This window comes from Vicia villosa, linkage group LG4 (assembly GCF_029867415.1).
Source record: "Vicia villosa cultivar HV-30 ecotype Madison, WI linkage group LG4, Vvil1.0, whole genome shotgun sequence".
Lineage (NCBI taxonomy): Eukaryota > Viridiplantae > Streptophyta > Magnoliopsida > Fabales > Fabaceae > Vicia > Vicia villosa.
The window spans coordinates 189,746,378-189,818,466 of NC_081183.1; the positions used below are offsets into that span (position 1 = coordinate 189,746,378).

The 72,089-nt window shown below is 33.7% G+C and overlaps 2 protein-coding genes and 2 long non-coding RNA genes across 4 annotated transcripts; 3 read left to right on the top strand and 1 right to left on the bottom strand.

Moving 5' to 3' along the window:
* The first annotated feature begins 32,111 nt into the window (after positions 1–32,111).
* Positions 32,112–32,736, top strand: LOC131594116 (uncharacterized). The gene is made up of 2 exons (XR_009281278.1): positions 32,112–32,375; positions 32,481–32,736. It is a non-coding gene; the product is annotated as an uncharacterized LOC131594116 (long non-coding RNA).
* A 1,397-nt stretch (positions 32,737–34,133) lies between these two features.
* LOC131594117 (uncharacterized) lies at positions 34,134–36,203 on the top strand. Its single transcript, XR_009281279.1, has 3 exons — positions 34,134–34,687; positions 34,988–35,116; positions 35,673–36,203. It is a non-coding gene; the product is annotated as an uncharacterized LOC131594117 (long non-coding RNA).
* A 23,516-nt stretch (positions 36,204–59,719) lies between these two features.
* LOC131598569 (uncharacterized) lies at positions 59,720–61,731 on the bottom strand. The gene is made up of 2 exons (XM_058871155.1): positions 61,146–61,731; positions 59,720–61,092 (listed from the first exon to the last, which is right to left on the bottom strand). The coding sequence occupies exons 1-2, from the start codon at positions 61,729–61,731 to the stop codon at positions 59,720–59,722; spliced, it is 1,959 nt and encodes a 652-aa protein (XP_058727138.1).
* A 7,549-nt stretch (positions 61,732–69,280) lies between these two features.
* On the top strand, positions 69,281–71,082 carry LOC131594118 (U-box domain-containing protein 30-like). Its single transcript, XM_058866214.1, has one exon. The coding sequence runs from the start codon at positions 69,699–69,701 to the stop codon at positions 70,992–70,994; it is 1,296 nt and encodes a 431-aa protein (XP_058722197.1). The 5' UTR covers positions 69,281–69,698; the 3' UTR covers positions 70,995–71,082.
* Positions 71,083–72,089: the final 1,007 nt, after the last annotated feature.

Here is a 72,089-nt window from a genome sequence, read left to right on the forward strand (position 1 = left end):
TAAGAACATTTCTACATATAAGGTGTAATATATCAATATCTAAATCATAACTACTCATGAGAATTCATTGAAAAATAAATTTAAATATTTAACGCTTATGTTCATCGTTTTAATTATTGTTTTCCATTCAAATCGAACATTTGTTAACATGTTATTTAAAAAACATACTTTTCCGGCCATGATTATAAGCAAAGATCCTTTTTTTAGGTTCATTGAGTAATGAATGTATCTGATCTACATAAAAGACCATATACATTCATTATTCAATGAACCTAAGAAGATAATATTTGCTTATAATAATGGCCAAAGGGAGTACATAATCGAACACTACTAACATAATTCTTCCCACCCCTCCCAAAACAGACATAATTTATGGGTGTTTGTTGGTTGCCTATGTAACACCCCATATTTTACATTTATTAATTTAATTGGAGTTTAAATTAATTCTTGGATTATTGGTATTTTATTGGAATTATTGGGAAATTATAAAATGTTAGTCGTTGGGCCAAATGGTGGTGTTAGTAATGTGGGGGTGCTAAGTGAGTGAGCCCATTACTAATTTATTTTATGTTTTCATAAAATAAAGGAATTGTAAAAAAGGGAAATTAGAAGCAAAAGGGAAAGTCTGAGAAATAAAGAAGATACGTGAAAAGGAGAAGAAGAGGAAGAAGAGGACCTTCGAAGATTCAAATCAAAGGTAAGGGGGGACTCTTCGGGTTAGTGATTATTATATAATCAGGGGTAGTGAACTGATTGGGATTGTTGTTTGGTTCGATTGCATGTTTTGGTTTTTGGGGTTTTGAGGAATTTAGGTTGTTTATGTTGATTTGATGCAATTGATGAATTTGGTGAATGGTTTGGTGTTAGATGACTTCTAAAATGTGTTATATTTGTATTATAATATGTCATTTGATGATGTTTTTGGTATGAGACTGTTTTGGTGCGATTTGGATGAGATTGGGAGAAGAAACATGTTAAAATCGTAGAAAAATTCTGCATCTGCGATGAATGCGTCAACCTAAGCGTCAGATGCGTCGACCTAAGTGTTAGTTTGCGTCGACCTAGGTGACAGCATGCGTCGACCTATGGGGTCAGCGTGCACATACCCGAGGGAGACAGAAAATCCAATGCGTCGACCTGAAGGGGGGTTTGCGTCGACGCATGGCAGCCAATTTTTGACAAATTTTCTGAGGGGCATAACTTTCAAACCGTACATCCGTTTTGAGTGCCGTTTTGAGCGTTGCGAAGCTAATTTAAAGCTTTATGTGATGAATTGATGAAATGGGCAGTGGCCCTATTTTATTTTAAATGTTTATTTAATTTAATGAATGGACTAATGCATTGTGTACATATATGTGGGAATGTAACAATGTGTTGTTGAGGTGGTGTAGCCACTTGGATTTCATTTTGAGTTGGGTGTTGTTTTGACATGAATATATGTGATGTAATTTAATAATGATGATGATAGAAGTGAATACATATCGATATAATTATGTGTGATATAATTGTGGATGGTGTTGAAATCGAATATATCATTCGGTGTTGCTTTTGGTGAGTTATTGATGATGACATTGTTCATTTTGGTCCAGTGGTGATGTTGTGACAACATGATTATAATGTTGATAATGTGTGTATAACATGAACATGTGGTGATTGTTTTGATCGTATGATGATGATTGATTTGTTTTGAATGATGCATAATACATGTACATACTTGTTGGTGATAACTATGTGGAGTTATGTGAGACGATGTTATTCATCGGATCGGTGATGTTGTAAGTATGTCATATGTGTGCATTCATTCATATGCATTTTGGTGATGGATCCCGGTGAAATGTTATGGATCAAATGGTGGGCATAATTCCCATTGTGCGGAATTTGTGTCGGTTGGACTGTATCTTGATGAGGAAAAGATCAGTTGGATGGGTTTAGCCCATGTATGGTACCACATGCATAGTGTCAGTTCATTCATGTGCATGATAATATAGTATGATCAAACGATTGTGTATTATACTTGGTGATGTGTTTGTTTTTGGTGCTTGATAAGTTGTTATAAATCTGAATACATGTTGTGATTGGGTGAATGATAATGCTATGATGTTTTATTACTTATGACTGTATAATACTTATTAATTTCGAATGAGACTCACTCTTACATGTTGACATTTTCAGATTGAAGATAGCGGCTTTCGACTTGGTGAGGATTAGCTCATGAGTCAGTGTGTTAGTTTAGCGTCAAGTGTCATGCTCTGATAATTGTAACACTGGGGAACGCTAGTTTAGGGTTCACGTTTTAATAACTTTATTTTTATGATCTTGGTTGTATTATGGGATGTGGTATTAAAGATGTTATACTCATCCGAATGTTGGATTTCAGCTGTGTTGACATGAGATTATTTTATGAGTTATGATGAATTATGTTGAATTTCCTCAGTGAATGCATGGCAATGACGTATGATGTTTGTTTTTAAATTGAATTGTGGCACCCTTGTTTCATGTACTCTGAAATATTTATTTAATTGTCGCGGGGTTTAGGAGGGTGTTACAACCTACATAGTTGACTTCATCAATTGAAGGGAAGAATCAGTAGTGTGATCGCTGCTAGATAGCTCACAGAATGCAATTCGCCTATGCTTTGGCATTTCATGCATCTCATTTCATTGTTGCGGGAACTTGGTAAGTCTAGAATCGCATCATTGATGTTTAACTCTATGATTTCTTTCGTTAGTTTTCTATTGTACTGATCTTGATGATCATTAAGCACCGTTCTTGAGACTCCTGACTAGCACCTCGACTTTTCAAGGAAACAACCACAATAAGCTTTCCGATCAACCTTGTTGACAATTCCAACAACTTCAGTTGATCCTTATCGTGAAACCACTATGACCACAACCACAGTCTTCTCAGAGCTTCTGAGTAGCGCATAGTCCCCCAAGGAAACAATCAACTAAGTTGATTACAAGTGTGTATTACAAGATGTTTCTAATAAGCATATTACATAATGTTTAAGTACATCAACACAAAAGTGTTGACAATCAAGATACGAACAAAAGCTCCTTGCTTAAAATACAAAATTATAAAAAGATTTCTCTAACAGAGTTTTGGCAGCGCTTTGGTGTAGTTTTGTAGAACTGGTTCGTTGATTTCAAATTCTTCCAATAACTTCCTTTATAAAAAAGGATAGATCAGTTGGAGGTAGAATAGGAAATGTAAAGTACAGTTGTAAAGTCCCGAACGATTATGGTGGGAATGGTATATAACAAGTATAGGTTGGACTATCCTTACGTCACCCTATAAAAGTAGAGGTCACAGTTTACGTTAGTACTTTTATGCTCACCATCTCACGCAAGCCGTACTTGATCTTCTAAGTCTTTAGAGGCTTATGATTGTATGTTGATTGAAGCATGTTGTAGATGATCATAACTTGAATCTTCAAACCTAAGTTTTGAGTATTTAGAGCTTGTTCAACAAAACCTTTGTCTTCCAAAGCTTCTTTAATAAAGTCACGATCAAAAGCTCTTGTACTAAAGTTCCTTGGAACCGTTGCATAAGTAGAATTCCAGAATAATAACTGGAGTTAAATTAACTGAACCATTATTAATGGTTAGTAAACCGAACTTATATTTTATTAATGGTTCTAGAACCGAACCGATAAGAAATTAACCACATTGAATTTAATTCCGAACCGAACTGTTAAAACTACAGTTTCAAATTTTAACTATTAATAACTTCAAACACTCAACCCCTAAATAACTTTTGAACCGTGGAAACTTTGAAGAACAACTGAAAAATGGTGAAAAACCTTAAACCCCAAAATTGGTGAAGAACCTTAAAACCCCAATTTGGTGAATATTCAAAATCGTCAAACCTAGAATTGGTGAAAATCTTAAGCTTGCTCTCACAATCAAAGGTTCAAAATCGAGATACTTCAGAAAATGCATGAATTGGATGATGAGGAGAATTAATTCCAAGTTTATTTACTTGGATTTAGGTTTTATCATATGTTTATTTGATTCAATCTTGATGAGTGTTAACTCCACATTCAGTTTATTATATGCATATGTATGTTATTGGATTTGGACAATGCTAAATTATATTGTTTTTTTGAAGATTATTTGTCCTAGAGTAGAAGATTTAGTTTTAGTTCTGTTACTGTGATATACTACGTTTTTCTAATATATGTATGAATTCATTATAGAATGGTTTTCGTTTGGTGAAGAATGACTTTTTATTTTAGCAGTAATACTTTGTTGCATAGAACCAATCTTGAATTGACTTTGTACGTGTTAAATAATTAGGAAAGTCTTGACCAATCTCTTAATTTGTGTTGGTTTATGGATTATCATGTGGTTGAGTTCTGAAATTTGATTGGGTAATATTGTGTTGTAGATCTGTATGATTAGAATTTAAGGGTTTCGTAAGTGCTTATTTTTATAAGCACTTGTGCTATAAGCTATTTATCCAAACAACCCTAAATATTGTAAAAGTTAACTAATTTGTTGCATTCCATTTGATTGCCATCATCTAATAGTCAAGTCTAACAAACCATAATGATAAGATTTGCATCTTTATTCGTTTAATCATTCATGTTTGACTTATCATAATACATTAGTTATCATCATCAAAAGTTGATATCCGTGTTAAGAGTATATCACTCGTAAAACAGTGTCACATATGTATTTTGAAGGTTATTGAGGTATGAGTGGCGAATTCTCAAACAAACTACATGGTAGTTTTTTATGGAAAGGGTTCTACAGGCCTTCTAACTAGTGAAGCTCACAAGGGATGCTCTAGATTTTTAACATGGTTCCTAGAGTCACGGACCCTCTTAGGAAACATTGCCATCAATGAAAGATTAACCATTAGACGACAATACCCTCAAAAGGATGTACTCTAAGTGAGATCTTCATGCTAACCATGCGATATATACGTCACGAAGGCCAACATTACGTAACCCCTAATACTATGCAAGGTGAAGGCGAACAAAAAGCCCAACATTTAAAATACTCTAATCATAATACAAATAAATACATGATAACACGAAATTATATCGTATATTTGACTTGACCCACATGTATTTTAATCTCATTTTCGTTTATTTATGTCTTGTTATGCCGGTATTATTGTCCTATTTCATGTGCTTCAAGTAAAGTTGGTAACATAAGAGATTTAAGAGAAAGGATGAAATAAGTAAAGGTGAAACAAAAGAAAAAAAGAAAGAAAAAAAAGGAACAAAGTATGGTGCCCACCATACAGCAAAGGGTGGCTTCCACAACACAATAATGTGGCCCTTACCACATCAAAGGGTGGCGCCCACCACCACATGAATATGTTGCACCCACCACATCACATTATGGCCCCTTCCACATCAAGGTGTTGAAGGTGGAGAAAAACACAATTAAATGGGGGTTGAAATTGGGCTTTCAATGATTTTTTTTCTTAAAGCTCTCACACAGAAGCAAGTGAAGCTTCTGATTATCAAAACTTTTTCTTATCAGAAGCTTAAAATTTGTTAGAAGCATTCAACCTTTTTTGAAGCTCGAGTCTTCTTAGAGCTTTTCCCTAATGATAATAAAAAAGTAATAAGCAAAAGTAAATGACACACGATATATCCCAGTTCATTCGAGAAACCCTCAAGCTAGTCCAAAGGTAAATGTTACATAAAATATTTAAGAGAAAGGAAGAAATAAACAAAGGTGTGACAAAAGAAAAAAAAGAAAGAAAAAAAGAAACAAAGTATGGTGCCCACCACACAACAATGTGGCGCCCACCACACAGCAAAGGGTGGCTTCCACCACACAACAATGTGGCCCTTGCCACATCAAAGGGTGACGCCCACCACACATGAAGATGTTGCACCACCATATCACATTATGGCCCCTGCCACATCAAGGTGTTGGAGGTGGAGAAAAACACAAGTAAATGGGGGGTTTGAATTAGGCTTTCAATGATTTTTCTTTTCTTAAAGCTCTCACACCGAAGCAAGTGAAGCTTCTAATTATTAAAACATTTTCTTATCAGAATCTTAAAATTTCTCAGAAGCATTCAACATTCTTTGAGGCTCGAGTCTTCTTAGAGCTTTTCCCTAATCATAATAAAAAAGTAATTAGCAGAAGTAAATGACACATGTTATATCCTGGTTCACTTGAGAAACCCTCAAGCTAGTCTTGTCCATCCGTCAAGGTGATTTTTCCTTATCTAAGGTCTTAATCCACTATAACTAAACTGATTACAATTGCATGGACTAACTGCCGATGACTAACTCTGCACAAGCTACCCGCAAGTGACTAAAAAACATGAAAGGTTACGTTCACTGATTTCAACGGATATAACGTTCATTTATCCCTTTAGAGTTCTGACTTTCACTCGGTCTTCTAAGAGGATTTCCACAATGACTCACGCCCATTGTCTTCTTGAGATTTTGACCTTCACTCGATCTCTCAAGGTATCCTCAACATACAATTGATAAGATTTGTGTTTACATGATTGCTTCTTTTAAGCAGATTACACAATTGATTAAACACATATTGTCTAACATGATTCTAAGCAGCAACTTTTATGTTAAAAAAATTTATACGCAGAATCCTAAGAACTATAACACAATTTGAACAACAACTCTTATGTTTATTACATTCTTCTACAAGGATGTATATGATTGTATGTTGGGTAGCATCTTGTAGTGTTGTTCTTCCTCATCTTCTTTGTTGAGCAAGTCACAAGCAACAACTCCTTGCTTCTTCTAATATCTAACAAGATGTATATGATTGTAGTTGAGTAGCATCAAGTAGAATCTTTCTTTCTTCTCTTCTTTAATCTGATTGGCTTCTCCATATCAACTTAGGAATTTAGTATCAACAAATTAGCCTAGTAGCATTATGAAGTAACATGAGCTTTAGCCTCTCCTTTTGACATCTGCTTCTCAACATCAGCTCCTAAGCATTTGTCTTCTTTCTTCATGGGTTGGTTCTGGTGAACTTGCGTTGGTTGAATTAGATTTAAGCCGAATAGCAATTAACAACTGCTAGACAACAGCCATTATGGCAGTATGAATATTAGTTGTGGTGATTGCAATAACAGCGTTACTAGTTGTAGTTAACATTGTTGGATGATTTGATCTTCTTTTTATAGCTTATTAAAAGAGAGTTTGGAGGGAAAGAGGATCCTTTTGATTTCCAACGGCTAGTTCCTAACATATAGATTCACACATAGGTATAAATGGTGCAGTACATCTTTGTCTTGTAGATTGATACGTTGTTATTAATTGGTGGAAAGTAGCTTTTGTAGAATAGTACACCTTATCCGCCCTTTTATGGTAATGAAACAAAATGTTTGTTTGTACCTTATACCTCGTACTACATAATGTTATCTTCTATTCTTCTTGAACTTCAGAGGGTGACAACATGAGTTGGAAGAAAGAAAATATGCTTTTGGGTCTTCTGAACTTCAAGTACTCAGAGTCTTCAAAACCACATCTTCAGCGCTTGGTCCTCAGTACCCTTTGTCTTCAGAAACATGAATCTTTAAAGCTTCAAGTCTTCAAAATCTTCAGAACCGCGTCTTTAGAGACTTTCAGCACTTGGTCTTCAGATTGGTTTATTCAGACTTTGTATCAGAGTGATAATTTCAGAGACTTCTGAAGCGTTTTGCTACTGTTCATCAAAACTGTGAAGACAAGCTTCTTCAAGGGTTTTTGATGAAGACCAAACATCACCATAGCTTTTGGCAAAGGACTTGGATCAAGAATTCTCTCAATATACAAGTTTAATCTTCAATATATCTTGATCAATTGTAAGGTAAATAAGTTAAAAAAAAATTCACTTAGATATAATTGTGTAATCAATGGAAATATCACACATAACATGCATTGCATTTAAAAGGCTTTTGGTAAAACTCATTTCAACATAAAAAGCTTTTTTCAAAGTGTTTTTTGGTTTTGTAGTTGAAGTAATCGGTTACTGAAGCTTTGGTAACCGGTTACTGAGTTTCTCAAAAGATCTCTCTCTCTGGTTTTTGTATGGGTAATCGATTACCCTGGTTTCAGTAATCGGTTACCCTGTTAAAAATTTGAAAAATATGAACGTTGCAATTGGGTAACCGGTTACCCTACTTCTGGTAACCGATTACTGCTGAAGCATCACATCTTTTCATTATTTCTTCAGCCATACGAAATTTCTTTTTAGCCATGAGTTTGCATCTTTTTGAAAATGTTTTTGCAGCCTTTTGGAAGGGTGTTTTATCATATATAAAGGCTTCTTTATTCCTTTTGAAAAAAACACATATACTATCATTTTTTCATAATCATTTTGTTGTGCTCTTGCTCTCAAATTTCCATTGTGTTCAAACTTCTTTAAAGAAAATTTTCAGCATACACTTTCATATACTTAGAAAATTTTCTTCATCATTTCCATTGAGTACATAATAACCTATTGTGAGAAAACTTTACTTATTACCAAATATATTCAATCACTTGTAATTCTTTATGTTTGTATTGATTACATCTTATTGTTCCAAGTGTGGATATAAGATTGTAAGGTTGTAACCTTGTTGTCCATAGTTTTGGAAACAAGAGGTATCCTTAGGGAGGGTGTTCTCTTAAGGACTTATTGAAATCCAAGAAGGGTGTTCTTGGTGGTTGTCTCTTTAGAAGGACTAGGAAGAGTCTTGTAAGAGTCATAACATTATAGTAAAATCTCTTGCTTGTTGGCAAGGGGACTGGAGTACTCTCGACCTGTGAGGGGAACCAGTATACATCGTGTGTTCATTTACTTTCCGCTTTTATTGCTTTCAACACACTCAACAAGATCATAAAAGAATAAAAAAAAATCTACCATCACCTAATTCATCCCCCCTCTTAGGCGCACATATTAACTAACATTTGGCATCAGAGCAAGTTATAGGTAACTTGTTCCTAAAGATCCAGAATGGCTTCCGCAAATCAAAGACCGGTTTTCAAAGATGGTGGTTCTAACAACAAGCCTCCATTGTTTTGTGGTGAATATTTTGACTTTTGGAAAATCCAAATGAAGGCTCATCTAGAAGCACAAGGAGAAGAAGTTTGGGAGGCTGTCCTACAAGGTCCTCATGTTCCTACAACGGTCGTTAATGGTGTTGGATCGGAGAAACCTAAAGCGTCATGGGATGATAATGATAGAAAAATGGTTCTTGCTGACAAAAAGGCGATCAGTCTTCGTCATGGTGCTCTTAGTATGGATGAATTCTTCCGAGTATCAACATGTACAACATCAAAAGAAATTTGGGATACTCTTGTAGAAACTCATGAAGGTACCGCTGAAGTTAAAAGATCAAGATTGAATACTTTAAGCCAAGAGTACGAACTGTTTAGAATGAAGCCTGGAGAAACTATTCTCGATTTGCAAAAACGATTCGTACATTTGAAAAATCACTTGAAGGCACTTGGTAAGACTCTTACTACCGAAGAACTTAATCTTAAAGTGCTCAGATCTTTGACAAGGGAGTGGCAACCAAAAGTGACGGCGATATCCGAAAAGAAGAATTTATCAAAACTTACTTCCGCAACACTATTTGGAAAACTTCAAGAATATGAGACAGAACTTGGAAGATTGGAAAAGCATGAGAACTTAGAGAAGAAATCCAAAGGCATTGCATTAAAAGTAGATTCAAAAGAAAGCAAAATGAAAAATGCATCGGATGAAGATGAAAACTTCTTGCTTCTTGTAAAAAGGTTAGGCAAATTTTTTGGTAATAAAAATAATATTGATAATGCTAACTTTGTCAAAAGGAAGAAATTCTCAAAGCATAAGGATAAAGAAGCATCCACTTCATCACAAGAAGTAACATGCTATGAATGTGGGAAACAAGGACACATAAAGCCGGAGTGTCCAAAACTTTCTAAGAAGAATGGATTCAAAGGCAAGAAGGAATTCAAAAAGAAAAGTGCCTACATAGCATGGGAAGATAATGAAGTAAGTTCTTCATCGGACTCCGATAGTGACGAAAGTGCAAATCTAGCATTGATGGCATCACACCACTCCGATGATGAAGAAGGCGAGGTTAGTTACGATGATTCTCTTTTTAATAATGGTGCACAAGATGCAATAAATGAATTGTTAAATGAGTGTAAAATTCTCTATAAAACTATCTCATCTCAAAAGAAGATAATATCATCTTTAGAAGAAAAGGTTAAGATAATTGAAGAAGAACATAAAGATGACAAAGAAAAAATGATTAGTGTTCAAGAAGATAATGTTGCATGCAAGAATTGTGAATCACTTTCCTTCCAAATTGTCCAATTAAAACGTGTTTTAGAAAGATATGAAAAAGGGCAAATTGGATTGGAAAATGTTCTTAGCACACAAAGATACTCCAATGATAAGAGCGGACTTGGTTTCTCTAAATTTGATAAACCAACATCCAACAAGACTATCTTTGTCAAAGCTAGTAACCAACCAATTCAAGAGAAAGTGATCAAGCCTAAAGTAATGCAACATTATCCTAAAAGGAAGAACTTTATTAAGAAGAAATCTTATCCTCCTAGATATAGAAGTAACTTTGAACCTACTTGTTTTTATTGTGGTATTATTGGTCACACACCCAATGCTTGTTATGTAAGAAACTTTAGTGTACCTAGTGGACATTATGTATGGGTGAAGAAAGGAACTAACTATGATGGACCCAAAGCCACTTGGGTACCTAACAAAACTTAATTTGTTTTGCAGGCTTGCTTGAAGACCACTTCAAACCTATGGTATCTAGATAGTGGTTGTTCAAAGCATATGACGGGAGACCTAAACCAATTTTCAGATCTAAGGTTAAAGGCCAAGGGTTTTGTCACTTATGGAGACAACAATAAGGGAAGAATTCTTGGCAAAGGCAAAGTTGGTGCACCACCTTTCACATCCATTGAAGATGTTCTTTATAATGAAGGACTAAAGCATAATCTTCTAAGCATTAGCCAACTTTGTGACAAAGGCTTCAAGATCAAATTCACTAAGGAGGAATGCTTGATCATCGATGAAGTCACCAATGAGGTAAAACTCAAAGGTACAAGAATTAATAACATTTTTATGATTTCGTTAAATGATTTATCTTTGAAAGTAAAATGTCTTTTGGTAAACAATAATGAATCATGGTTATGGCATAAAAGAGCAGCCCATATTCATATGGATCATTTAAATAAGTTAACCAAACATGATCTTGTTATTGGCTTACCTAAGATAAAGTTTGTCAAAGATAAATTATGTGATGCATGTCAAAAGGGAAAGCAGACCAAATCATCTTTCAAACCAAAGAATGTGGTGACTACAACAAGACCACTTCAATTGTTGCATATGGATCTATTTGGTCCATCAAGGACAAGAAGCTTCGGAGGTAATGTATACGCTTTAGTTATTGTTGATGATTATTCTAGATATTCTTGGACTTTGTTTCTTGTGCAGAAAAGTGATGCTTTTAAAGCCTTTAAAAAGTATGCAAAACAAATCCAAAATGAGAAGTCATTAAAGATTGTATCCATAAGAAGTGATCATGGTGGAGAATTTCAAAATGCATCATTTGAAGAATTTTGTGAAGAACATGGTATCTCTCATAATTTTTCAGCACCAAGAACTCCACAACAAAATGGAGTAGTTGAAAGGAAAAATAGGTTTCTAATAGAACTTGCAAGAACAATGCTTAGTGATGCAAATCTTCCTAAATACTTTTGGGCGGATGCGGTTAGTACGGCATGTTATGCTGGAAATCGAGTAATCATTAGACCTATCTTAAAGAAGACTCCATATGAACTCTTCAAAGGAAGAAAGCCAAACATTGCTCACTTTCACATTTTTGGATGCAAGTGCTTTGTTCTCAACAATGACAAAGACAATCTTGGTAAGTTTGATGAGAAATCCGACGAAGGTATATTTCTTGGTTATTCTCTTTCTAGTAAAGCATATAGAATTTATAATAAAAGAACTTTAACTATTGAAGAATCTATGCATGTATCGTTTGATGAGACTAACACCTCCAAGGAGGAAATAGTTGTTTGTGATGATGATGATTCTTTAGATTTACCCTCGGAAGAACTTTCAAATGAAACAATTGTGAAGGCACCGAAAGTTCAACAAGAAAGTGTTCAACAAGAAAGTGTTCAACAAGAAAGCATACAACAAGAATCAAACACCAATGATCTACCAAAAGAATGGAGAATGCATAGAGATCACCCTATTGATAAAGTTATTGGTGATATTAGCCAAGGAGTTGCAACAAGATTAAATCTCAAAGATGCTTGCTTACACATGGCTTTTGTTTCACAAATAGAACCATCCAAGGTATCTCAAGCACTAGAAGATGATCAATGGATTCTTGCCATGCAAGAAGAGTTAAATCAATTCGAGCGAAACGATGTTTGGGAACTTGTTCCTAATCCGGGAAACAAACGTATCATTGGAACCAAATGGGTATTCAAGAATAAGATGGACGAAAATGGTATAATTACTCGAAACAAGGCAAGATTAGTGGCACAAGGGTACAATCAAGAAGAAGGTATTGACTTTGAAGAAACCTTTGCTCCAGTAGCTAGATTGGAGGCGATAAGATTACTTCTTGCGTATGCATGCTCCTTAGACTTTGAACTTTTCCAAATGGATGTAAAAAGTGCTTTTCTCAATGGTATCATCAATGAAGAAGTTTATGTAAAGCAACCCCCCGGGTTTGAAGACTACAAGCATCCTACTCATGTCTTCAAACTAAAGAAAGCATTATATGGGCTAAAACAAGCACCAAGGGCTTGGTATGATCGACTAAGTACCTTCCTAATCGAAAAAGGGTTTGTAAAGGGTAAAGTAGATACTACTCTTTTCATTAAAAAATTCAATCGTCATACTTTACTTGTACAAATTTATGTAGATGATATTGTGTTTGGTTCGACTAACCATGATATGTGCAAAGAGTTTTCTTCAATGATGCAAGGAGAATTTGAAATGTCCATGATGGGAAGATTAAATTTCTTTCTTGGTCTCCAAATAAAACAACTCAAGCATGGAATCTTCATCAATCAGTCAAAATATTGCAAAGAACTAATCAAGAAATTTGAGATGGAAAATAGTAAAGATAGTGCAACACCAATGGGATCTGGCACCTACCTTGATCCAGATGAACCAGACAATCCTGTCAACATCACAAAATATCGTGGAATGATCGGCTCACTTTTATACTTAACGGCAAGTCGACCAGATATAATGTTTAGCGTCTGCTTATGTGCTAGATATCAAGCCAACCCTAAGGAATCTCACCTTGCAGCAGTCAAACGAATCATTAAATATCTAAAAGGAACAACCAACGTCGGCTTATGGTATCCTAAAGGTAGTATGAATACTTTAGTTGGTTATTCTGATGCTGACTATGCAGGTTGTAAAACTGATCGCAAAAGCACCAGTGGAACGTGTCACATTTTGGGAAATGCTCTAGTGTCATGGTCATGCAAGAAACAAGCAAGCGTGGCTCTTAGTACTGCTGAGGCTGAATATATTGCAGCCGGAAGTGGATGCGCTCAAATCTTATGGCTCAAACAACAACTGCTTGACTATGGTTTAAACCTTGGGTGTGTTCCTCTAAGATGTGATAACACAAGCGCGATCAACATAACAAAAAATCCAGTGATGCACTCCCGCACAAAACACATAGATATCAGACATCATTTCATACGAGATCACGTGTTCAAAGGTGATGTTGAGATAACATTTGTAGATACGCAAAATCAACTTGCTGATATCTTCACAAAGCCGCTTCCAAAAGATGCTTTCTATAAAATCCGTCGAGAACTTGGCATTCTGGATGAAAGTGATCTAGCCTGAATCTTCACCAAAATATTAAGGTGCTTTCTTTCTATGCTTATCATGTTTTTCCTATGTTTATTTTATGTATTTTTGCATTTTTTGCATCAGTAATCGGTTACCCAGATGGGAGTAATCGGTTACCCTGGGCATTTTGCGCAAAAAATAGTTTTATTTTGAGTAATCGGTTACCCAGATGAGAGTAATCGGTTACCCTAGGAGTTTTGCGCAAAAATTGTTTTTTCACTTTGAGTAACCGGTTACCTAAACCCTAGTAACCGATTACCCTGCGTCCAGCTCTGTTTTGTTCACGTTTTTAGGTTATTTAAATGTGTTTTTACTTTATTTTTTCTCCTATATTGCATATGTGGCATACATGCATGCATCATATTTTTTATTTTATTTCCTCTCTCCTCAAATCTCCTTTTTATCTCTTCCACCTACCTCTCATAAATCTCATTCAACTCATTCAAACCTCTCATAACTTTCACATTCAATTCATTCAACCTTCACATTCAACTCTCATAACTACTCTTAACATCTCTCAAATTCCCATAAACTCTACCTATTATATATTACCTCAAACCCTCCATAACCTAACATCTCTATCATCTCCAAACCCTAACTTTCATCATGAGATCTTCAAGAAGCAACAAGCATATGGATGGAGATTCTTCAAGGCATCCGGCAGCACCTTCCTTGAAAGCTCGACGTCTCACCTTCAATGTCCGCAAGAGACCTCTAATGGCAACAAAGTATGGTATGTTGCATAAATTTCCTAACACTAGTTTCCAATTTCCGGAATTGCTTAGATATCAAAAAGTGGATAGATTTGTTAGTGACCATGGAGAAATATATGCGGATTTAGTGAAAGATTTTTATTGTTCTTTTGAAATTGGGAATGATCTATCTTTGTCTAGTGAGGTTCAAGGGAAACAAATTTCCATGACCTTAGAAGAATTTAGGGAGTTTTCAACTATTCCTACTACCGGCTTAGCTATCATTCACGGTATGTTACCTCCATGGGAGAACTATACTAGGTATGGCTACTTTTATGACATTTCAAGAGAATCGGTTAGGGAGAGTTTCGCGGCCAAGGCTAACACGGCGGACCGTTTGGTTTTACCGGCAAAGAATTTAACCGTAAGTGATCGAGTGCTTCACTTTTTCATTAGCTATATTTTTCTTCCAAAACACTCTAACCACTCTCAAGTGAGTGATACCGAGTTGATGATTATGTTTGCGGTCAAAAACCGCATTAAACTTGATTGGGCAACTATGATTTTAAGGAATATGGAACATCAACTCAAATTGACGGGTGGCCTACCCTGTGCTAGAATGATTTCTCGCCTTTTGCCTCAATTTGATATTGCTCTAAGAAGGGAACCTAAAATCATGATGACTAATGACAATGAGATCGACACTTCAACCATCACCAAAAATACCGGCATTTTTCAAAACCGGGAAGGTCGGTTTGTTTATCGAGATGTTGAACCACAACAACCAAATGTTCACTACCAACCTCCCGATATACCCGAAGGAGGATACACAAATGAAGCTATCTACAATCTTCAAATGTTAACCTACAACAAGGTGTGTGCTATGGACACCTATATGATCAACCGGTTTAACAACATGCAACTCCAAATAGATATGCTTCACAACCAAAATGAAGAGGAAGAAGAGGAGGAAGAGGAAGAGAACATGGATGAGCAAGAATAGTCATTTCATTTCATATTATCATTTAGCTTATGTTTTACCATCTTTGTTTGTTCTACTTTTATGTTATTTTCATCAAAGTTGTGTGTTTAAATTTCATGTTCTAAAAACAATGTTTGCATTATGCTAGTATGTTTTGAATTATTAAATTTGAGTTATGTTTTGTTTCAAAATATCTTCTATATTCTTTGTAACTTTTATGCATTCTAACTTTTATTAGTCTTTCTTTCCTTTTTGTTAATGACAAAGGGGGAGAAAGATCTCAAAATTATATGATTGCTTTTACTAACCATATGTAGCTCAAGAAGCTCAAGAATACTTAATTTTCAAAATCAAGAAATACTCTTACATAAAGGGGGAGTATTGGTGATAGGGGGAGCAAAAGTCAATCATAAGGCAAAAGCAATATTATTCATATTTTCATCTAAGATTGGTTTGTCATCATCAAAAAGGGGGAGAATGTGAAGACAAGCTTCTTCAAGGGTTTTTGATGAAGACAAAACATCACCATAGCTTTTGGCAAAGGACTTGGATCAAGAATTCTCTCAATATACAAGTTTAATCTTCAATATATCTTGATCAATTGTAAGGTAAATAAGTTAAAAAAAAATTCACTTAGATATAATTGTGTAATCAATGGAAATATCACACATAACATGCATTGCATTTAAAAGGCTTTTGGTAAAACTCATTTCAACATAAAAAGCTTTTTTCAAAGTGTTTTTTGGTTTTGTAGTTGAAGTAATCGGTTACTGAAGCTTTGGTAACCGGTTACTGAGTTTCTCAAAAGATCTCTCTCTCTGGTTTTTGTATGGGTAATCGATTACCCTGGTTTCAGTAATCGGTTACCCTGTTAAAAATTTGAAAAATATGAACGTTGCAATTGGGTAACCGGTTACCCTACTTCTGGTAACCGATTACTGCTGAAGCATCACATCTTTTCATTATTTCTTCAGCCATACGAAATTTCTTTTTAGCCATGAGTTTGCATCTTTTTGAAAATGTTTTTGCAGCCTTTTGGAAGGGTGTTTTATCATATATAAAGGCTTCTTTATTCCTTTTGAAAAAAACACATATACTATCATTTTTTCATAATCATTTTGTTGTGCTCTTGCTCTCAAATTTCCATTGTGTTCAAACTTCTTTAAAGAAAATTTTCAGCATACACTTTCATATACTTAGAAAATTTTCTTCATCATTTCCATTGAGTACATAATAACCTATTGTGAGAAAACTTTACTTATTACCAAATATATTCAATCACTTGTAATTCTTTATGTTTGTATTGATTACATCTTATTGTTCCAAGTGTGGATATAAGATTGTAAGGTTGTAACCTTGTTGTCCATAGTTTTGGAAACAAGAGGTATCCTTAGGGAGGGTGTTCTCTTAAGGACTTATTGAAATCCAAGAAGGGTGTTCTTGGTGGTTGTCTCTTTAGAAGGACTAGGAAGAGTCTTGTAAGAGTCATAACATTATAGTAAAATCTCTTGCTTGTTGGCAAGGGGACTGGAGTACTCTCGACCTGTGAGGGGAACCAGTATACATCGTGTGTTCATTTACTTTCCGCTTTTATTGCTTTCAACACACTCAACAAGATCATAAAAGAATAAAAAAAAAAATCTACCATCACCTAATTCACCCCCCCTCTTAGGCGCACATATTAACTAACAAAAACTTGTGTAGCGAAGATGCGGAGCTTAGTATCTTCTGATGTATTGGCCACACCTTTTATCAGATTTAGAACCTGTTTGTTAAAAGCTTAAAGAAATAAATTTTCTGATTAACAGATATTGCCTTCTGAACTTGACTTGAAAGCTCGCTCTTGTTCATTGATTTATGATCTTGGAGCAGAAGCTCTAACATAATTCTTTCTTCCGATTACTTGTGACTTCTCAAGCAACAAATTATTCGAGAAGTGCACCGTAACTTCACTTTTTGATGAACATTCAATACTCTTCATAACTACTGATGTTTCTTCAGAATCAGATGCAAATAGTATTTCTGAGGCGCCTTGATTGTTTCTGATGATTCGTCACGGACAGCAATCCAGAATCTCTTATAACACAATATCTGCACACTCAAGAACCTATTAGAAACTAAATTGCTACATAAAATATATGTATTGTTATCGTCAAAACATTTAATTCAATCCCACATTATTTTATTTATGAAGTTTCTCTGTTACAATTCTCCCATGTTTACTTTACAACACCGCTTTTTTTCTCGTAAGTTTTCGGTTGCTTTTAGTTTACCGTATTTATTTGTCTATTGCAATCGTTATTTAAATTGTTCTTGTTGTTGTCCCGATAAATTATATGCATGCCATAAATTGTTTTTCAAGATTTAGCATATTTATGATTATGATTAATAATCGTAATTACATGATTGGATTTAAAATCATGTCTGGCTAAATCTTTTGATACCAGTATGTGATAAGCATCGTCCGGACGGGATTCGATAATAATTGGCATAAATGTTTATAAACTATTTTTCTGGTTTTAGTTTCTAATTCTAAAACTAAAGCGGTTTTTGTAACGACAGTAAAAAGCCAAAAAAAGGTTACTGTAAATAGAGCGATAATTTGAGATTTTAACCAGATAGTAGAAACTAAGCTTTAATCTTAAACACAACGAGAACACTTTAGGATTAATTAGACTTATTAATTTCCAAAAATTACTTTTAATTCAAATGAGTGAGCGACAACAAAGCGGTATGGTTTAAGAGTATAGTCAGAGTCAATAGCATGACAGTGTGAGATAAAGTATTTTAAATTGTTATTTTCTGCTGAAAAGTATTTTGACACATTTTACGCCAATATTTTACTGAGTCCCCGAAGTATGATGCGAGTTACATATCGGTGTCTCGTTATTTAATATTCCTGCTAAAGTTTTATTTTCTCGTTTAAATTTTATTTCTTGTTTTTGCAACTAAAAATCCTTTTTGATATCCTTAGATTTACAAAGAAATAGTAGATAGTGGTAGGTTGTCTATTGGTCTCGGTGGGTTCGACATTCTTATATATTACTTCGATATTTTCGTACACTTGCGGACACATCAATGCAAATATAAACATTTATTCTATTAAGGCTATAATAAAACAAGGTAAACTTATAAAAAAATATTAGAAAAAAAGGTTAACATTTTTTGTGAAATTAACTACGCTAGGCTTGACTATCTAAAAGTCTGGTGAAGCCGCCAACTGTTGCAGCGTGAAAAATTCGAGGGTTGCTCGAAAAACAATAAATTCCCCCATCAAAATTTATTTTTATAGTGAAAGTGTTAATAAAACCCTTAAAGAACAAAAATAGGGTCATCGTAACCAAATTTAAGTTCGAGGTTCGATTATGCGTAGAAAAAGTATAGCACCCTACAACATCCGTTTTAAAAAAACTGTTACCTCTAGTTAATTTTTCAAAAAGGACATTGTTAACCTTTTTAGTCGATTTTCTCCTAATAATTAAAAACAAAATATGACCGATCTATAACAAAAAGGGGGGAATATTTTTATTATTGTGTTTGGAGAATTCAAAGCTACGTAGTTTTTGGTAGAAATTTTTGTGTGTTGGTTTATTATAAAGAAAAATGTTTGATCGCGTTAAAACGAGGAAAAAAACTAGAATATATACATATGGAATTTAAGCTAACGACCCAATGAGCAAAGACTTGACAAATAAGATCTTTCATATAATTTTTGTCATTAAGGATGTCTTAAATTAGTGAGAGTCACTCTTTCTTTATGGCAAGGTTATATGCAGAAATAAATTTTATAAGGTTATTTATAACCATTTTTGTATCGTTTACGCAAATATTGAATTTGCAAACTTTAGTTTGATCTCAATAAAGACTTCACTTGGACTAATTGAAAATATATATGATTTAGAGATCACATTGCATGAAATTTCCATGTCACTTATCCATATTGATCCATGTCATCCAGTATATTGATGTGGTGATCGTTGGGGTTCGATCATGTTATACGTCAATGACGACGCCGCAGTGGTCCCATTATTGATGTATGAGGTGGACCAGATTCTAAATTTGAAATGTAAAAATAAATAGCATTCGGATTGCGCCTAAAAAATAATGATATAATTGTTTAAAATATATTGCGCAAGTGGGAGATTATTAAAATAATTATATTTAAATATTTTTTAATTATTATATTTATAATTATTATGTGGGCTTATATATTTATATTAATTGTATTATTTATTTATCAAATTAACAGTCTTAATTGATTAAATGATCATATAAAGTTAAAAATGTTGATTAGATTTTCATTTAGTAATTAATTAATAAGTTGGATATGAGGTCAAATATGAGTGTCAAGATAACTCATTTCAGAATAATAAGAACCCTAATTGGTCATCATCCTATATATAAGCTATGATCCCCAATATATCATACTGCAAACATATTATCTCTTCTCCACATCTAAAGAGCGTTTAAGGTATTATGAGTATCGGTTGAGGAAGATCCACAAGCCAACAAATGTTAGTCACTTGTCTCTACACTTTTATTTGGATTCTTTCAAGTATTTCTATAATCCTTAATAATATCTCATAGATTAACATGTCGTAGATCATAAGATTGTGTGGATGCATATTTGTATGTTTGTTTCACTTCCGCTTTAAATTATGACAATAATTTTTAATCTTTGTATTGGGATGAGTTGCATAGATTAATTTCTAAAACTAATTATAACATGACACTCCCATATGTTAGATTAATTATTATAAAAGTAATTTTTAATCTTTGTATTGAATTTGATTACATATCCAAGTAATTTTTACTCTCCTCTTGATTCTTACATCAATAACCGACACTCTATGTTAGATAGTCAGGCTCTTTTCTCAAATTACTTTTATAATCTAAATAAATCTTCCTATCTAAAATTTTAATTTGATTACATATCCAAATTAAATGGTCTAATTTGATTTTATGTATTTCCCAACACGAGGGGCTATAAGTCATGCAATGGTGATGGTAAGCATCCCTTTAGCAAGCAAGATCCATGTGATGTACCTTTAGGCTATGTTTGGGAGTTTGGAGGGGAGGGGAGGGGAAGGCTTCCGAAAACGAATTTTTAAAAAAATATAGAGAAATATTTGACATTTTTTGAAAAAATGATTTTGTTTAGAATGATAAAAGAGTCATAATCATTACAAAATTTTTAATTTTCAAAATAGTATAACAACCTAAAAGATATTTGGAAAATTTATATAAGCCCTTCAAAACCCTCCAAAACCCTCCTTCAATACAATTTTTGAGTTCCCCCATTTTATGGGGTTTTTGGTGTTATGAATAAAACCAAACCCTCCAAAACCCTCCTACTCAAAATCCTTTTATTATTTTCACCCAATTCTTCTTATTTTTTAAAGCCCTCCCCTCCCCTCCAAACTCCCAAACATAGCCTTAAGTCCCATCTATTCGAAGCCTGTGCTATTAGAAATACACGAATTGTATGCGGAATTTTTTGGAAAATATTTAAATAAATTTTATTTCCTGCGGATCAGGATTTTGCAGAAAATTCCGCAGGTATGGATTTGGCTGTAGAATATGAAGGATAGAAAAACACTTAGAAAGGGGGGGTTTGAATAAGTGTAGCTTTAAAAACTTGACAGATAAAAATAAATTGCACAGTTATTTTTATCCTGGTTCGTTGTTAACTAAACTACTCCAGTCCACCCCCGCAGAGATGATTTACCTCAACTGAGGATTTAATCCACTAATCGCACGGATTACAATGGTTTTCCACTTAGTCCGCAACTAAGTCTTCTAGAGTATCCTGATCACAACCTGATCACTCCAGGAACAACTGCTTAGACACAAGCTAAGACTTTCTTAGAGTATCCTGACCACCACGTGATCACTCTAATTACAACTGCTTAGACACAAGCTAAGACTTCCTAGAGTATTCTGATCAACACGATCACTCTAGTTACTTACAACTTAATGTAATCTTTCTAAGAGTATTACAAATGCTTCTTAAAAGCTATAATCACAAACTGTGATATTTCTCTTAACGTTTAAGCTTAATCTCACTAATATATTACAACAGCAATGTAGTGAGCTTTGATGAAGATGAAGATTCTGAGCTTTGATTTGAACAGAGTTTCAGCAAGTTAATATGAGTTGTTTTGCTTTTGAATCGTTAACCTTGCTTCTCATCAGAACTTCATATATATAGGCGTTTGAGAAGATGACCGTTGAGTGCATTTAATGCTTTGCGTGTTCCGTACAGCATCGCATTTAATGTTATACGCTTTTGTCAACTACCTCGAGCCTTGTTCACGCTGTGTCTACTGACGTTGCCTTTAATAGCTTCTAACGTTCCTTTTGTCAGTCAGCGTAGCCTGCCACTTGTACTTTCTTCTGATCTGATGTTTGTGAATACAACGTTTGAATATCATCAGAGTCAAACAGCTTGGTGCATAGCATCTTCTGATCTTCTGACCTTGAAGTGCTTCTGAGCGTGATACCATCAGAACTTCAGTGCTTCTGATCTCATGTTCTTCTGATGCTTCCATAGATCCATGTTCTGATTCTGCTTCGACCATCTTCTGATGTCTTGCCAGACCATGTTCTGATGTTGCATGCTGAACCTTCTGAGTCAAAGCTTCTGAGCGCTGAATTATGCATACTCTTTATATATATTTCCTGAAAAGGAAATTGCATTGGATTAGAGTACCATATTATCTTAAGCAAAATTCATATTATTGTTATCATCAAAACTAAGATAATTGATCAGAACAAATCTTGTTCTAACAATCTCCCCCTTTTTGATGATGACAAAAACATATATAAATGATATGAATTTGCGATCAGAAAGAACAGACGGCAAAAGACAAATTACACAGCTATAGCATAAGCAAGTGAATATGTCTCCCCCTGAGATTAACAATCTCCCCCTGAGATAAATAATCTCCCCCTGAAATAAATACTCGAAGAACTTTAATAAAAGACTTCCCTGATTATTTCGGTAGAGACGATCACATAAGCTTCTGTCTTCAGAGAATTCATAGCTTCTGACTTCTGCTTCCATTGGACAGCTTCAGAACTTGAATTTCTTTAGATCCCTAGAACACTCACAGCTTCTGATTCCTGCTTCCATTCAGGACAGCTTCAGAACTTGAATTTCTTTGATCTTCAGAACATTCCCAGCTTCTGATTCCTGCTTCCATCTAGGACAGCTTCAGAACTTGAATTTCTTTGATCTTCAGAACATTCACAGCTTCTGATTTCTGCTTCCATTTAGGACAGCTTCAGAACTTGAGTTTTCTGGATCTTTAGAACATTCACAGCTTCTGATTTCTGCTTCCCTCGGATAGCTTCAGAGCTTTGAATTTCTTCCAACATCACTTCATGCTAGATTTGTATCAATACATTGTTGAATGTACCAGAGCATCATCAGAGCATCTCTACATCCTGAAATGTTACAGAACAAAAACTAAACGACAAAAGTCAGCATGAACGAGTCAGAACATAAAATGTATCAGAGCAAATAGAATTTTGTCAAAGCAAATAGACAAATTTTGGATCAAATTCTATTCTCAGTGCTTCTGATTCTGAAGCTTGACAGCACTCAGCTTGCTTCAGTTTCCATAAGCTTATTCTTTTTACAGAATAACGCTTCTTATGGTTTTGCTTCTTGTGTTTGCTTTGAAGATTTTCTTCACTTCTTTATACCTGCAACACACTTAAACCATATAGAACTTGCAGTTATGTTAGTAAATGTGTGGGAGCTTTACCCAGCAACTAATAGATTAATCAAATCATTTATCATTTATCTTCTCCCCCTTTTTGTCATAACATCAAAAAGAATATTCTAAAAGATTCAGATGTATAAAACGACAAATAAAACACTGGAATGTAAAACAAGGAAAGTTTTCATTTGATAATTAGAAAGGATTACATGAGAGGATGTTTAACAAGGAAAGAAAAACTACTAAGACCAAAACCTAAGACCCTAGCTAAGACAAAGGCTGTGCCAGCATGCCAGGAAGGAGCGAAACGCCTTATTGACTGCTTCTTGGGCTTCCAGGCGAGGGGTCAGGGAGACTTGGTTCTGATGCAGATCTTCCACAATCTTTATCAGAGACAACATTCTCAGCAGGTGAAGATGAGGAGATTTATTTGGAATGGGTTGAGGGAGAGGAAAGGTTAGATGAGGAGGAAGTTGAGTCTTGAAAGTAGAAAGATGAGGAATAAGATGGAGATGATGGAGGGCTTTCACCAGGGGGATGAAACACACGTCTAGAATAGTTTCCAGAAAACATTGCTTCGAATGGATTCACCTTGAGAGGATCATAGGTGATTTTTATCTTTTTGGGTTTGGAAGGTGATGTTTCAACAGCTTTTCTCTTGTTGTTTTGATCATTTTCATGATTTCCTGGGCTTGATGAAAAGTTCATGATGGATTTGCAGATAATGAACAGCTAGGGTTTGATATGAATGCAAAAAGATAGAGTGAATAGAGAAAATATGAGAGGGAAGGAGAAGTGTTTGAAGAGTATTTAAAAGAAAATAAAATGAAACGAATGATGAATAGCATTTAATGTTGCGTGACATGAGGAGAGATAATAAAGACAAATGAGGTGACTTGCACAGTTACCTATGGTCGGCGTCCCTTCAACTGCACGCGCGCTTATCCATGAACAGTAAAGACAGGTTTACCATCCCGAGATAAAACGTTACAGCTGTTTTGCTTTAAAAGAGGTTCTGAATCAACTTAGACAATGAAACGTTAGTAATAACCGAATCATAATTTCTAAAAGATTTCAATCAGAACTTCTGATTTAAAAAAAAAATCACATTTATTTCAGAAGATACTCATACGTAAGAACTTCTCATCTTCTCATTCTGGGCATAAATCCATACTGATGTTCTTCAGAATGAACTTAAACCTATCTTCAGCCAGGGGTTTTGTAAAAATATCAGCCCATTGATGGTCTGTATCAACAAAGTTTAAAGAAATAACGCCCTTCTGAACATAGTCCCTTATGAAATGATGTTTAATCTCAATATGTTTAGCTTTTGAATGAAGAATAGGATTCTTAGATAAACATATGGCAGAAGTATTATCACAGAATATAGGAATGTTACTCTCAAATATCTAATAATCTTCCAGCTGACTCTTCATCCAGAGCATCTGTGTACTGCAACCAGCAGCAGCGACATATTCTGCTTGTGTCGTTGATAGAGCAATAGTTGCTTGCTTCTTGCTATACCAGGAGATCAAATGACTTCCAAGAAATTGGCAACTTCCTGAAGTACTTTTTCTTTCAATTCTGTCTCCAGCATAGTCAGCATCGCAGAATCCTACTAAGTTGTATTCTTTAGATTTTCTGTAAACTAAGCCAACATTAGTAGTACCTTTCAGATACCTTAGAATTCTCTTAACAGCAGTTAAATGAGATTCTCTAGGATCTGATTGGAATCTAGCACACAAACAAACACTGAACAAAATGTCAGGTCTAGAAGCAGTCAGATATAGAAGAGATCCAATCATACCTCTGTATAACTTCTGATCTACCTTCTTACTTACCTCATCCTTACCTAGGATGCATGTTGGATGCATAGGAGTTTTGGCTTCTTTGCAGTCTAGAAGATTAAACTTCTTCAGAAGTTCCTTTACATACTTGGTTTGGTGAACATACGTTCTTCTGATGTTTGATTTATTTGTATTCCAAGGAAATACTTGAGTTCTCCCATCATGCTCATTTCAAACTCAGCCTGCATAGACTCAGCAAACTCCTTTCCAAGTGTAGCATTAGATGTTCCAAAAATAATATCATCTACATATATTTGACAAATTAAAATATCCCTTTTAAAGGTTTTAAAAAAGAGAGTAGTGTCCACTTTTCCTCTAGTGAAACCATTATCCAGAAGGAAAGAACTTAAACGTTCATACCAAGCTCTGGGAGCCTGTTTCAATCCATACAATGATTTCTTAAGTTTAAAAACATGATTAGGAGACATAGAGTCTTCAAAACCAGGAGGTTGATGGACATAAACTTCTTCATCTATATAACCATTTAAGAAGGCACTCTTAACATCCATCTGATAGAGAGTGATGTTATGTTGAGTGGCAAATGAAATTAATAGACGAATAGATTCTAACCTGGCCACTGGTGCAAAGGTTTCTGTGTAGTCAATCCCTTCTTGCTGACTATAACCCTGAGCCACCAGTCTGGCTTTGTTCCTTACCACTTCACCTTTCTCACTGAGCTTGTTTCTGAAGACCCACTTTGTACCAATTATATTGAATCCATCTGGTCTAGGAACAAGATCCCAAACATCATTCCTTGTAAACTGATTCAGTTCTTCTTGCATAGCAATTATCCAGTCTGGATCTTCTAGAGCATGATCAACAGAAGTTGGCTCGATCAAAGATACAAGACCTAATTGACAATCTGCATTGTTCTTAAGGAATGCTCTTGTTCTGATTGGATCATCCTTCTTTCCAAGAATGACATCTTCTGAATGACTAGAGATGAGTCTGGATGATCTTCTGACAGACGGTTCTTCAGAAATGCTTAGATCCTCCAGAGAAGCTGATACTTGATCTTCAGATTCTTTGCTTCTGAGAAGTTCTGCTTCTGATGCGTTGCTTCTTGGCTCAGCAACTTCTGATATATCAATATCACAATCTGCAAAATTATCAAACTGCTTTGGTTTTTCAGAACCAAGCTTATCATCAAACCTGATATTGATTGATTCATCTACAATCAATGTTTCAGTATTGTATACTCTGTAGCCTTTTGAGCGTTCAGAATATCCAAGAAGGAAACATTTTTGTGCTTTGGAATCACACTTACCAAGATGATCTTTAGTGTTCAGAATAAAGCATACACATCCAAAAGGATGGAAATATGAAATGTTGGGCTTTCTATTCTTCCACAATTCATAAGGAGTCTTATTTAGAATAGGTCTGATAGAGATTCTATTCTGAATATAGCATGCAGTGTTTATTGCTTCTGCCCAGAAATGCTTAGCCATATTGGTTTCATTGATCATGGTTCTGGCCATTTCTTGCAGAGTCCTATTCTTTCGTTCTACAACTCCATTTTGCTGTGGAGTTCTAGGACAAGAGAAATCATGGGCAATACCATTTTCTTTGAAGAATTCTTCAAAGGATCTATTCTCAAATTCACCACCATGATCACTTCTAACCTTTATGATTTTACACTCTTTTTCAGATTGAATCTGAATGCAGAAATCAAAGAACACTGAATGAGTCTCATCCTTGTGTTTCAAGAATTTTACCCAAGTCCAGCGGCTATAATCATCTACGATGACTAATCCATATTTCTTCCCTCTGACAGATGCTGTTTTGACAGGACCAAACAGATCAATGTGCAAGAGTTCTAATGGCCTTGAGGTAGAAACAACATTCTTGGACTTGAATGCAGGTTTGGAGAACTTGCCCTTCTGACATGCTTCACAAAGAGCATCTGATTTGAATTTCAGATTAGGGAGTCCTCTGACAAGATCCAGTTTGTTAATCTGAGAAATCTTTCTCAAACTAGCATGACCTAATCTTCTGTGCCAGACCCACTGCTCTTCAGAAACAGACATAAGACAAGTCACCTTCTGACTCATAAGATCTTGCAGATCTGTCTTATAAATGTTGTTCTTCCTCTTGCCAGTAAATAGGATTGAGCCATCCTTCTGATTTACAGCCTTGCAAGACTTTTGATTAAAGATTATATCATAACCATTGTCACTCAATTGACTGATAGATAAGAGGTTATGTGTTAATCCTTCTACAAGAAGTACATTTGAAATGGAAGGAGAGTTACCAGACTTTATAGTTCCAGAGCCAATTATCTTGCCCTTCTGATCTCCTCCAAACTTGACTTCTCCTCCAGACTTAAGCACCAGGTCTTGGAACATAGACCTTCTTCCTGTCATGTGTCGTGAGCATCCAGAGTCCAGGTACCATGACATGTTGTGCTTTGTCCTTTTTGCAGCCAAGGATATCTGCAATAGGAATGATCTTATCCTTAGGTACCCACATTTTCTTGGGTCCTTTTTTGTTAGATTTTCTCAAGTTCTGATTGAACTTGGGTTTAACATTGTAAGCAATAGGAGAAATAGCATGATAATTCTTAATGTGAGTTTCATGATATTTCCTAGGTTGTGTCACATGCTTCTTAGTGTGTGTGACAGTGTTAAACTTCTGTGCATGTGATGTGTGCCTAATATCATGTGAGTGGCCATACTTGAACTCATCATACAATGGCTTGTATGTGATTTTCATCTTATCAACAGGTTCAAGTTTGTATGGGGTTTCACCCTCATAACCAATGCCTACTCTATTATTTCCAGACACAGCATATATCATAGAAGCAAGTTGACTTCTGCCTATGCTTCTTGATAAAAAATTTCTGAAGCTCAAGTCATATTCTTTCAGAATATGATTCATGCTGGGAATGGCTTTTTCTGTTTCAGAAGGAGATCCACTGTTTTTGGATAAATTTAAAACTTTTTCCTTCAGTTCAGAATTTTCCAGTTCCAGCTTCTTAGTTTCAAATTCAAATTGCTTCTTCAGCTTTTTGTATTTGATACTAAGATGAGCTTGGAGTTCCAGAAGTTCTGTTAGACTGGAAACTAACTCTTTTCTAGATAGTTCAGAAAATACCTCTTCAGAATCTGATTCTGATGTAGATTCTGATCCGTCATCTTTTGTCGCCATCAGCGCACAGTTAGCCTGCTCATCTTCAGAGTCTGAATCATCTTCTGATTCATCCCAGGTTGCCATAAGACCTTTCTTCTTATGAAACTTCTTTTTGGGATTTTCCTTCTGAAGATTTGGACATTCACTCTTGAAGTGTCCAGGCTCATTGCATTCATAGCACATGACCTTCTTCTTGTCAAATCTTCTGTCATCAGAAGATTCTCCACGTTCAAATTTCTTTGAACTTCTGAAGCCTCTGAACTTCCTATGCTTGTTCTTCCAGAGTTGATTTAGCCTTCTGGAGATCAAGGACAGTTCATCATCTTCTTCAGATTCTGATTCTTCAGGATCTTCTTCTCTAGCCTGAATAGCGTTAGTGCATTTCTTGATATTTGATTTTAATGCAATAGACTTACCTTTCTTCTGAGGCTCATTTGCGTCCAGCTCTATTTCATGACTTCTCAAGGCACTGATGAGCTCTTCTAGAGAAACTTCATTCAGATTCTTTGCAATCTTGAATGCAGTCACCATAGGGCCCCATCTTCTGGGCAAACTTCTGATGATCTTCTTTACATGATCAGCCTTGGTGTAGCCTTTGTCAAGAACTCTCAATCCAGCAGTCAAAGTTTGAAATCTTGAAAACATCTTTTCAATGTCTTCATCATCCTCCATCTTGAAGGCTTCATACTTCTGGATTAATGCAAGAGCTTTGGTCTCCTTGACTTGAGCATTTCCTTCATGAGTCATTTTCAAGGACTCATATATGTCATATGCCGTTTCCCTGTTAGATATCTTCTCATACTCAGCATGAGAGATAGCATTCAGCAAAACAGTTCTGCATTTATGATGATTCCTGAAAAGCTTTTTCTGATCATCATTCATTTCTTGCCTTGTCAGCTTTATGCCTCTGGCATTTACTGGATGTTTATAACCATCCATCAGAAGATCCCATAGATCACCATCTAGACCAAGAAAGTAACTTTCCAGTTTATCTTTCCAGTATTCAAAGTTTTCACCATCAAATACTGGTGGTCTAGTATAACCATTGTTACCGTTGTATTGCTCAGCAGAGCCAGATGTAGATGGAGTTGGATTTGCTTGAGATTCACCAGCCATCTTTTAATGAAGCGTTTTTCTCTTCCTGAATCTTTTCTAAACACGGTTAAGTGCTTGCACCTTAGAACCGGCGCTCTGATACCAATTGAAGGATAGAAAAACACTTAGAAAGGGGGGGTTTGAATAAGTGTAGCTTTAAAAACTTGACAGATAAAAATAAATTGCACAGTTATTTTTATCCTGGTTCGTTGTTAACTAAACTACTCCAGTCCACCCCCGCAGAGATGATTTACCTCAACTGAGGATTTAATCCACTAATCGCACGGATTACAATGGTTTTCCACTTAGTCCGCAACTAAGTCTTTTAGAGTATCCTGATCACAACCTGATCACTCCAGGAACAACTGCTTAGACACAAGCTAAGACTTTCTTAGAGTATCCTGACCACCACGTGATCACTCTAATTACAACTGCTTAGACACAAGCTAAGACTTCCTAGAGTATTCTGATCAACACGATCACTCTAGTTACTTACAACTTAATGTAATCTTTCTAAGAGTATTACAAATGCTTCTTAAAAGCTATAATCACAAACTGTGATATTTCTCTTAACGTTTAAGCTTAATCTCACTAATATATTACAACAGCAATGTAGTGAGCTTTGATGAAGATGAAGATTCTGAGCTTTGATTTGAACAGAGTTTCAGCAAGTTAATATGAGTTGTTTTGCTTTTGAATCGTTAACCTTGCTTCTCATCAGAACTTCATATATATAGGCGTTTGAGAAGATGACCGTTGAGTGCATTTAATGCTTTGCGTGTTCCGTACAGCATCGCATTTAATGTTATACGCTTTTGTCAACTACCTCGAGCCTTGTTCACGCTGTGTCTACTGACGTTGCCTTTAATAGCTTCTAACGTTCCTTTTGTCAGTCAGCGTAGCCTGCCACTTGTACTTTCTTCTGATCTGATGTTTGTGAATACAACGTTTGAATATCATCAGAGTCAAACAGCTTGGTGCATAGCATCTTCTGATCTTCTGACCTTGAAGTGCTTCTGAGCGTGATACCATCAGAACTTCAGTGCTTCTGATCTCATGTTCTTCTGATGCTTCCATAGATCCATGTTCTGATTCTGCTTCGACCATCTTCTGATGTCTTGCCAGACCATGTTCTGATGTTGCATGCTGAACCTTCTGAGTCAAAGCTTCTGAGCGCTGAATTATGCATACTCTTTATATATATTTCCTGAAAAGGAAATTTCATTGGATTAGAGTACCATATTATCTTAAGCAAAATTCATATTATTGTTATCATCAAAACTAAGATAATTGATCAGAACAAATCTTGTTCTAACAGAATATATTTTGTATAAAAATCCAATATACATTACAGAATTCGCAGGTAATTTTGTAGGAAAATTTTCTGTAGAATTTGCTGCGGAATTTTATGTAAGTACTTGTTACCAACTTTGTAGTAGATTTTATGCTAACTTGTTGTTCCATGAATTTAAATGTCTTATTTAAATTGAAAATATTTTAAATTATAATTTTATTTTATATTATAGTTATTTTAATATATAATTTATAATATTTCAAAAGTTTATTAAAAAAAATTATTTAATTTGAGATAGAAAGTACCTGTGAATTCTTTTTTCAGATTTACCTGCAGATTTTTCCTGCGGATTTAGCTGCGGAATTACATGCAGAATTTCCTGTCAAAAATATTACCCAAAAAAGTTTTAACTGGGACAGAAAATCGCATGAAAATTCGCAGACAAAGTGTTTCATGCGAAAATTTAGCTAAAATAATCTATAGAAAATTTGTGTATTTCTAGTAGTGGTGCTTCTTCGATAAAAAAGTTACATACGACGTTGAGAAACAAATGTAAAACTGAGTTTGTTACTATTGTTGTTAGTTACTTAGACCTTTTAAGAGCATTGCTACCTTGACACCATATTTGACATTAAAAATTATTTATTTTAATTTTTAAAAATATTTATTTTTAAAATATATTTTTTATCACAAATTTATGGTTGCATCGTTAACCAACTTCACAATTGTATTATCCACAAAAATATATGTTATTAATCAATTATTTTACTTAAAATTCATTAATCACTTTTAGTACTTCATTAATCAATAAAATATATAGTATTAACCATGTTTTGACACTAAATTATAAATGTATTAATCAATTTTTGTACTCTATTCACCAACTTTATTTTATTATTTAATATGTTTTTATGTTTGAGAACTCATTAACCAAGTTATGAACCGTATTAACCAACTTTGTACAAACTATTAACCAAAGTCTGAATGATTTACATATTAACTTTTTTATGTCTGAATACATATTAACCAAACTTAAAATTGTATTAGCCAAATTTTAAAATTTCATTAATCAAAATAAGTTAAAAGTAAAATAGAAAAATATATCAAAATATTAAAATAATAATAAAAATACTGTTCACGTATTTTTGAACAGTGTTTTGGATATAGGTGTAAGTTTGTAGTGTCAAAATATCATTTCTCACCTTTTAACTATCTGATTAGAAATCCAATTCTATGTCAATTAATATAATGAGAGTTTTGCCTTGCTTAATATTTGAATCCAAGTGATGTGAGAACGAGTTTTGCCTTTCATGCCCCGAAGGACATCAATCAACAAAATAGATCTAACTAGCAACTAAGTTTATTAGGAATTTTTTTAAATTAAAAAATCCATAAAATAATATGTGACATACATTCACCCACCACTAAATTATATAGGGGATCGACGTCAAATTTTATACACTCGGATATATACAAAACCGTGGCAACAAAAGTCAACAAAATGTGAAAGATGAGAATTTAAGCTTTGAAGTTTGAACACATTTGTTTGTGACATTCACACACTTGTAACATAGTACTCTATGAATCTCAATTTTTGTCTATATAAAAGGGTACACTCTTTGTCTTCCACTCAACCCAAAGAATCTAAGTGATAAGGTCATAAATAAGTGAACTCATCACTATGTCAAAATTAGGCACTCTCTTCACCTTAACTCTTTTATTAAGCTTGTGTTTAACTTATGCCTCTCGTCCTAATCTTGGATTTAAAGCTGTCTCTTCTCTACATGAGGTATGCTTTATTCTTAATTTATTTTATCTTATTTGATCATATTATTGTTTGTTTATTATTTGATTTGGGTTTTGAGAATTACTTATCATGTTTGAATTGAATTAGGATATTGATGGTATAGCAAGGTATCAAGTGTAGATTTGGATGATGAGAGTTGTGAAGGAATTGAAAGAGAACAAGAATGTTTGACAAGAAGGACACTAATGGCACATCTTGATTATATCTATACTCAACATAAACCCAAAAACTAGTGAAATCCACCCTACCTTTGGAAACAAAATAATAGTTCAAATAGAGCAATATATGTGATGTAAAGCTTGTTTTTTTCATGTATAAAAAATATGCTTAATTTATATTTCAATATATACATCTATCGTGAGAGTAATATATTTGTAAAAAAATTTTACACTGTTAATCAATAACAGTTATGTATTAGACTGTAATTGTTTTCTATGACAGTTTAAAACTTTTTTAGACAATGCATCTCTATTAAATCCATATACTTATTTTTGAAATTTTATAAATTATTCATCTAAAAACTAATAAAAAATAAATTACATGAATAAATTTGCAAATAACATCTACAAACTAATTTTTACTGTATTTACAAATTTATTTATGTGATTTATTTATAATGACAATTAAGTAAATTATATACAATTCCTTAAGTGTAACCTAAGAATACTCGTTTAATATGGTTATAAATAAATTTGCATTTATAAAATCAACTAAAACAATATATTTGTCGAGTCAAACAAAGTCAAAGACAGCAACTAGTTGTTTTCATAATTAAGAATATAGTGGCCATTTTTTATTTTTTTTTCAATTTGTTTACTATAATAAGGTAGAATTCCAACATGTAACATCATTCACGGGTTCCAATTAAATTCCAACCTTTATGTAACCATCAATATCCTATTTGCTAGCTAAAACCTGTTGCTGTTCCTTCTGGTGAGATTAAAATAAAGAAGTAACAGAGCAGTGTCAAACACGGCTATGAATATTTGTCATCATCCTTAACTTTGTCCATTATGTGAACAAAATTATAATTCAATTCGTTTATGGTTCACTAGATTGCGCGAGGTAAAATAACTACTCACAATATCATTGGGTTGATTTGGGTAAAACCACAAATTTGTGAGTTGGATTGGATTGGGTAATGGGTTATCCAATATTTTTCTTCCTTATATAATTATTAATGATATGTCACATTTTTTCTTAATAAATAGTTTAACATATTATTGCTATTTTTTTTAAACATCAAATGTCTAAATGTACAATGAAATTTATAATAAACATATATTTGTAAAAACTAAAGTTACATTACAGTAAAACTTAGAATTGCATGAAATACTTGCAACTTACTAGAATTAGCATCAAAATAATCAAAGTGTGACATTCTAAATAAGTTAAAATTATTACTTACTAAATAAAAGATGTTCAAAAGGTTGAAATTGAAGCAAGCAAAATTAAAAACATCAAAGTCATCATTTGTCACATCTACCATATAAGAACATTGATGGCTCTGGAAAAGCCATCAATGCCCTTACTTCTTATTTTGCCACCTCCCAAAAATGGGGGCAATTTTGGTCCTAAAGTTACTTTTTCCAATCGATTATGTCATTTTGTTCCATTACAACTAAATGATTTTTGAATTTTGTCTTTGGTTGCTAGGATTGAAGCATATGATGATGTCACTTTGGTGTTTTTAGTTCTAAACCAAATACTACAACCCTATTTTTGCACGTGAATATTTTTTCATCACATCAATTTTGAAAAGCTTCTAAAATCTCTCTCTACCTCCACAAAGTTCTGCCAATATCTATCTTCTCTATCCATCCGTTCTTCGTCTTCCTCAGTTCTTCGTCTTCCTCTCTCTTCCTCATTCTTCTTCTTCTTCTCCTTCTTCTTCTTCAATGATGTCGACTTCAATGATGTGTTTTCTCATGTTGTGAAGCATAGGTCCATTCAAAAGTTGCTTGCCATGGTGACACAGTTCGATCTTGAATTGGAACAGATGGATGTGAAGATTGCGTTCTTGAATATTCAGAACCTTCCAATAATCTTCCAATGATGGAGAATAGGTTTAGAAAAAGGGGGTTCAGAATCAAGAATAGGCTGTTTGCTTTTAGACTTGGGTGAAGATGGAGATGGAGGATTAGAAATATTTGTGGTTGGATGAGGAATGGCTTTTTCTGGTGAAATTTTAGGTGGAGCTTCTGTTGATACATTATTTGAAATTAAAACAGGAGCAGAACCTGGTTCAGAAATTACAATACCTGAAGATCCTTTCTTCTTCTGAGGCCTAGCAGGTCCTTCTCCAACAGTCTTCCTTTTCTTCTTCTGAGGCCTAGCAGTTCTTCGTCTTCCTCAGTTCTTCATCTTCCTCTCTCTTCCTCATTCTTCTTCTTCTTCTTCTTCTTCTTCTTCTTCTTCTTCTTCTTCTTCTTCTTCTTCTTCTTCTTTTCTCCTCCTCAACCTTATCATTCTTCTTCTTCTTCCCCCTCTGTTCTCTCTTCCTTCTGATCCTTTTCTTCTTTCTAATCTCTCCCTATATTGTTCAGATTTGGTTTGTTTCAGGATTTAACAAATTTATTGTTTTGGTTTTGCAGAACAACAAAGAAGGAAGAAAGAATAACGGTAACAGAAACATGAAAAACGAGAAACAAACCAAATGGAAGATAGGGGTTGCGACTAATTTGTGGAGAAAATATGGTACTGTTAGAGCAACTGATACGTGGGTAAGAGATTTCACCCACCTCTATTTTGTTTCTGTTTCGTTTTCTTATGATTTTACAGTTTCAATTTTGTAGTTAGCGTTTGATTTTGTAGTTAGGGTTTGTATTTAGAGTTTGGGGTTTTGATATGTGGGTAAGAGAATGAATTTTTGGGATACGTTTTTATGCTGTTTTAATGTCTTTGTACATACCCTGTTTACGCTGTTTTAGGGTTCCTTAAATGTTGATTTCAGTGTCTTTGTACATACTCTTGGCTAACCGTGCATATGCCTATATTGTTATGCATTGTGTTTTCTTCCTTCTTTTTCTTCTGTCTGTGATTCATTTTATGAGAAGATAATGATATTGTTGTGGTGGTCATGGTGTTGGGAGTTAGGGTTATGGAAGATCGGTCGATATTTTATGGGTTTCTACTATGGAATTTAATTTTAGGGTTTCTTAGATGTTGAAATGGATTTAGGGTTAGGGTTTCTTAGGATTTCTTGGTAATTTTGAGTTTTAGCAATTTAATTTGTTGAATGATATAACTTGGTTTATTTATGATTTGTGTTTTTGACAGGTTATATTTATCGGTGATGAGTATACTAAGGAGTTTACTGCTAGAAAGAAAGAAGAATCATGGTAATAGAAGCTACTGATCTATAAGTTTTCCATGTATCTGATGATATAATATTTTATGCGAGTTTTCTCATTGTTATTTACCTGTTATATCATTACATTTCTGGAATTAGTTATGACTTAAGAATTGTGTTCACTTTTCAAATTCAGCATGACTTTGTTTTCATATGTCATGCATTCTCATCGAACCAGAATTTATCCTTGATATATATAACTTTTACTTAGTATTTCAATACATATTAATTGTAAATCTTTTAAACACTATTCGTTCTGTTTTCTATATTCTTCATGAAGCAAACTCTCATTAAGTTGTCTACTATTATAGCGAACTTTCCGATATTCATGAAGCTGAATCGTAATGATGATGCCGCTGGGATAAATCTATCGTGATGATAGTTTCCGTAGGAACTTTCCGATATTTCAAATTTCTTCTTCTTTTTCTTTTGTTATCTGTCCTTAAACATTTTTTTGCTTGCAGCATTGGGACCTACTAACACTCAACAAGTTCATGTCAAAAGGAATATTGAAAATAAGATGTATGTTATTCTAAACATCCACATTCTGACTGGATTTAAATGACTGAAATTGGAATATGTGATTATATTAGCTAAGTCAGTTACATGTCTTTCCTCTATATTTACAAGCATAGTTTGAGAAGGAAATCTGCCCTGTTCAAACAGTATGTTACAGTTATATTGAAGTTCCTCATCAATCTCTTTCGTTGCAATTTGATATCTCGTGCTGTTACTTTTATAGAAAATCGATATTTGATATCATTTCGTTGCAATTGTAGGGAGTTATTTCATTGATATTTGAAAAGGCAGTGCTTGAACCAACATTCTGCCCCATGTATGTGCAACATTCTGTCTGGTGTAAGCTTTACGTGTCTCTAGTATGTGCTTATTTGGTTCCGGCTACATATTTCAACATTCGGCTGCAACCTATTCTTGGACTTTTTAAGATGTGATATCGTAATCGCTACATCGATCTCAAATACTTGAATATATTGTGAGTTCCAGATTCACATCTGTTTGTAGTTGTAATATTAACATTGTAAGATTGGTTTCGGAGAATATTTACTCAACCATGTCTTCAAATGAAGTATTCTTATCCTATGTTTTTGACTTTTTTTTGCAATGAATTTTGTTTAAGCATATGCCTGGAACTACTTTCGCCCAATGCCCGCGCGCTTTGCTTTTGTTGCACGTTTGATGTCCTGCTACTGCTACAACAGAAAAATAGACAGGCCAACAATTTGCAAACAGGGTCTAAATGTCATCCTAAAAATGAGTTATAATTAGTTGACATGATAAGTTATTTTACCTTACAAGTGCATAAAATTATTCTCTTTAGAAAGTGTTTCTCAAGATCAATCAAATGAAATGTTAGGCCTAAAGCAAATTATCATATTAGAAGTGGACTTGGAATGGAGTGTTTGAAGAGCTTTTCGAGTTTTAGTTGGCATCATATTAGGGCTCAACAATTTTCTAATCTCATGTGGTGTTGTATACCTCTTACTCTCTTCAAACCTATTTTTTCAATCTCATTGTCTATATGTAAATAAATTTTTTTCTTTTGTCAAAGAAAACTTTTCACTACTATTGTATGTCATTCAACATTGCAATTTGCAATTTGCAATTTGCAATCAATACTTCAATAGTTAATATACTGTTGTCTACGGTGTGATTTTCAGTCCTAAATGTACCTAGCTAATAATTTACACTAACTTGAACCATCTTAGTACCCATTATTTAAAATAAGTTAATCAACAAAACATATCATCAATTTTATTTCATTTCAATTTTATAATATCACCTTTGTATTTTTTTTAAATTTTATTTTTATTATATCTTTGAAAACAAATGCGCGTAACACTTCTGTACTCATGCAAACGCATGGCTAACACATCAGTATCTGCGCGAATGCACAAGTAACAAACCAGTACCTGCGCGAATGCACAAGTAACAAACCAGTAGCGTGTGAACGTACGGGTAACCAGACCAAAATATATGTAAACGCACGGGTAACACACCAGTACTGTGTGAACGCATGAGTAATCAGGCCAAAGTCTGTGTTAACGCACGGGTAACAAACCTGTATTGTGTGAACGTACTGGTAATATACCAGTACCGTGTGAAGCATGAATAATCAAGCCAAAATATGTGTGAACGCACGAGTAACACACCGGTAATGTGTGAACGCACGGGTAACCAATCCAAAATCCGTGTGAACGCACGGGTAAACATACAATATTTTTAAGATAATATATGAATAATTGAAATGTATATTATTGATGTCTTTCTTTTAAAAATTAAGTGTAATATAAATCTCCCACACTCCTTACTGTAATTTCCAGTGTAAACATCTTAAATTTTTTTTCTGTTTAAAATGATTTTGATTTGAATTGAGTTTTCTTATAATATCTTAAATATTGTCCTGCTTTACTCTATTTTTGACAATGCTAACTAAAATATTCACTAAAATACTAAAAGAATTGTTAAGAAAATAAAATAGGGTTAATGAACTTTTTCGTCCCTTTAAATATTTCAAATTTCATTTTTAGTCCCTCCAAAATTTTCCTTCAAGAAATCGTCCCTTTAAAATTTTTCTTCTGAACTATTGGTCCCTAACGTCAAATTTCGTAGCTAATCGGTGGCTAAAGTCGTAGCTAATCTCTAGAAAATTTGACGTTAGGGACCAATAGTTTAGACGAAAAATTTTGAAAGGACGATTTCTTAAAGGAAAATTTTGGAGGGACTAAAAACGAAATCTGCAATATTTATAGGGACCAAAAAGTTCATTAACCCAATAAAATATGATTGAACGTCATCACACATTCTCTCAATTAATTAGTTATTCTTATTTACTATATCAAATATATTGTATGTGATGTGAGTGTACTCCCTTCATATATAATAAAAAAACCATTATTATTAATACCGTTTTTATTTTATATTTTTCTTATCAATACTTTTATAAAAAATAATATATATTATTCTGATACTTTTTATAAGAAACAATTGAGTTTTTAATATCTATATTCCATATGAGGTTTTTAATATGAAAACATAATAATGAATCTAAATCATTAGATTTTGAAATAAATGACAGAGATTATGTGTCATTTTTTTTCTCCTCCCATTATTAACATAAATGATAGAGAAGAGAAAAAAAAAAGAATGACACATAATCTCCACCATTTATTTTAAAATCTAATAGTTCATATTCATTCTCATGTTCTCACATAAAAATGTCATTCTCATCTGATATACCACGAGTTACACTCGCTCAATAATTTCATTTCAAATCAACCATTGGACTAAAACATAATATCTTATAGATCATACTTATAAAGTTTGAGATTAATCTATAATGATTTACTATATCATCAAGATATCTAAAGTTTTATGTCAAAATGAACTTTCATATACTATAAATTTTGATGTAATTCGATAACATAGTAAATTATTATAGATTAATCTCAAATTTTACAGATATGATCTATATGATAGTGTGTTTCAATCCAACGGTTGATTTTAAAAAAATATATTTGAAATGAAGTTATTGAACAAGTGTAACTCGTGGTGTAACTCTTCGGATGTAATTATATATATATATATATATATATATATATATATATATATATATATATATATATATATATATATATATATATATATATATATATATATATATATATATATATATATATATGAGAATGTCATATTTATATGAGAATGAATCTGAACCATTGGATTTTAAAATAAATGGTATAGATTATGGGTGAACCTTTTTTTTCTCTCACCTACATCATTTATTTCAAAATGTAGGAGAGAAAAAAAATTCACCCATAATCTCCACCATTTATTTTAAAATCCAATGGTTCAGATTCATTCTCACATTCTCATATGATATGCCATATATATATATATATATATATATATATATATATATATATATATATATATATATATATATATATATATATATATATATATATATATATATATATATATATATATATATATATATATATATATAATCCTTGATATTTATTTTAAATCAACATAGAAAGAGAAACCAATTCAGTCCATTAAAATCAACAAAATCAAAATTTAATGGTCGAATTCTCATTTCTCATAATAACCAAGTGTTCTCACTTGAGTCGTCTCATATATATATATATATATATATATATATATATATATATATATATATATATATATATATATATATATATATATATATATATATATATATATATATATATATATATATATATATATATATATATATATATATATATATATATATATATATATATATATATATATATATATATGGTTTAAAAATCAATAGATTTAGACTATATATATATAGTTTAAATATATTAGTTATCCCATAAATCTAAACAATGAATGGACTCTTGACATAAGGAGTATTAAATTAGATTGATAGTGACGATCAATATTTTAAAAATTAAACCAGTAATCGAACCAATGTGAATATTGGATTACTAGTTTATTAGTCAAATTATTAAATTATTGATCAAACATCAGAGCTAAATCGGATAAAATTGAATAATTTTGTTGAATAAATCGGTCTCTAACAAAAAAATATATAATTATTAAATATGTCGAACCAGATGACTCGATTTCTAAAATTATCATAACACCTAAAAATTTGAAATTTTCATAATCTCACAAGTTCATTCTTTAAATTCAAATTCTAAACATAGTCATCATACACGACAAAATAATATAAAATCCAAATTAAAATATGTTTTGAACAAAATCTAATTACAACATAAACTGAATAATAAAATAATAGCATTGTCTAATAAAATTAATTTTAAGGAGGGAAAGTTGTTTCAATGTTGAACTCTCCTTCATCCAAAGCCTCTGCGTCAAAACCAACCGCAACATCGTCAATGATGTCATTATTTTGGTCCATATTTTCTTCTGAATTAATTGTGTATCATCCCCAACCTCATCTAAATTTAATTGTTCTACAACAACGTCAATTTAAAGAGTTTAACAATTAACATATAGTAATAAATTGAAAAAAAATTAAATAGATTGGATTGCCATAATAGCAAGATTAGTGTCTAGTACTTCTTTTTAAACAAAATTATCAAAACTGTTTCATTTTGTATGAGGAAAAGAAGGAAAAAAAAAAGCAAGCATTGAAAATGTTGATTTTTCAAAATTGTCTATTCATTGATTTTTTTTATTTCAATTGGTTCTGACCAATTCTCACGTATTCAATAGTTTATTCGATTGAACAATTAGATCAGACCGATAATTTTTCTGGTTAACGGTTTGACCGATCGGTCCAATCCAATTTTTAAAACACCGATGAAAGTCGTTGATTTTACACAAAAAGGTACAATAAATGTTATATGACCAATAAAATAGTCACTACAAAAAATGCTCATTAGTGACGTGAAAAATGGATTTGGAATTCTGTTTGCAGAAGAGGAGAAAGGGTTTGGAATTCTGTTTGAGAAGAAAACGCGTCTGGGAGGGAGAAAGAGAAGGCATGGATTTATAAGCCTATCTGCGACGTGAATTTCACGTCGCAACCACCCAAACGGTAATAAACAATATTCTCTCACTATAATAAAGCCTGCACAAGTCGGGGAGGGAGAAAGAGAAGGCGTGAATTTATTAGCCTATCAGCGATGTGAATTTCACGTCGCAACCACCCAAACGGTAATAAACAATATTCTCACGTCTGTTTAACTTTTTATATTAATTTTATTGTTGCGACGTGATTCCCACGTCACAACTATTTTTTAAAAAAACAAAAACCTGACACACACAATATATACGTTATGTTTGATATTTTAATATTAAAATTTTTAGTAACGTGTTTATCACGTCGCAACTGCCTTTTTTTACCCACGTGATAATCACGTCACTATTTCACGTGGCTGCAGAGCACATTTCTTATAGTGAGTTAATTAATGTAACTAACTTTTGCATAATAATACTGTTATTGTGTAGTCCATTTCTAACCAAGGTAGAGTAACTCCTAACACTTGAATTTCATCACATCATCTAGGAATTGGAGTAACATAAACTCCACACAATGATTTTAGCCAGCAGATATAAAAACATGATGAATAAGCAAGAAATCAAATCGCAATCCTATGAGTTCTTAACTACAATACATATAAAGAAAACCTACTTTTTTTCTTAACTACAATACATATGAAGAAAACCTACCTAGAGTTCATTCATTTTCAAACAAATGTGTGAATCAAACTACAAAAGTTGACTAAGCCATATTGACAAAGGGTGACCACCGGAAAAAAACATGATAGATTGGAGGTCAAAAGTAACATCATTAAAGGAGACTTCTCAACATTGTTCTACTAGGACCACTGCCATGAAAGAAAAGGCAACTATATATAGTCCATTTGTCATAGTTCATCATATCAGAAAATGATTATTTTAGTTGAAATCAGTAACACTAAAATGCTTAAGTGAGGTTTAAGTGCATGCTAAGTGCATCACTGATTTTGAGTAGATTGTGTCAAGTACAAGATTTCTTAGACTATTTATAATGGAGGTGTTGAATTTTTTTTTCAATAGTTGAATTGGTACAATGGTGTGTTGAATCATATGTTGAAAGTGATGTGGATTATTTAGTGTTGAAAATATTCAACATGTTGAATGAGAAATTAGTGGGGACCACATAATATGTTTGGCAAATTATTATTGGTTGTTGTGAGTGTTTATATTTTTATTTCATGATAATTATTTAATGTCATTTATTTTATAGTAAATAAATTTTTTATTTATTTTTATTTTCACCAAAATTCATCATTTTTTTTTGTCTATGAATAGAGACTTGGTTCATTTGATTTGGACACACCAAAAAATTCCACTTTTTTCATAATTTTTCATAATTTCAATTGATAATAATATTAATATATACTTAATAATATTAAAATTCATCATTTTTCATAATTTCAATTGATAATAATATTAATATATAATTAATTTTAATATATAATCATAAAACAAAAATATAAAAGAAAATAAGAATATGAAATAAAAGTAGTGGGGTAGGTGTTGAATTTTATTAAACAAAACTATTGTAGTGAGTAAAAGTTGAATGTGTGTTGAATTATTAGGTGGAAGAGAGAAGATGATGTGGAGTATAAAAAATAAAAAAGTAGAGTGTTGAATTTGGAAACCATTGTAAATAGTCTTAAGAATAATTCTACAAAAGTAGTTTTGTTCCTAAGAGAATTCTTGATATATAGAATTTTTTTTATTGGGTCATTGTAAGAGATATTTGTTAGAATGCAAAATTTGCCGTCCCTCACTTCTAGCTTGTTGCCATTTGTGATTTTCTCGATGTACCCTCAATTGCTTTCAACTTTAGCCAAGCCGTCGATGTACCCTCAATTGCTTTCAACTTTAGCCAAGCCGTTGAGCTGCTTTTTTGTCATAGGCTCTCGTGGAAATTGATTAATTAATAATAATAATAATAATAATAATAATAATAATAATAATAATAATAATAATAATAATAATAATAATAATAATAATAATAATAATAATAATGTTTTGTTTAGAAACTGAAATGAATGATATTACTGAGTGGTTGGTTTTTATTTATTGAATAAATAACTAAACACATTAAGTTATTAATTTTTAAATATTAATATTGTGGTCATGTTAAACAAGCTCAGCTAATAGTTGTGTATGAACATCAGATGTAGAAGCGCGGATTCTAATCAGCGACATCTCATTTATTTAAAGTGCGGATTCTAATCAGCGACATATCATTTATTTATCTTTAAATGATAAATTTTAGTCTTTAAATTAATTTATTTTGATCAAATTTTTAAAATTAAATCAAGTAAAACCAAATCAATACAGTTTTAGTTGATTGGATTGGTTCCATTTTTTCAAAAATGTTTAAAACCATACATATATATATCGAACTATAAATAAAAATTGAAATAGATAACTTTTATAGAAAAATCAATTTAATTATTTTATTAAATTTGCCACAGTTTTTGTTATTATTTAATAAAAATCATTTCTTAAATATAATTTTAATTATGTTAACTTTTAATAATAAATATCTAAAATTAATAAATCAAAATTACTTTTTAATACATATCAATTTAATTCAAAACATTTTCTACTTTCTATAAATAATTATTTATTAAATATAGACATAATTAAAGTAATTTGTTTTAATCTCGTAACAAATACGTCTTTTATAACTTTTGTAAGGAGGGGTGTAAGAGGATAAAAAAATCAATTAAACCGACAATTCAAACCAAAATAAAACTGATTATTATTGATTTGGTTCAAAATCCGAACCAAATCAATAAAAATCGATGTGGTTTGGTTCGGTTGTCGTTTTTAATTTTTAGGAACCGCCAAACCGATGAATCGAATCAATGGAAATAATTACGCTCTAAATATTTTATTCTACCCATCATTAAGCTCAAATTTTTTATCGGTCCAATCATTATCCATCTTTGTTTATACTTCATTTCTTTAAGCAAAACACGCATCTAGAACCAAACTCTAAAGCATAGAAAGTAGAAATCATGTCACAAAAAATATGCTTTCACAAAACTTCTGCTCTTGCTGCCCACAACCATTGTTCCTTTCTCTACCGTCATTCTGATATGTTATCGTTGTCTTCTTCATGTTCAAGTTCTCTTTGTTAATTTTCATATATTTTTGTACCTTTTTTTTTCTTTTCCTTCAACAAAATTTATTCAAGTCTTATTACAAAATAGTTTTGATGTGTGTTTGAGATGTGAAACATGTTAATGGATGTGTGTTTTATTATATTCTATATGTTAAGCTTTGAAATCTCTTTCTAACATTCTTATGCTAAGTGTTAACTTTTATATTTGATAGTGAACCTATTTCATGATGCAATGAAAATCATGTCATTATTTCGTATGGAATAGGAGCAACTTGTAATTTGTTTGAAAAAATATAACATGAAATATATTTTTTTGTAAATAATAGCATAAAATACACCAAAAAAACACGATAATGGAGAATATACTGATGAATATAGTGTTTTAAAAAATAAACATTGTAAACCGATCAACCAAACCAAACCGAATCAAACTGGTTAATTTGGTTCAGTTCTATTATTGAAAAATATTGAAAACCAAATCAAACCAAACCGATTGAAATATCTTTAATTCAGACCTTTTTTTACCAAAAACCGGTTCAAACCGATCCGATTACATCCCTATTTATAAACACAAATTTTGCCATCAAACTTTGTTATTTGGCTGAACTAACAATTTTGAACAAACTGATTCATTGATTAAAAATTGGTTATAAACCGATTATGTTTTTTTAAACCAGTTTTGAAAAATGGTTTTTAAATCAAATCCATTATATTGGTTATTATGTGGATATTGTTTGAATAGTAAAAGATTCAAATCATGAACACCCCTTTAATGTGGGTTACTTGTGTCTTTGTGTCTTTATATGTTCCGAATTATTGTTATGTCTCTTAAATATAAATTTAAAACTTAAAAAAATAATAATTAAATTTCGAAGATAAACTTTACTTGTTATTAGAGGATAGCAATATATATATATATATATATATATATATATATATATATATATATATATATATATATATATATATATATATATATATATATATATATATATATATATATATATATATATAAACATTGACTTTGTTGCATAGAGTTGATACAATAATAATTTTACATTGAATAGAGTGGAAAGACGTACACCTTTCTGTCACTATTATAAGTAAATTTAATTTCTTTTCTAATATATTTGAAAAAACATATCTAATTTATATATAGATTAGAAACACTAATTATTATATATATTAAAAAATTAAATTTATTTATAATAGTGACCGGACCACATATTCAATGGAGATCATCTTGTTCAATGTCAAGGTTTGATGATCGCTCCATGTGTCCTTTATTTGTGTTCTCAAACGAAAAGGACTTCACTTTTGTCAATCCGAAGCATGGCCTCGACTACAAATACAACATAAACTTGCCTCAATATTGGAGCTTGAACTCAAAAATTTGTTGTTAAAAAGAGGGTTGGCTATTACTGGTGTCAATTGACAATAACAGAGAATCTCAAGGTTTCTTCAATCCCTTTACAAAACAAGTGCTACCACTTCCAATTGGGGAAAAACCAATCATGAATAACAAGTGTGTTGGCATGTCACATTTTCCGACCTCTTATGAATGCGTTGTCGTTGAGTATGATAAATTATCATCGTCAGATCCCATGAGGACAGTATGTGTACATCGCCTTAGGGACAATGGTTTTGGCCGTTTCTCATTTGAAGAATGGAAACTTTCTCTTTGCAACGTAAGCAGGGCCGACCCTGTGTCAGGGCAAGCAGGCCCATAACCCAGGGCCTCACAAAAATAGGGGGCCTCAAAATTGAAGTTTATGGGCTTTATAGATTTTACTGAAATATATTTAATATAATACATTACATGAATATGTTATATAAGTAGTGCTTGGCCAAGTGGTCGGCCAATGATTTTGAAAGAAAATTTCTTTAGCCACCTCCCTATGGGGGTCACCCCCAGCGAAAAACTCAAAATACCCCTGCTTCGGAAATGAACTTCCGAAGCATTGATTTTTTAAAAAAATTTCCACAATTCGGAAGTGCATCTCCGAAAACACCTCATGGGGGGTGTGTTCGGAGATGAACTTCCGAAAACACCTCAGGGGGTGTGTTCGGAGATGTACTTCCGAAAACACATTTATTCAGATTTTGGGGGGTTTCGGAAATGAACTTCCGAATTATGCAGAAACTGTGTTTTTTTTATGTTTTTTCTTAACAATCTCGCATTTTTAATTAAACGCAAACGCCAAATAAAATAAGCAACAGATAAACTGAAAATACTAATATGATAAATCAAATCCAAATAATATATACAAGCCGAAAATAATAATAATATTGTGCGAAATATACAATCCGAAAACAAAAAATAAATAAACCCGGCCACTACTGGGTGTGCCTAACCCTCTCTCCCTGGGACCTCCTCTGCCGCCTGTATGTCGCCGCACGGCCCGCATCAGGGACGATCATCTCCATCACGGCGACTGCCTCTGGACCGCCCTGCTGAACGACACCTCGATCCAATGCGTCCCGCCCAAGCATCTCTATCCGCTGGCAGATCGGCATGAGATCAATGGAGTGGTCATCCTCGGCCCGCTGGTTCTCCAGGATCTCCTCGTGTGCTGGCCTAGGAGCGTCGGGAACATCGGGTCTCAGAAGAGGATGTGACACCCGGTAGAACCATGTGACGTATCCCTCCTCACTGTGCCAGTCCTGGGTGACCCGAATGCGACGATACTCCTCTGGTACCACATGACGCTCCCAATCCTCCCATATGGCAGTGAGCTGCACTCGGGTCACAGTGTCGGGAGCAGCCTCAAAGGGTTACCTGGGTATCCGCTGCACGAATCCGAACTGACGCATGCACCGCTCAGGGAGATACCGCACCATGATGCCGGTCCCGCATGCCAGCCAGCCTGAATATAGAGCAATGCCGGCAAAGGGGACAATCTGAGCGTAGTCGCTGAACGGCCTCCAGGTGACGTCGTCGTGCATCGTGCGGTCTAGGGTATCCACGGTATGGTCCCACCGCATCGTTCCCCCTCTGGAGAACGTATCTGGCGGCCCTGGGCATGGCGTCCACGTACGCAGGATCGATGTGATAGCCGTGGATGCGGGAGAAGTAGGAGATGATCCAGCTCTGAAACAGAAACACGATAATGTATTAAAAAAATACGAAACATAAATAAATACGAAACAATTAAAATGAAACGTACCGTAAGCAGTGTGCAGGATCCGACCAACTGTCTCGTCCTCCAGTTGGAGGCCTCATTCAGCTTCTGGTAGAGATATGCCAGAGTAGCTGCCCCCCAGTTCCACTGGTGAACGGTATCCAGGTCCATGAAGTAGCGGAGGTAGGTCACGTCGACGTACCTTGCACTCTTGTCCACAAAGCAAGCAGCGCCTACCACATGCATGTACCAGCACCGGAGAGCGCAGCCGCGGTGGTACTGTGTGAATAGCTCGTCACCCTCCGCCTCGGAATTGGCCGCCGCCACCAGGTGGTGGTCGAAATAGAGGCTCAGTGCGGTGAACCGGACATGAGGCCCAGATGTCGTGATGCACTCGAAGTCAGCAACTTCGGGCTCCATGCCCAAATAAAGCGCCATCCACTCACTGGCCTCGACCCTCTGGATCTGGGAGTGGTGCAACAGAGGCCCCCTGATAGGCAGGTGGAGAAGACACTAAACGTCATGCAAGGTGATCGTCATCTCCCCCCACCGGCAAGTGGAAAGAGGACGTCTCCTTGTGCCAGCGCTCCACAAATGCCCCCTGCATGCCGGTGCTGATGGTGGTGTACCTCGTCATGCAGAGCCCGCTAAGCCCTGAACCTCGCACATGGTCGTTAAACCACTCAGCTGCTGGTTTAAACAGACTGAAAATCTTCCGGGCGTGGTTCACCATTTTCAACGGCTCTCTCTCCTGTTACAAAAAAAAACAAATAAGCGACATATATTAAATAAGCGACAAATAAACGGTTAAATTATAAAAAATGGTGACAAATAAACGGTTAAATTATAAAAAAAATACCTCTCCCTCCCAAATACGCCGAGCGACGTGATCGTGGTAGTGAATCAGCACGGAAGTGTCAAAGGGCCCTCCCGGATAGCTGTCCTCCTGCTCATCCTCCTCCCCGGCTGGAGGGTCAACATCCGGTACCCCCTCCGGCTCGTGGTAAGGCACTGCCACCACCTCCTCCTCCTCTCGCTGGCGGGAAGAAGATACCCGAGCCAGCCGACTCCTAGATCCTGAAGTAGATGTACCCTCTCCCATATCCACGGGAACTCGCACACGTCGTCCCCGGCCCTGCCCCCGTCCCTGTGTCGACGCCAGCTGCGCCGCCGCCCGCTCGCGTCTAGCCGACGCAGTCTGGGTCTCCCTACCCTGTCTGATGCGTGCTGGTTGGTTGCCTGACATGTTCCTGTAAACAATTGAAATCGATTAATATGCGAGACAAAAGAAAAAACTAAAAAAATTGAACTTCTGATACAATTCAGAAGTTCATTTCCGAAACTGGGATGAAGGTGTTTTCGGAAATGAACTTCCGAAACACCCCTGCGAGGAAGTTTTCTGCAACTTCCATGGCAGACCCCAAAACCAAACTTAAAAACAACTCAAAATGCTTCTAAACAACCTAAATACTACTAACAACCTACCCCTATATCATTTATGCAATTGAAAACCTAAATAACGTGCATTTAAATAATGGATCTAACAAATACAAAACTTACAAATTGAGTGATTTGAGGGCTTTTGAATGTAGTATAGCAATGTGATTGGAGCTTTGATGCAGCCTTGGAAGTGTGTTTGCACAAAATTTCTCCTTTGGTTGTGTTTGATGTTGAATTAGGGTAAATTAATGGGGGAGGGGGAGTGTTTTGATAAATCTGCAAAACGCGCAGTATTTCGGAAGTTCATTTCCGAAATGTTGTTTTCGAAAATGAACTTCCGAAATAAGACAATTTTTTCAAAAAAAAAGGCGCTTTCGGAGATGCATCTCTGAAAACACCTTTTTCTTGCATTTCGGAAATGCATTTTCGAAGTCAGGGGTAGTTTGGAATTTTCACCAGAGGTGGACTAGAAGGTAGGGAGGTGACCAAAGAAATTTTCTTTTGAAATAATGACCAGGAGTATAACATCCTGGGTTCAATTCCCATGTGATGTTTTTTTTTTGGAATTTAATTGTTTTATTTTCACAATAAAGTTAGCTATAAAGATTTCAAACTAGTTTTAAAATTACAAATTAATCTATTAATTTTTTAAAATCATCTTTTAGAAACTTAGGATCTTTTAATAAATAAAGTATATTTTAAATTTTTATTATTTTTTATAAGTTTTTTAAAATATCACTTCAGTTTAATGTTATTTTAGATAAAAAAATTATAAAATATTTTTTTTTAGATATATCATTTTTTAAAAATGATGTGATTTTGAGTAAATTAATTTTTTTTGATGATATATATTCAAATAATTGGATGTTAAAACAATTTTTTGTAATTTATTAAAAGTAATTGAAAATGACTTTTAATAGTTTTTTAAAAATTCTCATAAAATCATTACATATTTTAAGATATGTTAGAACTTTTGTGTCAGACAATATATCTAAGAGTTAAGAATTAGAATCATAAATCATATCCAATCTTAAAATCAAAAGATTAAAAATAGAATCCAGAAAAGGAAAATTAAAATTTAAAGTTAGTTGTTCAATATTTTATTAGGGTTCATTTTTATTAGTGCCCTGGGCCTCTAAAAAGTCAGGATCAGCCCTGAACGTAAGTCCTGCTTTTCATAATGGATCATTTTACTTTCTTACCATAACAGGAGAGTTAGCAGTATTACAAGTAACAAGAGACATATGTGCTCGGAAACAACTCGAGGAACCTGAATCTCCATTTGGCAGTAACGTGAACAACTTTCTAGTTGAATGTGATGGCAATTTATTGCTAGTATTTGATAATGATTTTGCAAATGAAGTTCGAGTTTTCAAGTTAAATGAGTCTACAATGACATTAGGGATGGCAACAAAACCCATACCCGCGGGTACCCACCCGAACCCGCCCTGAAGTTGACGGAGAAAACCCGCTTTGACTGGGTTTGGGTTTTCCCTGATTACAAAATATGGGGTTGGGTCGGGTAATAGGGACACTAGTACCCACCCCGAACCCGTCCCCGAACCCGCCTAGTTTATTTCATTCTATATATTATTATATAGGTTTAATTATATTTTTGATAATTTATAATAGTAAATACATAGCCAAAATTTTGATATTTTGATTTAAGTTTATTATTTAAAACATTTGAAATGTATATATGATTTTTATGAAATTGTTTCATTTTATTATTTATAAAGTAATTTAATTTTGGAAAAAATAAATATTTCTATTAAAAAAATTGATTTTACTAAATGGATGATGGCGGAGAGGGGATACCGAACCCAACCCGAACCCGATTGGGTCGGGTTTGGGTTTTAATTCTCCATCCCCGTTTGGGTTTGGGACGGGGAACGGGAATTGTTTTGGGATTCGGGTTTGGGTTTGGGGAGGTAATAATTATCCCCGACCCGCCCCGTTGCCATCCCTAAATGACATGGAATGGAAAACAAAATTTATTTTCCTAGATTTTATGACCAGAGTATTGTGTTTTATTATTTAGAAACAAACAACTACCACACTGTCGCGGCCGGCAAAAATTAACAGAGTCGCCATCGATATTTATTTATTCCTAAAGAACGGGTAAAACGTCGAATAAAACCTATAAAGAAAAGGGAATGGTCATCGCAACCATATCGGGTTCGGGAGTCGGTTACGCGAGGGGAAGGTGTTAGCACCCCTCACGTCCGTTGTACTCAACGGGACCCATTTAGTTAATTTTGTGCTCAAGTACTATCATAAAATGTTTGCAATCTTCTACTTAGGAAAGAGAAAAAAAATAGGTTTTTTATTTTATTGGGCTCGCCAAGACATCGTGTCTTGTGCCTACGTATTCCCTCGTGCAATGGGAAAGTCAGAGCTCCGTAGTTCGGGGTAGAAAAACCAAGTGTTGGTTGGTTGATTTTAGAAGAATGATACGTTAGACACTTCAAACATTTGAACTTTGACTTGTTTTGCTCGTCTGAGAGGCTAAGTCTTTGTGTTCGTTTCGTGTTGAAATGGCTAAGGCACATTCGTTTTTTAAAAGGTTTTCGAAAATTCGCACAAGGAAGAAAAAGAAGTTTGATGAGTTTGAAGTTGTTTTTTATGTGGGTGACAAGTATTGGATCACAAGTCTAGAACAACAAACGAGCCAATTAATAGAAATCGGAGGAACAAAAAGTGCTCAACCAATCGTTTTTCATCCCAAAAGTTTTTTTCTTATGAAAAAAAGATGATGTGAAACAAGGTTCACTTATTCAATTTTTTTATGCATGGAAGGACGAGTTTTAGACAATAGGTCTAACAACCAACGATCTAAATACTCGGGATTGGAGGAGAAAATGGTGCTCAACCAACCTTTTTCACATCCAAATTTATTATGAAAAAAGGTTTTGAAAAAGAAATTGATGTGAGATAAGTGTTTTTGTTCGATTTGATTTGAAATTGATTTGCACAATAAGTTTGAATTATGTACAAGATCTTTTATTCACATGAAGACGTTACCGTACTCGGTAAAGTTGCAATTATTTACAAATTTAACCTAATAAGACTAACTAAAGTATATTTTTTTTTTGTATTATTGATTTTTTATATATTTTTTATTTAAATAAATTAAAGCATTTTTTATTCTTTTTTTTACTAATTTAATAAAGCAAACTAAAAAGGAGATATGTTTATACTTTTAATATTTGATTTTGCTAGGAAATAAATAAATAGATAAATGCTATAAATTCCTAACTTCATAATAAGAATTTTTTTAATCTCTAATTTGAATTTATCCAGAAAAACAAAGAGAAACAAAAACCAATTTTACATGTAAATAATTATAACACAAACATTACGTTGGTTCAATAACAAAAATAGTTGCAGCATACTGTACACACGAATCAACCCACATTTCCTTCTTATATTTATACTTCTTATAATATGACATAACAACACCTAAGTTTTTCTTGTTATTGAGTTTTGTAAATTTTCTACCCATCACACTTATTAAACCTATTATGAAATATTCTAGCATTTATAAAGAAACAAAATTAAACATTACCCATAAACACAACAAACATACACGCCATTTTCAAAGAAAAACAGAGAGAAATAAACCTGGTGGTAGCAGCATAGTGACATGAACAATAGAATGACACAAACGGTGATAATAGCGACGTCGTGTTGCTGTACGACGGACTTGGGATTGAAAAGTGTCACTGAAGAATTATGAGATACGAATACCGGAAGTGATTTTGGCCCGCCACAACGTCTTCTTCTTTTGTTCTGTTTTTTTTTACTCTACTGTGGTTTTGTGTTTGCTACTCACTGATTCACTTTATATATTCTTGTTAAGTTTTTGTGAATAATGTGATGTTGTGATGTTTTGGTTGAGGAAGATAATTGATGGGAGTTTGAATATTTGTTACTGTGGTGATGAATTTTTTTGTAAGATAAAAAAATTCAAATGTTGCTGGAAGTTGGTTTTTTAAACCTCAAAATGAGAGAGGGATGTATGTGGTGATGCGTGGGAGGTTAGAGAGAATTTAGGAGTGGGGATTGACTGATAAATTTGTGGAGTTGAGGATTAACTGAGAAAATCATGGGTTGAGAAAGTCATGGAGTTGAAGAGTAGTGGTTAGGGGTGGCAAAATGGATGGATTGGATGGATATGGATTGGATTGTTAATGGATGGATCAAAACAATCCATTAATCCATTAACAATCCATTATAATTTTTTTAAAAAAATCCAATCCAATCCATCCATTAAGAATTAAATCCATCCAATCCATCCATTTAGATCTTTTTAGTGGATGGATATCCATCCATCCATAAAATTAAGCAAATATTTTTATTTTTATTTTAGATTCATTTATTTTATTTATATGTTACAAAAAGTAAATTATATATATATATATATATATATATATATATATATATATATATATATATATATATATATATATATATATATATATGAGAGAGATATTTTTTAATTAAAATTGATGTTGAACTTGCTGCAAATAGAAATTTTGTTCGATAAAGCCAAATTCAACTAAATTTTTTTCATGTTTTTATAGCTTATATGTCTTAAGCGTTCTTATTTTCGTCGGTGGTTATTTAAATATATTGAAATTTAAAATAGAGTTAAAAGGTAGTGCACTGACAATGTAAAACTATTTTACACTGTCATCCAATAGGGAGTCATGAATGTGCCATGTCATTAAAGTTTTTTTTAAATAAAAGAATATTTTAATTGGATGCATGGTGGTGATTGGTTGACAGTGTAAAAATATTTTACACTGTCAGTGCATGATCCCTTTTCTCTTTAAAATAATATGACTGAAAGCATGAGAATTAATTTAAAAGGAATGCAAAAAATTGGCTTACCGTTAATCTTAATATCTATATAGAAAGTACTGTAGCAAGTATTGTTTTGTTTCAATTGAATGCAATTTTTATAAAGAATATGTACGCAAAAAAAAAAAAGGAAATGAATTATCTAAGTAATAAAATAGATTCAGTTTCTATAAAGAATATAGGAGTAATAAAGTAAATGGATCATTAAAATAGCGATGCTAGATTTTAATAGTTGAACTTATATGTGTGTCACTAGTTAAAATGCTAATAATTACATTTTGATATTGTACAAATTATATTTTAGATAAATTTCAACATTTTCCTGAGAAAAAAATTCAACATTTTCTATTATATATTTTAAAATTATTTGATTTTGCTAATTATATATATAATTTAATTTGTTTTATTACAAAATAATTAAATAAATTTATAATATGCAATAAGAATGATCCGATGGATTTTTATAATAAGTTGGATGGATTTGATCCATCCATATATACAAATGGATGGATTTGATCCAATCCATTAGCATACTTTTCATTTAATGGATGGACCGGATGGATAATTTTGTGGATGGATTGGATGGATTTTTGTTTAATGGATTTTATTGCCACCCCTAGTAGTGGTACGTGTGAGGGAAACTTTGGAGAGGATTGAATTGGTCTATCATTAATTTAAAGTTAATTAATTAAAAATTCCAACAAAATTTTAAATAATTAAAATAAAATTAAACTGAAAATGCCGTTAATTATATTTAATCATCTTGGATATTTTGCTAGAAAAAACAAAAATAAAATGACTCAATATAAATAAAAAGCGGACGTAAATATGCTCGAAAAATTTAAATGACTGTATCAAAATGATCAGCGCAAAATATACTTTCGTAGAATAGACAGGGTTTGACCAAATTTTGCAGAAAAAATACCCGATTAAAAAGGCCTTGACAAGTAATAATGTAACCGCTAAAAGAGTCGAAAAAATAAAATGAGCACGCCAGGTTAAACTACGCGACCCGTAGAGTAATAAAACTGACATCGGCAAGCTCGATTTTGAAATTTTCCATCTGCTAATTTTACGTACATTTGAGAATTAATTCAACTGGTATGTCTATAGATCCAAAAAATTATTCTGGTCGACATTTTAGGCATTATGCGAGATGAAATGCATGCTATGATATCCTGGTAATGCGAATGTCTAGTGAATGCATTAATTTACTAATCGAGGGAAAATTGGGGTATGACACACACATTCCAACCTGATCAAGTGGTAGATTTTCATCATATGAGAGAGCACTTGAATGGTACTTGGATTCAGCCAACATGGGATTAAGTTCTCGGTGGCATGTTTGAGTTGCTACTGTTGACTTGTATCAAGCGCTGGCATGTTTGAGTTGCATAATTGGCTTCCATGAGCTACAAAGTAGAAGCACCATTGCATAATTCTCATTGATGTAAATATCGTGGTAAAAATAAGCTACACCACCATTTCCAATTGGGTATTGTTGTTTGTTGAAATTCAAAGTGGAAACTTCGATCCCCTCTCAGTCTGTTTCTAATTCTTAGCACAAATTAGAAAATTCTTGAGTGGTTGATTGCAAATACAGATACAGACATGGGTCAAGCTTTTCCTAAGCTCTTTGACACCTTGTTTAGAAACTATAAGATACGGCGGGTATCAGCCAACTCTGAACTACTTTTTCTATGAAATCTGTTTGTTTTCTTGATTGCTTACTCACTATATTGATCTGCTTCTGATTACAGGTTCTGATGGTTGGTCTTGACTGTTGAGAATCAAGTGTGAGGAAGAAGTCCCACATTGGTTAGAAAAGGGAAGAATTAACACTTTATAAGTGAGAGAACCCACACACCTATCACCTTAAGGTTTTAGGTGGAGATGTGGTGTGTCTCTCACAAAGTGTGTCCCAAGTAAGAATGCTCCCTCGTTGACCCCCTCCGAATTGCCCCTAACATCTGGTATCTAGAGCTCCGGTTAATCGATTCAAGGCAAGAAGAATGGCGATGGCAATGAATCATCCGAATGGGCATTTTCCAGCAACACTACCAATTCCGAATGGGCATTTTCCAGCAACACTACCAATTCTGAAAGGAGATAACTATGAGATCTTTGGGATCTTGTAAAAGAAGGGGTAGAACCGCTTGCAGAAGGTGCGAAGGAGGAAGAAAAGGCTGCTTATAAAGAATTGAAGAAGAAATATTATAAAGCCCTCTTTATAATCCATCAATGTCTGAGTCCAGATAATTTTGAAAAGGTTAGTGATATAGAATCTTCAAAAGAAGCTTGGGAGATTCTTGAAAAATCTTTTGGAGGTGCAGAAAAAGTGAAAGAGGTGAGGTTACAAACTCACAAGAGAACATATGAATTGCTTCAGATGGAAGATAGCGAAAGCATAACTGATTTCTTCACTAGGGTTACGAAACTAGTGAATCAAATCAAGATATGTGGAGAAGTGTTAACAACAAAAGCTGTTGTTTCGAAGATATTGAGGTCTTTGGCCCCTAAGTTCGACCACATCGTGGTAGCCATAGAAGAGTCGAAAGACTTGTCAAATTTAACAAAAGAAGAGCTTCAAGGGACGCTTGAATCTCATGAACAAAGAATGGCTGAAAGAGCTGCAGGCAAGTCGAAGAGCGATGTGGCTTTGCAGGCTCAGTCAGCAAACGAAAAGAAAGGTAAAGGAAGCTGGACTGGAAATAAAGGTAGAGGTGGCTACAACAATTCGACTAGTCGAAATCAGCAAGAAGGAAATTGGTCGAATTAGAGAAAACCCTCATATCAAGGCAACCAGAGAGGTGGTGCTGCAGGTAGAGGAAGAGGTGGTGGTCGAAAGCCTGACAAGAGTCACATTCAATGTTTCAACTGTCAGAAGTATGGTCACCATTCAACAGTTTGTCCAAAAAAGAATAAAAGTCAAGAAAGTGATGCAAAGCTTGCAAAACAAGAAGAAGAAGAGATGTTGCTGATGGTCACAACAAAAGATGAAGATAAATTCAAGGACCAATGGTACTTGGATTCAGGATGCTCATCACATATGTCTGGAAGGAAAGATTGGTTTGTCAACATAAAACCCTCAATAAAGAACATGGTGAAATTTGCAAATGACAATACTCTAGCAGCTGAAGGTATTGGTGATGTAATGATTACGAGGAAAGATGGAAAGAGGTCAGTAATTTCCAATATGTTGTACATACCAGGCATGAAGAGCAACTTACTCAGCATTGGGCAGTTGGTCGAAAAGAACTACAAGGTTTCGATCGAAGATAAGATGATGAGAGTTGTCGATGCAAATGGGAGGTTAATCTTGAAGGCTCCTATGTCACAGAATAGAACCTTCAAGATCGAACTCAATGTGATGGAGCACGAGTGCCTTGCAACTGCAGCTAGCAGAGATGAATGGATATGGCACTATCGACTAGGCCATCTCAACTTCAATGACATCAGAGAGTTGAAAAGAAAGAATATGGTTTCAGGACTGCCAGAAATCGACATTCCAAACGAGGTATGTGAGGAATGTGTGCAGGCGAAGCAGCACAAGAATAGCTTCAACAAGGATGCAGGAAGTAAGTCGAAGGCTATTCTCGAAATCATATACTCTGATGTATGTGGTCCTATCCAGGTGGATTCGAATGGAGGTAACAAATACTTTGTTACATTCATAGATGATTTTAGTCGAAAACTATGGACTTACCTGATCAAGAAGAAAAGTGAAGTGATCGAGGTATTTGTCAAGTTCAAATCTATGGTCGAAAGACAAAGTGGTCGAAAGCTCAAGGTTTTGAGAACTGATGGTGGTGGAGAATATATGTCGAAAGACTTCGACATGTTATGTGAGAAAGAAGGGATTGTGCATGAGGTGGTGCCACCCTACACTCCACAGCAGAATGGAACTGTGGAAAGGAAGAATCGAACCATCATGAATATGGTAAGAAGTATGTTAAAAGGCAAGCATTTACCTAAAGAATTTTGGGGAGAAGCAGTGTCGACTGCAACATACATTCTAAACAGATGTCCGACAAAGAAGCTAGAAGGAATAACTCCAAAAGAATGTTGGTCTGGTGTGAAGCCTAGCTTGAGCCATCTGAAGGTATTTGGATCTATAGCACACAGACATGTGCCAGATCAGTTGAGAAGAAAACTTGATGACAAGTCGAGTCAAATGATACTTATAGGATATCATTCGACTGGAGGATACAAGTTGTTCGACCCAGAGAACAAGCAAGTAGTGATCAGCAGGGACGTGATCATAGATGAGCTTAAAGAATGGGATTGGACTGAAAATGTCAAGAAGGATTCAGTGAGAATTCTTTCTGACGAACCAGCTACTGAAGTCGAAAGAGAAGAAGTTCGACAAGAAGAAGTCAGAGGTGATGCAGGCTCAGGCAGACCTCAGAGAACAAGACACATGCCTGCAAGGTTGCAAGAATGTGTGATTACATCAGATGATGTAGTCAATAATGAAGGTGAGCTGGTACATTACGCTTTCTACGCAGATGTCGAACCTGTCAATGCAACTGAGGCATTGAAGGATTCAAAGTGGGTGAAAGCTATGAATGAATAATTGAAGTCCATCGAAGACAACAATACTTGGTCACTTGTCGAATTGCCTCAAGGCAAGAAGGCAATTGATGTGAAGTGGGTATACAAGGTGAAGTGTAATCCCAAAGGTGAAGTGACTCGGTACAAGGCAAGGCTTGTGGCAAAAGGATTTCTTCAGAAGGAAGGAATTGACTTCGATGAGGTCTTTGCACCTGTTGCCAGGATCGAAACGATCAGGTTGGTTGTTGGTCTGGGGAATATGAACAATTGGCACTTGTGTCAGATGGACGTTAAATGTGCATTCCTGAATGGACCCTTAGACGAAGAAGTCTATGTTGCACAACCAGTTGGGTTTGTGAAACATGGCGAAGATAGAAAAGTGTACAGGCTGCATAAAGCCCTGTATGGGCTGAAGCAAGCTCCAAGAGCTTGGAATAAGAAGATCGACAGTTTCCTAAGGGAGAAAGAATTTGTGAAGTGCACAACTGAACATGGGGTATATGTAAGAAGAAGCAAGAGTGAATTGCTTATACTATGTCTTTATGTCGATGACTTGTTGATAACAGGTAGCTGCAAGAAAGAAATCGAAGGCTTTAAAGGTGATCTCAGCAAGGAATTCGAAATGTCGGATTTGGGCGAAATTTCATACTTCCTTGGCATCGAATTCTACAAGAGTAGTAGAGGCTTGATGATGCATCAAAGAAGATATGCAAGTGAAATTCTCAAGAGATTTGAGATGGAAGAATGCAATTCGACTTCGACACCTGCTGAAACAAGATTGCAACTGTCGAAGAACCCAGATGAAGAGGATGTCGACCCAACCCAATACAGAAGACTCATTGGGTCATTGAGATACCTTTGTCACACAAGGCCTGACTTAGCATACAGTGTAGGTATGATAAGTAGATTCATGCAGAAGCCAAAGGTATCGCACCTAGCAGCGGCGAAAAGGATACTGAGGTATCTGAAAGGAACTCTCGACTATGGCATTCTGTTTCCTGCAGCTGAAAAGGGAAAAGAATGCAAATTAATGGGTTACACCGACTCGAGTTGGTGTAGTGATGCTGAGGATCGAAAATCCACAGCAGGATATGTGTTTATGCTAGGTGGTGCACCAGTTGCTTGGAGTTCGAGAAAGGAACCAGTAGTGGCACTATCATCGTGCGAAGCAGAGTACATAGCTGCAGTGGCGGATCCAGAACTTTTCTATGGTAGGGGCTTAAAAATAATGGATATATTTTGACTAAAGAAAAATATTTCAAATTGTTCCAAAATACATAATATAACGACAAAAAAATTTAAAATACAAAAAAGCTTACAATTGTCCTCTACGAGTTTTCATATTTTGAAAATGTTCAATGATTTTTTCATTGTCCACTTCATCAAATATGTCACTCTCTATATATGTAACTAAACAATCATTCAACCACTCATCTCCCATGCGATTGCGTAAACCATTCTTCACAAAATTCATGGCAGAGAAAGATCTTTCAACAGTTGCAGTTGCCACAGGTAAAATCAAAGCTAACCTCAAACGTAAGAATATCATTGGATACACAATATGCTTTTTAGTTTTCACCAACATTTCAGAAAGTTCAGTGATTCCATTTAACTTTGAAAATTTATCATCAGACCGAAGATCTATGATAAAAGTCTCAAGCTGACTATCAAGCACAATAAGCTCCACATGAGAAAATTCTGATGGATAAAACTTAGCCAAATGAATCAACTTCTCCTTATCAAATGCAAAAAATGAATCTCTTGGATTTAAGCTTGCTACACAAAGAAGCAACTCAGTGTTCACCTCGTTAAATCTATTGTTAAGCTCTTGAAGTTGTCTATCAATCACTTCATAAAATAACTCAACTTGAAAACGATGTAGATTTGAAATTTTTTGAGCTTTACGCTTCGATCTTCCTTGTGTAATGAGTGCATCATCCATATTTGGAATGCTAATATTTTGTTTCTCATAAAATAATGATACTTCATTTAGTAAAGTATGCCAACCATTATCTCTCATACCTTGTAACCTGCCTTTGCAAACTCTAACTAATGATATAGCATTTACAATATCTTGATCACTTCTTTGCAATGCTTGAGATAAATCATTAGTAATTCCAAATATATTTTTCATCAAGTGCAAGTTAAAAATAAATTCAAAAGACTGTATACTTTTCAATAAATGACAAGCTTCAATTTGTTGATCTGATGATGAGCCATTTTCCTCAACAAATTCGAGGACATCAATTACTGAAGTAAACAAAGAGATCAAGCTAAGTAATGTACCATAGTGTGAGCCCCATCTTGTATCTCCAGCACGTTTCAATGTAGCTTCTTGATTAAATCCAGAACCACTAGAAATTTCACCATTCAATAAAGCTTCTTGAAATTTAAGCATTTGACTTTCTCTAAGAATCTCTTGACGTTTACATGAACCTCCAACAATGTTAGATACATTGTTAACCAAACTAAAAAAACAACCAACATCAACTTGCTTCTTGGCAACAGCAACAAGTGTTAATTGAAGTTGGTGAGCAAAACAATGAACATAGAATGCAGAACTATTTTCTTTCAAGATCAAACTTTTCAGTCCATTAAATTCACCTTGCATATTACTAGCCCCATCGTAACCTTGTCCACGCACTCTTGACAAACTTAAATTATGTGTTGCAAACAATGACTCCAATGCTAATTTTAAAGATATAGCACTTGTATTTGCAACATGAGCAAGACCAAGAAACCGCTCAATGACACTTCCTTTTTATCAACATAACGCAAAACAACAGACATTTGTTCCTTAGTTGATGTATCTCGAGATTCATCAATTAAAATGGAAAAGAAATCATCTCTAACACTATCAACAATAACTTTGGTGGTCTCACAAGCTGCAGCTGTCACAATGTCCTTTTGAATTGAAGGTGACATTAATTTAAGATTCCCACGAGCATTTTTTAGAATCATATCAAACTCTTTATCATGTATTGAAACTAAATGAATAAGCTCAAGAAAATTACCTTTATGTTTTGAATTAATTGACTCGTCGTGTCCACGAAATGCCAATCCTTGCTTCAATAGGTATCGAATACAATCAATTACTGAAGTCAAATGAATCCTATATTCTCTTTTCATCAAGTCTGATTGTTTACTGATAGCAACTTCAATATGTTGTTTTTGATTCATTAAGGCCTCGCAACTTCTCCAAGCTTGATTGTGAGCACTGTTAAAATTTCCAACATGTATATCTAACCTTTCCTTTTTCTTCCAATTTGAAAAACCGTCAATCGAAAAAGCATCACTACTTTTTTGTTCTCCAATATCAGATCTCATGAGATAACAACATAAACAAAATACAGCATCTTTTGAGACACTCTATTCTAACCAATTTCCAAATTCTAAAAACAAATCAGGATTAAACTTCCTAAAAAGAGGTCCAATTTTTCTTTTTGGAAAATCATGATCTCTAGGCTGACAAGGTCTTTTTTGCAAATAAGCTCTTCGAATGTTATCTCGGTCATTTGGATGATAACATGAAATTTGTTTCCTCTCTCCTGGATCAGCTGGAAGATTGTTCAAATCAACTTCTAAAAATCTCTTTTCCCCACCAATAATTGACCTTAAAGGTGTTGATAACTTTCTACTTTCAACATTTTCTTGAGACTCTGATGTAAATTTCCTTTTAAAATATCTCTCCATTTCTAGCACACTAAAAAAATATAGAAATTTATATCAAAAAGTGAAAAAGAACATACATTTATCTTAATTCAAATACTCTTTGTTGTTCTTATAATAAACACCTAATAAAAAAACTATTTCTATAATTTTACAATGTTATGTTAAACATAAATAAATGGCAAGAATAAATTTATTAAAGAAAAAACATACCTCTATATATCAGTTGCAAATGACTCAATTAGACAAAGTCACAAAACTAAATTGGTGTTGAATTTGAACTCTTGAATGAAATAATGGAAAAGGAAGAAACAAAAAAAAAGTGTTATGTCAAAATGTGAGAGTAAACCGTGAGAATTGTGAGAGAGTGTGAATAAAGTTAAGAGAGAGAATGAGTGTAAATTGTAATTGAATTTGAAAAGTTAAAACAATTAAAAAAAATAGAAATAGTAAATGGTAATAATTAAGAAAAAGAATTTGAAGAGTTAAAATAGGATTGGGTAGTTACAAAGTACACGTTAATTGAATTTAAAAAATTAAAACAATTAAAAAAATAAAAATAATAAATGGTAATAATTAAGAGAAAGAATTTGAAGAGTTAAAGTAGGATCTGGTAGTTACATAGTACACGTTAGTGAGTTTGTTGGAGTTATATGAGGGCTGAATAAATAATTAATACTAATTATTAAATGAAATTTTTTTCTTTGTGGGGTCATGAGCCCCCACTCTCATCAATGTGTATCCGCCCCTGTATAGCTGCTTCTCTTTGTGCATGTCAAGCAACATGGATGGTGAACTTGGTCGAAGAGATAACAGGTAAAGATCATGGAGCAATTACCATGAAGATTGACAGCATATCAGCTATCAATCTGGCGAAGAATCCGATAGCACATGGTCGAAGCAAGCACATCGAAATGAGGTTCCATTATCTTCGAGAGCAGATAGCTAAAGGGAAGATGAATTTGGAACACTGCAGAACTGAGAATCAAATTGCAGATATCATGACGAAGGGAGTGCTGGTCGAAATATTCAGAAGACTAAGAGCTATGATGAATGTGGATAGCTTAGACACAATGAATTAGGTGGTGTGTTAATTTGTAATTCCTTGTGTCGAGGCAGGTTGTTATTCGACACAAGGTGTGTCGAAGTGTGTAACAAGTTTGTTACACATAAGTTTGTTTTTAAATCTAGATAGATTTGATTTAGATTTAAAATAGATTAGATTTGATTTAGTTCCAAAATATGTATTTTGGGCTTTTATAGTTTTGGGCTTTGGCTTAGGAGAAGGCTAACCTAAATCTATAAATAGGGAGTAACCCTCATTATTTGTAATCAAGTCAATAACTTGTATTCACAGAAGTTGCAGTTGCAAGTGAATAACAGAATTTCCACAGTTTGTGGGCAGAGAGAAACTTTGCAGAAAATACTTTCTTCTTCTATTTAATTTCCGCAAACCCTAATCCTACTTTTGTTCTTATTTTTCTTCATTGTCATCTTTAACGATAAGGAATTACTCAAAGGTTTGAGTGTCTAATTCCAACAATGGTATCATGAGCCTTTGGTTCGAGAAAAGGGACCGTCTAAAACTTGTAGTTGAAAGTCAACGGATACATGTAGTTGAAGAGAGTTAACGGATACATGTAGTTGAAGTCAACAGATACAAGTGTCTGTGGAAGAGAGAGCTTCCACATGGGGGGAGCATTGTGTAAGACTCACACTTGAGGGGGAGTGTTGAGAATCAAGTGTGAGGAAGAAGTCCCACATTGGTTAGAAAAGGGAAGAATTAACACTTTATAAGTGAGAGAACCCACACACCTATCACCTTAAGGTTTTAGGTGGAGATGTGGTGTGTCTCTCACAAAGTGTGTCCCAAGTAAGAATGCTCCCTTGTTGACCCCCTCCGAATTGCCCCTAACATTGACAACGCTAGCAAAACTTTTTAGATTTCTTTTTAACATTGAAAAAATAAGGTCATTAGATAATAAAATGTTAAAATAATATTGTCTTAATCTTGATCGTTCATTAAAACATAATGAATACTCGGATATTGATAGATTGGATTTATTTACAAACCTAAATATCTTAAAAGAAATTTATACATATCGAAAGATAATACACTAATTGATATAATTATGTAAAAAAGTTGATTCTTTTTCAAATACATATATCGCTTATAGAATAATACTTTTTTTTTATAAACAAAATTATATTAAATCGAGTACTAGGGATACTCAACCCAATACAAAGGGAACCAACGTGTTAATAAACTTATACATTGTTCAAGAAATCTAAGGGAGAGTGCATCCAATTGTATAAAGTTGTGAATGTCTTTCTCTATTACCAGATGCCATCCAATTCCATGACACTATCTTAATATCCATCACTAAATCTTCAAGGATGCAGTTGTCATTATCAAAGATAATGCTCTTTCTCATGATCCAAATGGACCAAAGCACAACTAGCCATAGCATGTCCATGTTCCTCCTCTTAACTTTACCAGCCAAAGCACTAATAAATTGAGTATAATGACTTCCCTCAACACCCTCCTCAACTATGTTAATTTCCAGCCAAGCAAATATTCTTCTTCACACTCTCAATGTAATGACACACTTGAAAAATAAGTGTTCCAAGTCTTCAAAATGGTTTCCGCATAAAACGCAAGCCTTGTCTACTTCATCATGAATGATCCATCTCTTTGTCGATGTGTCTCTAGTTGCCAATATGTTGATCATCACTCTCCACCCGAAATTTTTTATTTTCGAGGGAATTCTACTCTTCCATACTCGTTGCAAAATTCCGGTTGTTTTACTAGGAATCACTTCTTCAAGATCCTTCTCTCTCAAGCCCATGTAACAACTCTTCACCGAGAAGCATCCGTCCTTGTTAGGCCACCATTTAAATGAGTCATCCGCTTCTGAATTTACGTTCATGGTAAGTAATATCTCAAATAAATCAAAAGCCTCCACTGCTATATGCGGGTCGTCCAGAACAGCATCAGCCTGCAAATGCAGGTCCCAAATCCAACCGTTTGCGCGCATACATCCCATATCGTGAATCAAACCTGTTTGCTTGGTGCAACAGTTGAACAACCCGGGAAAAGTGAGTTGGAGTGGATACACGCCATTCCATTTGCTATGCCAGAATAGCACTAAATTTCCTGCACCCACAGTAAAAGAAATGTTACTTGCAAAACAATCAGAAACGTTAGTTTTAACAAAACTTGCCGCTATCATATCATTCCACCAAACTAAGTTTTTTCGTTTTGTTTTGAACTCCTTGCCCATCATCACAGCGTGTTCTATGTTACCATATCTTGCACTCAAAATTTGTCTCCAAATAGAACCATCCTCCTTTAAGACTCTCCATTTCCACTTACAAAGTAGTGCTTTGTTGAAATATCCAATATTTCTTATGCCAAGACCACCTTCATCTTTTGGTTTACACACATTATGCCAGCTCACCCAACTAATACACTTTTTCTCCTCTTTGCCACACCATAAAATTCTGCTCTGGATTTTAATCAATTCTTTTATGATTTTGACAGGGGCTCTATAGAATGACATATTATAGATTAATATACTTGATAGCACTATGTCATTCGCGAATTGCAGCAACAATACTTCAGTTTCTTCGTTCAACTTGTACCCTTCAAAACAGCCCTCCTCTGTAGCTTTTTGAAATAATCCAGTAAGTCCTTCCGCTATCAATGTAAATAAGAAAGGTGATAGGGGATCACCTTGCCTTAATCCCCTTTCAACCATAAAGTCTTCGGTTGGGCTACCGTTAACCAAAATAGACATGGAACTATTAAAAATGCATGCTTCCATCCATTTGCACCACTTTGAACCAAAGCCAAATTTGGTAACCAACATTCGCAAGTAATTCCAATTGACGCAATCATAAGCTTGTTGGAAATCCACCTTAAATATAAAGCACTATTTCTTCTCCTTAGTAGCATGGTCGATAATTTCATTAAGTGCCAATACTCCATCTAGAATTTGTCTTCTTAGAACAAAAGCAGTTTGAGTTGGTGAAATAATGCCATCAAGAACTTTTTTTAATTTGTTGGTGAGAATTTTAGACAAGATTTTGTATAGGCAGTCGATTCATGTAAGTGTTACTTCTGCATAATGTATTTTTTTTAATTAAAATTAATAAAATTTTATCTAAAATCAATAATGTCTCAACAAAGATTAAATGAGTTATCTTTATCATCTATTGAAAAAAATTATAAGAAATCGATTATGATAATTTAATAAACGGGTTTGCATCTCAAAATACTCGAAAAATAAATTTTATTTAAATTATTTATATAAAAAATATATATTTTAAAAACGCTCAGTTCTTATAATTTGCTTTAGGCCTCAATATTGGTTGAGATGGGCCTGTTTGCTCCCTGCAAAATAAGAATCAGAGAAGCCTACTAAGCTACATTCGCTATCTTTGGGGAACCAAAGACCATGATAGTATATTTTGTTAAGATACCTCATAATTCTTTTAACGATCTTAAAGTGAGAATCTTTAGGTGACACTTGAAATCTAGCGTACATGCACAGACTTAACATGACACCAGATCTACTTTTTGTTAAATAAAGTAGAGATCCAATTACACCTTCATACTTCGTGATCTCTATCTCTAATATATGTTCATCTTTATCAATTAGCAAGTTGGAATCCATTGGTGTAGATTTTATTTTGGAATTCCTCATTTCATATTTTTTTAGTAACTCCAAGAAATACTTCATTGGACTTATGAAAGTGTCACTTTCCATTTCCTCATAGTCGATGCCTTCAGCTTGATTGTATCCTTATAATTATGTCATTTTCATCAAGTTTGTTTTGAAAAACCCATATGGTACCATTGATTATTTTATTTTGAGGATGAGGGACAAGACCTCATACGTCATTTCTCTTAATTAGTTGAACTCTTCTTACATAGCAATGAGCTAACCTTCATCATTCAAAGCAACATTGGTGTCTTTTGGTTCAATCTGTGAGATGAATGAGGAATAATTATAAAAAATTATTAACTTGAGAACGTGTATTTACACAATTTTTAATGGCTCCTAGAATGTTGTCCAACAGATGGTCTTCCGCAACTATCCAATTTTGAGGAAGCTTTGTTGAGGTCTCTTGTTTATCATCCTCTTGTTCGCTTTACTTTTTATTCTCTTTAATATCCTTAATTTTTGGAGGATCCCGTTTTAGTTTGTCATCCTTGATTAAATCTTTTGTCAACACACCTAAAGCATCAAAATTAAAAAAAAATATATATATCTTTCCCTGTCTATTGGGGTCTTATTTCATCAAAATATACTTGCACAAACATTTCAACAATAAATGTTCTACTATTAAGGAATACCTTAGAAAAATTATATCATCAACTTTAGCTTCAAACATGTCTAAATGTCATTACCATTGTTTAAAATAAAGCATCTGCAGTCGAAAAACATGAAAATATCTCTAAAAAAAAGATGTCAAATCAAAGTTGATTGTATGGATATAACTTCCACAAGAATTTTATCTTAAAATCAAAGACACGAACAAGATGTAAAGTGTGGTGGTTGATCTTCTTTCACAATTATGATCAGAGACTGATGCGAAAAGTATTATAGAGACACCTCTTGAAGATTCTTTTCCAAATGGTCGATTGTTCGCACTCACCTAAATAAACATGTCATGTTAGCATCCAATGTTCAAATTAAGACCATTTGATGTTGATTACTCCCTCTGTTTTAAAATGACTGTTGTTTTAACAAATAAAATTTATTTTAAAATGAATGTCATTATTAATTTTCAATGTTAAAATGATTGGTAGTTTACCAAATATGTTATTTAATTATTACTCTATAAAATATTTCCTACACATTCAAAAAAGTTTTAGTAAAAGTAGAATGTCTTATCATAATATTATTATATTCATTAATTTATGTTAAAAACAATAAACGATATTCATTTTAAAACGGAAAGAGTATAAAGTATTTCAAAATTTATGTGGCAATATACACTAATAACCTAACTATTTTGACACCTTGAACCCTTACAAGACATCTATATAACAATGACTATAGGATAAAATGTACTAGTACTTCTTTTTTTATTGGATTAAACTTCTTAACTCTCCTTAAGTTTTTATTAGTTTTAACATTAGAGTAAAATCGTCTTGCATCGCATCTTAACAATTTCTTGTTGTCAATTATTCTTATAATATTATGATTGCAAATAAAATCAATTAAAAAATTGAGTAAATCAAAATCACATTTAATTAAACTAGATCAAATTTAATATATTTTATTAAAAAAACTCACTCAAATTGAACAAAACTAATATTCTAATCTAAATTGCATTAAAAACACTCTTTAATAATAACCCCACGGGTCAAACAAAAATAAAGGCAGTCTTTTCTATAAAAAAAAAAAGTTTATTTAAAGCATATCCAAAATAAATAGAGTAAATACAAGGAAGCATCCCAAGAAAGAGAAGACTATAGTACTAGTATTTGAAATTCAAATGATTCCCGGTTGGACCAGTGACTCTAATTCAATGTTGTGGTTGTTGGCATCTATTTACCTTTTTGACTATCTGTCCCAGGTTCCGTCTTCAACTTCAAGACTGTCCCCTACAGGGACCACACTACACTCCCACAGTCAATATTCAATCACCTTGAACATCGTGTCAATCACTCTAATTTATTCTCATCTATTCTTCGTATCAGATACTCTCTCCGTTTTTTATTATAAGTTGTTTTAGACTTTTCACATAAATTAAAAAAAATAATAATTGTTGTATGAAAATGAGAAATTATGAAAGTTTTTACAAAATTATTCTTCATTAATGACTTATTGGAATTGTAAATATTTAAGGATATAATAGAAAAAATAGCATTAATTATTCATTGAAATTGTAAAACGACTTATATTTAAATATAAATTTTTTTCTCAAAACGACTTATAATAAAAAACAGAAGGAGTACATTAATTATTCGATATTTCTTCCATTTCGTATTCAATAATCAGTTATTTAAGTATTTTTTATATGCTGTTATCAGATATATTAATTATTCAAAGTATTTAATACAGTCAAACTAGATCTATTGGTTATTCATTATTATTATTAGATATACTAATTATTTAATATATTTAATTTAATAAGACTCATTGCACGTGGGAACAACAAAGTTACACTACTGCTCCAACGTGAACCCGTGCTTTCTCACAACACACACACCAACAAAATATTTTGTTGTTCTTCTCTCAAGAAAATGAAACTTTTTTTATGCTATTTTGTTCATGTGGGTAATCTTTGATTGATGATGATATCTTACTTTTTCAAGAGCTTGAAGAAGAAGAATGAATGAATGCTTTGGTGTTAGTGAACAAGACTCAATCATGTCATAGTTGATGAATAAGCAATAAGCAAGTTTATACTTTTTTGACCATAGAAAGTGTGTTAGAAAAAGCAAAAGCTAATAACTTTGTCCCTTTGACAGCATTTTCATTCAACCTTCCTTTTCTTTCCCACACGCTTCTTATCCTTACACACACCTTTCTAACTCCCTCTCTCTCTTCATCAAACACAATTTTTCTTCAAAAGGGTATTCAACATTCAACATTTAACATTCAACAATGCCTTCCTATGATGCTTTGATGGGTTTTGAAACATCTTTCAAAGGTTGTGTTTTTAGTGTATTGGATAGTGAGAAACTGGATCTGAAGTTGTTGATTGAAGAGATGGATTCAATTGATGTTCCATCCGTTTTCATTTGTCCAATTTCACTTGAGCCAATGCAAGAGCCTGTGACTCTTTGCACTGGTCAAACCTACGACAGATCCAACATCCTTAAATGGTTTTCACTTGGTCACAAAACATGTCCAACAACAATGCAAGAGCTTTGGGATGAATCAATCACACCCAACAACACTCTCAAACACTTGATCCTCACTTGGTTCTCACACAAGTACTTGGAAATGAAGAAGAAGCTTGAAGATGTTGAAGGAAGGGTTTTGGAAACATTGGAGACACTTAAGAAGGTGAAGGGTCAAAGTAGAGTGAAAGCTCTTAAGGATCTTAGGAAACTTGTTGTTTCTCATGTTTGTGCAAGAAAAACATTGTTGGAAAATGGTGGGGTTGGTTTGGTTTCATCTTTGTTAGGTCCTTTTACTTCACATGTTGTTGGTTGTGAAGCTATAGGTATCATTGTGAATTTGGATTTGAGTTCGGATTTCAAGAGAAAGAATCTTATGCATCCATCCAAAGTTTCATTGATTGTTGATATCATGAATGAAGGAACTATTGAAACAAAGATGAATTGTGCTAAATTGATTCAAATGTTGTTAATGGAAGAACAAGAACAAGAAACCAAGATTGAGATTGTGTCAAGTTTGAGTCTTTTGGTTGGATTATTAAGATTGGTGAGAGACAAGAAACATCAAAAAGGGATCTTAATTGGTCTCACATTGATTAAAAAAGTACTATCTTGTCATGAATCAATAAGAACTTCAATGATAAGCATAGGAGCAATACCTCAATTGATAGAGATTTTACCAAGTTTGAACAATGAGTGTTTGGAGATAGCACTTTATATATTGGAGATATTGTCAACACTTGAGGAAGGGAAATTGGCATTGAAAGAGTGTCCAAACATTATACCAAATGTGGTGAAGATGTTGATGAGAGTCTCAGAAAATTGTACACAATTCGCGTTGTCGATTTTGTGGGCTATTTACAAACTTGCACCAGAAGAATGTGCTTCAAAGGCTGTGGAAGCTGGATTGGCTTCAAAATTGTTGCTTGTGATTCAGAGTGGTTGTAATCCAGTTTTGAAACAGATGTCTTCTGAGTTTTTGAAAATGTGTAGTGTGAATTATTCTACTAGTAGTATTTTTATTTCTAAGTGTATGCTTACCACTACTATACAATGAAAAATATGAAATTTTGTTCATAGGTTCATGTCATGTATACAGCTAAATTTTGTTCATATGTTTGTGAAATTCAGATTTTTTTTTGGTCCTTTTGATGTTGTATATGAAGTTGGTGATTCATAGATGTTGTTTGAGATAGAAATTGTTGGATGTTGAATTGTGAAATTATAAAAATTGATATTTTGTTGGTTTAATTCCCTTTGCTATTTTTCTTCCTAAATGAAATGGTGTTGTTTTTGAAGATGAATTTGAAATTTCGGGAAAATAGATTGTGGGCTAGTGTTTTCAGTTTGTTTTGAAATTTCTTGTAGACATTGTGGTGGCGATATTTAACTTTGGGCACTTCAGTTTGGTTGTTGGTTTAAGGGTATCTACGGGTAGTTCTTGCATAAATTTCTAAAGTATTTGTCAGCAATTGTGTGCATGTGTCCCACTCTGACTAACTATCGCCTGAGGAATTCGCAATCTCATATGGAAATAGGTGCTCTCCAGCAAAAATTTCATCGGTGGTAATTCAGTCTATATTTCATCTGGATTGGATCCTCTCTTTCATTATTCTCTTTTTTCCTATCCTAACTCTTTAATCATGTTGCCGTCAATATAATTTGTCAAGATCTGCTAATCTGAATTCAGTTCTAGTTCTTCATGAGACAAATTTCAAGGACTCGAAAGAGAACATGGAAATTGTTCTTGGATGCATGAATCTTGAGCTTGCATTAAGAACGGAGCAACTAGGTTCTCTTATGGAATCTAGTACCTATGAACAGAGGAAAGATTATGAGAAGTGAGATTGCTCCAATCTCATGGGTCTCATGACCATTAAGCGCGACTAGGGATGACAATGGGCAGGGTACTATAATACTCGTCCCCATATTCGCGGTTTGAAAAAAATCCACGTACACAAGTCCATACCCGCATGGGCACCAATACTCATACCGTATCTGTTTACCTGTGTTTGTAGTAAAATTAAATCGATTAATTACAAAATATCATATAATTTTAAAATTTTAACGCTATTAAAAAAATTATGGAAGTTATTGTTGAGTTAAGAAATAAATAATTATTTTTATTAAAATGCGTAATAGTTTAATATAC

Coding starts and splice junctions, on each gene's coding strand:
- LOC131598569 (XM_058871155.1), bottom strand. CDS start 61,731: ATGAGATCTGATATTGGAGAACAAAAAAGTAGTGATGCTTTTTCGATT. Junction 61,093..61,145: donor AAAGGAAGTGTCATTGAGCG/GTTTCTTGGTCT, acceptor CTTTAAAATTAG/CATTGGAGTCATTGTTTGCA.
- LOC131594118 (XM_058866214.1), top strand. CDS start 69,699: ATGCCTTCCTATGATGCTTTGATGGGTTTTGAAACATCTTTCAAAGGT.